Genomic DNA, 72089 nt, shown 5'->3' with positions numbered 1-72089 from the left:
CCCTAAAAACAGAATATAAGGTTGAAATTACAAAGTTGTTGAGATCATTTATAAGCATGCAGAACAAATAATAAAAAGAAAAGAGAATATTATTGTTAATAAAAAAACATCATTCAGGACACCCTTATACAATATTGTCAGGTACTATTTAAACCATGCAACACAGAGGCTCATAATGTAAGCAATAATAAACAATAAAATGAGAGATATTAATGTTAATAATTAAAACAACTAAATAAGACCACATTGTGCTGCACTGTTAGACACTAACTCAAACATGCAAAGCAGAAGCACAGATATAAAAAGCATGCACAGTATATAAAGTGCATAAATCAGTCTGACACAGTAAAACCACAACAAGACATGCATGCAGGTGCACGAGGGTAGACTGGCTATAGCAAGATAGTAACTCGTGACAGCAGACATTAAGGGAAGTTCAGCACAAACAGACTGAGGACAGTAAGGTGCAATTGAGTTTCAGTACTGACAGAGCTGACAGAGACCATTTCTTTAAATGAACTCTAAATAAATCGTATGTGTCCAGTTCTCTAATAGTTGCTGGGATGGAGTTCCATTCTAGTGCAGCTTTAACAGAGAATGCAGACTGAGTGAAAGTACTTTTTCTGAGTAGGATAATGCAATCCCCTCTTTCTGCACCTCTTGTGAACCAATATGCAGTTGCTCTTATTTTGACAAACTGTCTTAGTGGAGGAGAAGTCAAGTAATATATAATCTTGTATATAAGACAAACATCTACATATTCTATCATGTTTTCCCCCTTCAGAAAGTTATATATTTTTAATATTGGGCAATGGTGAAAATGTATTGATTTCCTGTCAAGGATTTTAAGTGTTTGTTTATACAAAGACTGTAATGGTTTTAGAGTAGTGGTGCTAGCCTGCAACCAGGTTGTTTATCAGTAAGTGATATGGTAAATGACCATAGAATGCATGTACATCTTAGCCACCTCTATTGACATGATCTCAAATGAACCTAAAATTTGAACGATTGACCCGGTTACAGACCTTTTTCAACTGAGCCTTGAAAAAAAGTTTGGAATCAAATCAGAACTCCGAGGTACTTGTATTCAGATATGACCTGTGCCTCTCCCCTGATACAGAGACATCTGGCTCTACACTAGAAGTTTGTTTCTCTTGGTGAAAAACATGCATACTGTTTTAGACACATTTAGTTGCAAACAGCATTGCTTTAACCAAGCTGTTACATGAGCCATAGAGTTTGTGAGTTCATTAGCAACTAGTGTCATACTGCTACCGTGTACATAAATGACAGTGTCATCGGCATACATTTGGATGTTGGTGTCAGAACATACAGATGGAAAATCATTGATATATAATGTAAATAGCAATGGGCCCAGGATAGATCCTTGTGGGACACCTGTGGACAGATGATGCAGCTGATTAATGATTCTGTACTCGGACATACTGAAATCGATTTAGCAAATAGTCGGAGATTCTTTCTAGATGATTTGTCCTTCCAACCTGTTAAATCTCCCATAATAATTACCTCATTGTAGAAATTACATTTTTTAAATAATTTCTCATATAAACTACTATTGGAAGAGGACAGTAAATTACAATAAAAACAAAAGACATTTGTAGTGACAAAATTATATGTTTGACCAATACATTCCAACCTTACAGTTTGACCAATGGCTTTCATTAGACTGGATACTATCTTCCACATAAATCATAACTCCGCTTCCCTTTGAGCCCACTCTTTCTTTCCTGTAAATGTTAAAACCAGGGACTTGCTGCTGATGGGGTGTTTTCATGAAGCTAAGTTTCAGATAAACAAAGGAAGTCTAAATTAGAGTCCAGTAAAGGATGATGGACATGACCACTTTTAGATTGAATGCTTCTTATGTTAAAATGCCCACCTATAAGACCATTTTATTTAGCTTTAGGATCCCACAAAATAAAAAATGCCATCCTCCTTGTGGACCCCCCCCTCCATCCCCGCAATGCAACCCCCCACCTCCCGGGATCCAGGCCACCACCCCAGACAGGTGGTCATCCAAATTCCACATCTCTGTTGTTGACTCCTTCACCCCATGTAAACAGACTGTTGATAGTTCTAAGTACACAATATCTAGGTACATTAGAACCCACACTTGAAATTTATCAATTTTGAGACACTTTTAGTCTGTCTCTGCTGACTAGACATTTGGAAATATGGGAATAATTGGGGTGGAAAGTCACAAAGAAACAATGTGTGTCTCAGTGATAGAGGGGCTCACCTCATATTCTCATTAAAGCTCACTCTTGCTTGTTAAGCCTATATGCTATAGATACAGACACAGAGTCTCATTTTGATTTTACTAGGGGTCACTGAAGGTGGAGGACTTCTCTCCTCCCTAATCTCCCATACCTGATATTGAAGCAGACAACCGAGAAGATCCAAATGTCTGTTAGCTCCACCTCAAACCCCCAGGGTGATGGCTGAGCTTTTAGAGAGTGACACTGCAGAGTGTAGGAGGGCACAGGGGAAGTCTTGGAGTGGTATGACAGTGGCATATGGCAGGTTATAAAAATGACTCAGTATTGTACATCCTCTGAAATGAACCTTGTTTGGACCAGATGTGATATGTTTTACTATATGGAAATCATTCAAATAGGTTAACAGCTAAAGATCTGTGATCATCATGTTATTTTATATGTTTGTTTTCATCCTCTGAGCAGTTAGAGCCACTTATGTGACCATTTACATTTACATTTTAGGATTTTGTGAACGAAACAAAATATAGATTTACTAACAGACTTATTAGTACCTTCATGGATGCTTGTGCTTTGTATACTTTCACCTTTAAAAGTGCAGATTAGGAAAGTGTGGACACCCTGTATTTCATCAGTCTGTATAAAGAAACCAAATATAATAATAGTGATACTACCATAAAGTGGCTATTGTGACTACATTAAAATGAACCCTTTTAGCTTTAAACAATATTTGCATACGCTGAATATAAGGCCTTAGTAGCAAAAGTATTATGCACAGTTATTTTTGCAGACTGTTTTTTAAACATCTTTTCTTCACACCTGTTTGCAAATGCTGCAGTGAGATATTCACTGAGGACATATTCATTTCTTGACCTCTCAGGCACAGCCAGTAATTGCAAGTGATTCTTAATAGCACCTCCAGGCAAAAATGAATATAAATCATTTAATTTCCATTAGAAATCCAGATAAAGCCCAGTCCTAAACTTGAATGTGAGACATCGCCTGTGACATAACTACATGACTGCTGATCCAGCTGACTGTACAAAGGAGCAAAATTAGTTGTGTTGGTTATTTTGTTATTTTTTTTATATATTTCAGTAAAAAAAAAAAAAAGTTGACTTAGCTTGATGGATGACTTCGCTTAATAAAAGCAAACAGAGCAGGCATGTTGCTGGCTAGCATATTCTTAAGATTTTGAAGTATGTTTGAAAATCTTAAGGCAACTTTACTCTGAACTGAATAAAGAGGAGTCTATATCAGAATAACAAATGTGTTATTATAGATGTAATAGAGAAGAATACATGAATTTAGTTCGATTGAACCACTAGCGATAAATTTCAAAACAAAAAAAGTCCTTTAGCTTCAGCTGAACTGATTTTGAAACTGTGTCACAAACTTGCAAAACAACTTTTTAAAACTGCTCTTTTAGCTCTTTTTTGGTCCCTACCAATTCCTGAGGGAAATATCTCAAACATCCAGCTCATTAGCTGCTGAATGCTCTGCTGTGTTCACCAGCTAGTCTTTAACCTTGTCTGCCTCTGAAAACAATGCTGATGAGAGCAGTGCAGTTTAATCAAAACAGTAAAGCAGCAAGCAAGAGAACCAAAACAGTGAGTGGAATCAGGTGAAATTAAAGCGAGCTACACCTTTCACATATACATAGTCATGTGATCCATTGATATAGAAATAAAGAATTTATTTAATTTAATCTGCCAATGATATTGCTCTTTACAGTTCTCAACTAGAAACCTCAAACTAGAAGTAAGTTACTGGAAGTAAGTAGGTGGCTTGATAGGGGCTATATATCAAAGTGTCACTCCTAGCTCTCCAGCTATGACTTACAGGCTTTATTAACATGTGACAAGTCTACATCTATGAGGCCCAGCAGGTATGAGTAGTAAACTTTTTAGAGTTCATGATATCAAATTACAAAATTGTACCATCAAATTAACCCATGTGCACATGAATTTATGTCCTCCAATGGCTTAATGTGTAATCCTGTATTAGTCAGTTTGTTCACTTGAATTATTTGTTTGCACAAAATAACAGAATATTATTATTTCATTAAATATGGGAAAACTGATGTTTTGTGGAGCATGTGCCAAAATGGATTAGTTTCACTACAAAGTCAGTTCACAGTATTTCTATGTTATTGGATTTCCCCATTTTCTCTCGGTTGGTGCCAGATTCTTCCTTTTGGTCTCCTCAAGAAGCTAACCCCTATAACCTTGTTGTGTTCAAACCCCTCTTTAGTAGACATTTGTTTGGTGAAACCAAGAGGCAAAGCCTCAGGCAGCAACTCCCAGTTCAGTGGCCATTTGGAGATGAATACAAATGATGTTCTCAGCGCTACAGCCCAACATTTTTGTAAACTACAGACTGAGTAAGAGGCAAGAGATAACCTGCCTCTTTGTATCCCTGTTTGAAAACAATGTAACATTTATGTATAAAGATACCATGAGGTTTTATAAGTTTTGCACATATGGTATGATTGTAAATATCTCCATAAAAATATTCTAATTTTGGGTATGACATTCTCATATAAGGTATAGTAAGTCCATATAGTAGATGTATATTTTAATTAAAAAGCCCACAAAATATACTTTGGATATCATTCAGAATTGCAGCATAATGATGACAAAGGTGCTTCACAACCTGTACGCTGGAGTTGCAAGAAAAGCAAAACTCTTTGGTGGAGTTTGGAGCAAGGTTAAGTGCACTAGACCTGGAGAATGAGTCCATCCATGAGCTATCTCTATACTTCAGCAGAGGTCATGAACAGCCTTTATTGGATTGTCTTATGATAGCAAAACCCATAATGATGTATTGTAACTGACTGAACCAACTGAAAGAGAACTGTAAAATGTAAAATGCCTCCCACACACACATTCCTCATTTCTGCCACCCACTGTGACATCATTTTTTGGCAGTAATTGGATAACAATGTAACACAGAGTGTCTTTACCCAGAAATGTTTGCTGGTAATGTAACGGTAATTTGTTATGATTGATTGGTGTCCAGGTAGAATAATATTGTTTCTTCATCTTTCAAAGGAAACACTATGACACTAATAGTAATATTTCACTTTGTAAGTTGATTTGTCGATCAACAGAAAATGTATCAGCAACAATTTTTTCAGTAATTTTTCAAATAAAAATTGCTAACATACACAGGTTCTAGATTGTTAATTGTGAGGATTTGTTGTCTATTATGTGTTTTATAAAATCGTAAATAGAATATTTTGCTGACCATCTCTGACATCTCTGATTTGAGTCCAACTGGGAACCATTATTGGATGTCATTTCCTCTTTGTCTGCCCCCTCATTTTATTTTATTTTTTTTTATCTAAGTCTATTATACCTGTTCAAGAAAAGGCAAATGAAAGAATCAGTAATTGCAGCCCAACATCCTTCAGAGTAACACTCAATAGAAATCACAAAACCTATTCAGGGCCAGAATGTGTTGAGACAATCTGACAATGAAAAAACCTTCAGTTGAAATGACTCCCCCATTTTGTTTGATTTAAAGTGTGTGTTGGCTCTGTCATTTAAAGGACTTAAATGACCTCAACACAGCAATGCCACACCTCAATCATACACAGAGCGAACAAAACATAAAGCAAAATAGCTCTTTCTATGAAACAGACAGAAAGTGACAGCTGCGTTTCTTTGTTGGTTTCACTTATTTAATTTACTGCACTCCTGCAGGAAAGATGAAAACACAGTTGAGTGTCTGATTGAAAAGGGGTTACGTGAAAAATCAAGAAATGTCATATGAACAATGTGTTGCTGCAGTAAGAGTTTTACTGAAAAATGCCTACATTTTTAAAAGCAGCACAGATTCTCACCCACATTTTATGTGCCCACACATTAAAACCTTCTGTTTCCTACTGCTGGAAAAAACAGGGTCCTCTCGTTCTGAGCATCTGAGAATACAATTCATATGTTTGTAGTATTGATCTTTTTCACTGATTTAAATTTTAAAAAAAGATATTTCAAAATTTGAAAGCCTTAAGTCTGCTAAATATCAGTCACTGATATTAACAAGTTATCCTGCCTTAAAGAGCGACTTCACCGATTTTCAAGTTGATTCCTATGGATCTAATGTGGGAAAAACCTACAGTATATACATGAATGACATTAACTTTCCTCTGTCTTCCCTGTATTAAAATATCTTTCGAAATCTGCTACTTTTCAAAAGCCCATGCTAGAATATTAGTACATTTGAAAGAAAACCAGTTTCATGATATCATGTTGGAATCAGGGATGTGGAGCTACTTTTAAAAGGTTGAATATCGTGCTATGGAATCAGACACAACAGAGTATAGTAGAGGAAGCGACCACTGGAGCTACATTACAGCCGCAGCCAAAAACTGGAGTGGCTGTGTAGCATCGACTGGTGCCCAGTGAGGGCTGGTGTGATGTCTGTGGCAGATGCACCACTATAAAACTCTGCACTGAAACAAACTTCATGGCGCTTAGTTTAATTTGGATGAACTCTGTGAATCCACTGACAACAAAGAAACACAAAGAACTTTGAGCCTCAGAAAGGCTGAATCTAAAATTTATTTGAAAAAAAAAAACTAGCTTTACAATATAATGTTGGAACCATACATAGACTACAGCACTACTGTAACGAGGGCGAATGTCATGCTGTTGAATCAGACATAACAGAATATGGGAGGAAGTGACCACCGGAGCTACATTAGAGCTGCAGCTGAAAGACTGCATCCAGCACCAGGGACTGAGCACAATTAACAATAAATGAAACAGCGATTGGTTGTGGTTTTTCACCACCATTGTTTCCCTGGCTTGTGTACAGCTCTCAATAAGTTTGAAATGATCTGTATAACCAACTCCAGCTTTTGTTTTTATGACAGAAGCTATATTGCACACAATATAACTGGACTTGATGAAGAAAAACTTTTTGTAAATGAAAATAAGCCTTGGTAAAAAAGGATATAATGTTATAACAAGTAGGGCCAGAGTCTTCTCTACCTATTGAGGAGACTGAAGTCCTTTGGCGTAAAGGGACCACTTCTGAAGTCATTCTATGATTCAGCGGTGGCACAGCCATCTTTTATGCGGTTGTCTGCTGGGGCAATAGTATTGCTGCAACGGAAAAAAAGTGACTGAATAAGCTGATCAGCAGGGCTGGATCTGTCCTAGGGTGCTCCCTGGACACCTTAGAGGTGGTGAGTGAGAGGAGGATGATGACTAAACTCCGGGCTATCTTGGACAACACCTCCCACCTCATGTACGAGTACCTGTGTGCCCTGGGCAGCTCCCTCGGCAACAGGCTGCTCCACCCACACTGCTCTAAGGAGCGGTTCCGCAGATCTTTTGCCCCTGCAGCAATCAGACTCCTCAACAGCAGTCATCACTGCTCACAGTGGTCACAGCGATATCATTAGTGGTATTATTATTATTGTATCATTAGTATTACTACTGATATGTGTTACATCTCCTCACACTGAACCACTCAACCCCTGGCTCTGTGCTGACAAATTCCTGCACTTGTCATCTTTTTACATATCCTTGCACTTGTCACAGCTACATCTCAGGTTTTTGCACTTTTGGCTGCTATTTGTTGCTGTTTTTGTGTGCATTATTTATTTGTATAGGCATTTGTATGTTGTGTATATTGCCTGATTGTAGTTTGCTGCTGTAAAGCCTAAATTTCCCTTTGTGGGATCAATAGCGTTCCATCTTATCTTATCTTATCTTCAATGCTAACTTGTCTCTGCTAACTGGCTTTTTCTCAGTTTTCGCTATTAGTGCACATTTCCACTATATAGGTGTGCCAGTTTTAAGAAATCATCATATTTACAATGGTGAAATTCCTCTTTAACTGAAGTCATTGTGCCCTTGAGCAAAGAACCTCCAGCTCACTCATCTTAGCTGCAAGATGTACATTATATGTCCCATTATGAAATTGTTATGGCACCACCTGAATCTTGTTGAACTAGATCAGTCCCAGCTGCCCAGAATTGCCCTGATTACTCCTCAGCTGCTTCTCTTGGCCCCACTCTATCTAAAGTGGTGTTTCCACTCCCCTGTCAGTTTCTCATGTTTTCAGCTACTTGCTGTCCCCCACTATTCACAGTGAGGCAGACCCTTTGGCTTGGTGGAAACTCCACCAGGTCACCTACCCAAAGCTGAGCAAACTAGCTCAGAGGTATCTTTGTATATATGCCACTAGTTCACCCTCACTTCAGACACTCACATCAGTGAATGTGGTCTGTGTGCATGTTTGAAACTTAGCAAAGTTAACATGCTGGTTTTCTTGTCCAAGAACTTGCTCTAAGGGAATAACTAAGAGATTGCCCTAAGGGTTAGTGTCACATAATTGGGGTCACAGTTTTGCCACCTGCCAGATGCTTTGTGAGGAATTATTGATGGCTTGCTATGATTAGAGACAGTTTCACTCACATCTATGGAAGATTCATAGCTGTGAAAAATTATCTTATCTGTGAAAATAAGCTCTCTGGTTAATTCAGTGTTGTACAAATTTAAGTATTCTGTTCAGTACACTATGATGTTTCATAGATATGCTTAATTAACTCATTTCAGCTACTAAAAATATCAAACAGTGCCAGAGTTTTAAGCAAGGATGACAGTTGTTGTGCCCTCATCAAGGTCAACGATCACTGTGCACTTTAAGCTCAAATGTTAAAGGGATAGTTCAGATTTTTTGAAGTGGGGTTGTATGAAGTAGTTATCCAAAGTCAATGTATTACCTGCAGTAGATATGGGTCGGCACCCCTCAGTTTGGAGAAGCAGGTAGGAGTACCGACACGGAAGCTAAGCAATGTACTTCTGTGGAGAGGCATATTTTAGCCACTTAAAAAAAAGGTTCACCTAAAAAATCTGTTTAAATGTACACTATATTTAGAATATTTTCACCACTTTACCTTGCTGTTAGACAGCCCTTTAGTTTGGAAGTACATTTTCTCAACTATAGATCTTCCATATTCCTACGCATGCCGCACACTGTATTACACCACAGCAGCACTTTCTGACCCAAACAGCTGATCTGTGGCATAATACAGCAGTACATTTCTTAGCTTCTGTGTCGGTACTCCTGCCTGCTTCTCCAGACTGGGGGAGTGCTGACCCAAAAATACTGCAGGTAATACACTGACTATGGATAACTACCTCATATAGTCTTACTTCTGGACTGGTATTTTTCTAGGTTTTACATGCACCAGCCAGTCTAATGTTACAGGCACAACTTGAGTTTTGATTGTTCCTACATTTGCATTTTACCATACTTTGACCAAGGGACTATATTATGGAGAGTAAAGACATCTTGATGATTCAGCATGGGAAAGAAGGGATAGGGTTAGTATTTGGCCAGAGTCGAGGGCCTTGATAATTGTAATGGGAGACATTACAGTTATTTTAATTTGCCATGTTTAATTTATATTTATTTAATTATTTAAGTTGTTTTCCCCCAGACATTTTTTTTTATTTCAACACTGTATGGTAAGAGTTGTTTTTGTTGAAGTTAGAAGAAAATATTTTAAAGGGAGCAGGGGAAATTAAATTTTAATTTCTTTTATTTATTTAGATGTTATTTATTAATGTTCTGTTTGTTTAATTTGTCGGGTATTCATGTGCACCAGCTGGATGTGCAATTTGACAATTGTTCAATAAAAGCATATTTGAAATAATTTATTTCATTTCTTTATTCAGTGGGCAATGGGCATAGGCTGTTTAATGTTTGGGGTCTATAATCATCGCAATATTGAACAGTGTTATCGCACATTGCAGATTTTCATCATATTGTGCAGCCCTAAAATAGGGTGAATATTGGACCCAGCTGACTCCTAACGAATGATAATGTTGCTCCATAACTGCTGAGCAGCTGTGCATATAAGCAACTGCTTGCTAACAAAGTTTTGCCATATCAAGAAGTGGTGAAATGTTAATGTTGTCTTCACAACTAGTGTCGCTGCCCCGAAGTGCATAGACCAAATCAACTAAATTCGTGTTATTATCCTGCCAGTTCGCTGCCAGTCAGACTGTGGTCTAAGCTGTTAGATTTTTCTATAACTTGGCTAAAGGTTGGATATTAGCTCACAAACCGGAAGCAATTTTTGAGCTAATATCCAACCTTTTTATATCATTTCCCAATCTACGATAAACTATGTCCTCCTCTGTGGCCTGTCTTCTCCTACAGTGTACCCTGGATGTACCAATCCAATATATGAGATTGATATTAGCGCCAATACTGACTTTATTAAGCAGCAACATTATTTTTGATCATCTTTATTGATTCCTCAAAATCTAAGCCACTATGTTCTGTACCAACAGAGAAAGTTCAGAAACCTGGATAACGTGTTTACATGCCACAGATTCCTGGTTTCTATTGGAGTGCTCCGGGTCGCTTATCCAGGTTTCTGAAACCAGGATATAGTGTTTACATGTGCAAAACATAACCATGATACTCCAAAAACCTGATCATACTGATGTGCAGGTAAACATGATGCTTACTGCTAGGTCTGATGTGTTCCACGCAGTGAGGTATATAAATTTTAAATTTGGGAAAAAGAGAGTTGAGACATAGCAATTTCTAACAGGAGAGAAATCGTTGGATCTGTGCATCCCTATAGTGTACAACCTACCAACATTCACCAGTCTCCAGCCTCTAGGCCCACCTGTTGCTCTCAGCCTTTTTGTTGAAACCTTCATCTCTCCAGTCAACTTCCCCTGCTGGCAGACCATCTAAAACCCACCAACTTCTCCTTGAAATATCATTAAAAAAAGTCTTAAAGATGTCATCTGCCACTAGACATGGAATCATTACTTCCAGCATCAGCTGGGATAGTGTGAAGTGTTTGTACTGGTCTAAATGGAAAAAGAAAATGTCAACCAGTGGGGAGCTTGACTATTACAGAGTGTGAATGAGAGGGCTATTCGGAGGTACTAGATTGTCTTTGAGCCCTACTTGACTGTTTAATCGGCATCTTCTGACAATTGCTTTTTCAGTTAGCTGAAATAATGAGATTCAGCGTGTGTGACTCTATCAGCACATCTATGTGTGATACACAGCGTGTCTCCATTTTGCACAAATGACTAAAGCTATTGCAAACAGAAACCTTCTTATCAGAAAACCTCAAATTTGCACCTGCTCTTCAGAGGAGACATGCGTACTCCAACCCAGCCAGCTGTGATCATTTCAACAGGATATTTAAAGATATACCATGCAGGATTTCACTAAAAAACAATGTATAGACTCATAAAAAAATAATCCCTCTCATCATCATCATCATCACTTATGACCTACTAGAAGTATGTGGTGGTGTATTTATCTGCAAAGACCCTGCCCTCTGCCTGTAATGTATTGTTTTCGTATTATTTTGCTGTGCTCAGGACGCCTCTGGGCATCAGCCTTTGGGCAGTGGGTGTGTAGCCCCCAGCCAATAACAGCACACAAGTGTGAGGTTGGGACTCGTGGGTGTATTTATTTGTGCTTTAGAACGTAATGAGGATGTACATAGGAACAAAAGAAAAGTTATATTTACAAAAAAAGCACTGCCGTCTGCCTAAGCATTCTGCTATAGGTGCCTGCAAACAGGCAGTCACATGGCACTGGACTATATACTCTTTAATTTGTGCAATGTTTTCAAAAATGAAAAAAAAGATTATTTTGAGATATTTTCAAATCTTTGGCAAGCCATGTTCCGCAACTTTTTTGATAATTGATCTTGACTCTTTTAATTAATTTTTCAATCAAAAATGTTTTGATTGTTCCACCAAATTAATAATTAATTAATTTGAGGATTTGTTGTTTTTCACGTTTTTCATTAAAGTAAAATGGGTTTTGGACTGTTGGTCATTAGAAAAATTGGGCTCTAGGACTATTTCCTAGTCATTAACTTGGGCTCTAGGAACTTGTGATTGTCTTTTTCACAGTGTTCAGATTTTTTAATAGACCAATTATGAAAGTAATTGTTAGTTGCAGCCCTTTTTTAAAAAAAATCAAACATCTGAATGATTGTTCATGTTACTGAAAAGAACTGTTTGCTTCACAAGTCAGTCAGCCTCACCCTTAATGTACCCGGCGGTCCTGCATGCATCATTACTGCTGCCTCTTGAACACAGGAAACAGCATCACTTGAAGAGTGTCATGGAGAGAATCCTTTCCAGATTCTATTCTATTCATGCATAGATGGACAGTGCTGTTATCTGTCAAGTATAATGTCTCAAATCTCTCTTTTGCATGCCAATATGTCAAGGCTGTAATCTGAATTGCAGCAAAAGCTTGTTCCACCTCTAAAGCAAATGAAATGTGTGTTTGGTGATGACTTCAGAGAGAAGGATTATCCAAATCAAGAGCTGTTGTGCTCCCTGCCTATTGTTGGTATATATTTACTTGCTAATAGGAATAAATTCAAGGTTATATGATACATTAGCATTCAACATTTGAAATACATGTGTGTGTTGCCTAGGCAGAATTTACATTGTTAACAACCTTCAAAAGAACAAAATGAATAGTAGTAGAATAGTAGCCCTCGACACGATAAACGTACCAAAAGCTTACTGTTTCTGGCCCTTTCTCCTTTCATATATTGCATATAAGTGTAAATATAGGTCAATGTCTGGCAGTTTCAGCTTTCAGTATCCTGAGATAAACATACTGTAGGCTATTAATTACATTTAGACATCAACTTTCCCAACTGATGACTTGAAACAAGATCAAACGTCTGGATTTTTAATGATTTAATAATGGATTCCCGTATGACATGGGGGGGAGTCTGCTCAATGTCAGAATTAGCTCAAAAGGAGCTAATGTGTATGGGCGGTGTTGAATTACTCAAATCCACAGAGAACTCAGGTGTATTTATTGCTGAGGATGATTCAAAATGTTACTTATTGGAGGTTGTTCCTTTGCCCCTGATAAGATACAGTAAATGAACTGCTTAACTTGCCAGACAAAGTAGCTACAAATACTCGGTATCTTTAAAAATTTCCAGGCATATGAGAGCAAGTAGTTCAGAAAAAGGTGTAGCACCTCAAACAATGAAATAGTGACGATCGATTCCACAGCTACCGTTGAGGACATCAAGGTCATATCCTTGGAAATGTTTCTGGGAACATGCAAGGTTTTAACGATCTGAGTTTACACTCTATAAACTCTATACATGCTTTGTCCGTAAAGGCAGAAAAGTGCTGTATAAGTGCAGTCCATTTACCATTTAAAGCACAGATGGCACATGGTAGGGGTTGTTTTTTTAGATTTAACATCTTTAAATTTGAAGGACAATTACTGATGTTATTCTTTTTTTCTTATAGTCAAATATCCTTAAAGAATAAGACCAGCAAAGTATTGAAAGTCTGTCTATCAATACTTACTGACTTCCTTACTCTGTCTGTGACTCTCAGCTGTAAGCCCATTTCTTCCACTTGAAGATGTAGATCTCCAAAAATGGGCAATGAATAAAAACATAATAAAAATGTCCAGACTTTCTTATGGGGGTGGGTTTGGCTGGGGGAATTTTTCCTCCTCAGCATTTCAAAAAATTCTGTCTATGGTCCTGTTAATGGGATTCATTAAATTATGAATTGTCCTAGTAAGAGAACTGACTATAATTGCACTAATTGGAACGTGAATGGAGATATGTCAAAAACATACAGTCTGGCAAGAAATTAACCTAATATGATGGTTATAATAACATTATCTCTGTAAAGGAACACTAAAATGAACAAATGCTGTCCCCAGTCAAGTTAGAGTGGGAAATCTTGGGGAACAACCTGAATGGTGTAATTAACGTTTATCTAGATTGGTGACAAACAAGTCCAATCACAGCCAGATTTTACATTATAGTCGAATGCCAAAGAGGCTCAAATGAACCAGAGTAAGCATGAGTGAGAAATACAGTCAGAAATAGTCACTCTATTCTGTATTTCAGGGAACCTCTCTACCTCCAAACCTAAACTTTTTTGCATTCATGGAAAAATTTATTCCAAGAGACATTTCATTTCCTTGCACAACTAATGATTTCTTACATCAAACAGAATACCAAAGACATGTCTCTCACTGATAGGAGAGACAGCCAAATTTGATAAATTGATCTTAATGAAACCAGCATGCAATTAGAGCGTCTCCAAATACATCAGTGGTTTCTAAATCAAGTCACGGTTGCTCTTATACCAAAGAGCAGTGGAAATGCATTATGTTCAATCTCAGCCACAGCAAAATCATTAACATGTCAAAGAACAAGTTGACTCATCGGTAAAGTGACAATGATGTTTGCTGCAAAAGCAGTGAAGTTTTGATAGAGGTTAATATGCAGGAAAATTACAGACTCAATGCAATGAAACTGGGGCCACCAAAGGAGAGCCCCCCAATATTTGCACTCTACGCTATGATAATTATCTGCTTGTGTTGGCATAAGCTGCACAATGTTCTGTAAGCAGAGGTGAGATGAAATCAATTAACATGGTGACAAGGATAGGGGGTGTAATTTCTTGCAGAAATTACAAACACTTGGTGAGACAAGGCTGCCTGGTTCTTCATATATTGTCAATAACATGAGAAAAGTAAAGAAAAAACATCTTTCACACCAAAGATCACTGTATTACTGTGATAGAGGCCAAGGATGAAGTAAGCCCTCAGTATCTAACCAATAGGTATAAAGTCTCATCCGACATATGTTATTATCTGAGGAACCTTGGAGTAGAGTTTGCTCCATAATGAGGCCAGGAAGGAGTAGTTGTTGCAGAGTTGCTTGAGGGTAAAGTGTTTGTCTCCAACTCTGAGCAACATGGCTGTTTATTGGCCACAAGAGTAATGGAATCACTCGGCAAAATCCATAATGATTTTTAAAATTTCTAGAAATGTCCTTCCCAAGATAATACAAAAAAAAAATCCCACTGCTACCACCACCAGTTCACACATCACCTTCGGTAATGTGCCTCAAGGTATAGCACCTACTGTTGTAGTTTAGTCCTATGGGTGCACGTTAGTAAGAACTCCAAGACGGATTTTTGTGTTTTTGTGGGATGAGCTGCAGTTTTCAGCGCTACATGGCCAGCAGCTATAGTACAGCAATAAACATCAACAACAACATAATACACATCTTGTGCTGGGAGTGGGCGGGAGCGTGAGAAAGCAGCAATATTCCTGTTACTCAACAGGGAACAAAGAAAGAAGCAGGAATAGAAAGGCCAGAATAAAATAAGTGTTTATGAAGGGCCTGAAATTCATTTTTCAAAATGGAGGGGGAGGGGTCCCCCTTAAATGCTTTACATAGTGGGGATTCATACACTTTCAGATACTGATACTACTTGTGGGCTTAACTACAGGTCTTACCTTGCCCTATTCTTACCTCAGATTGCATTTTGTTGCTCTCCTCCAATTTAAGGGATTCTCTGAACTGCATACATTGCTGTAATTTGTTGTCTCCTTCTCCTCTCGTAGTGGTCATCTCTTTGATCTGCATCAGTGTCCTTAGTTATTCTTTTGGTGGCTTCCTCTTCTCTCTTGTCCCCATGCTCTATTCTTTCCCTGTAGGCTACTCTGTCTCCTTTGCTTCATCTCTTTCCACTTAATAACAACTTTGTTAAAAAAAAAAAAAATAAAAAAGAATCAAACTGCTCTTGGGGAGGGCCAAGCTCTGAAAAGAGCACCAGATTGGTGAGGTCTGTATTACTCAGTCAATTTATGAATTTAGTTTTAGTCCTGTCAACATTGACATCACTGGCACTGCCATTTATGATGGGCCTTTCGGGATTCTGGTGGGTTTTTTTTCCGAGTGGGTTCCACTTCAGATGATATAGATTTACATTTTAGCCAGCAGTCCATGTTTGCATGCCTTCAAGTTCATATCATTTAAACCTGTCTGTATATGTTAGCGAGAGATGCTGCAACAGCAGAGGGGGCTCATAGCCATGTAGAGAGAGGGAGAGAGAGTTCGCCTAGTGTGTTGTCCAAGGCGGAAATCGGCTGATGCAGCGCTTTCAGCCAGTCATCCTGCATTCCACACCAGTGCAAACGTTGCCTGAACATTATTAGATTTTGCTGTAAATGTATGCATTTATTTCCTGCATTATAAGTGCTAGATTTGTGGGAATCTATGAAAATATGCGCCATTACCCGTAATCCCGTACTGAAATTCAGTCCCCGTACATTTATTCTTTCATCTCTTGTCGTACTCCATGTAACTTCTTCCAACTGCTGGGTTCTCTTACTAACACAACTCACTGTGTTATCTCAAACTCAGTTCTTTGATCTTAGCTCATACTCAAAACAATAATCATTTATACAGAACTACTGCTCAAATGATAGCAAAATCTAGCTTTTTGGAGTCGCATTTTCATATGTAAATGGAACTGCAAAACATTAGCATCTGCTATATTTGCCACCAGATGGACTCTTTAAGTACTTTGGTCTCTTTCCCGCCGCCAATACAGAAGCTTTTTAAGACAACTCCATCTACACAGCCTAGTGATGGTACATCAAACCACTCATTTATGCCTACAAAACAGGTTTTATTGCTGTCCAGCAGTGGTGCCAAATGAGCCTGGGCATTTGTTGTATTGTATGCGCAAATGCAACAACAGGGGTGGACACAAAACCATACTTAATTTAGCAAGGTCTAATTTAAAAGCTAAGGGACAGCTGAATTATTCTCCAACACCTAACAGGATGAAGCAGCAGCACTTCAATGAACCTTGAAGGGCAAGTTGTTGCTGTTTGACAGCTGATTAGCATGAGGGTCATTCTTCAGTGGTTTTCAACCTTTTTAGCTTGTGACCCTTAAATGAAACAGGATGGTTTATTTATCTATTTTCATTTTTATCACTAATTTTGAAAGCACAAAGAAATGCTGAAGTGTTAAAAGTGTGATCTTTGATATTCCCTTAGATAATTTATTAAACCTGAAAATATAAGCAACAAATTACACATAGTGCTTATTTGCATTTAAATCTAGATTTAAATTTCACTACACCTAGTAATTTCATAATCAGTGATGAGAAAACATTTGCATAAAGTCTTATATATGAGACCTGAATCACCACCTGGATTTAAGTGATGAGTTTCCTATTTTCCCTGTCACTGAACTGCCGAGAGGGGAAAAAATACATTAAAAGTATAAATAAATACCACAGGCTAAACTGGAAACCCAAAGTTTTTGCCCCAATTTAGCTGATACAAACACAAATTCAGAGCATTTTTCTTCATATTTCAAACATACTTGTAATTTACCTGACAGTTTGACAATAACATATTAAGCAACTCAAATATGATGACAAGCACAATGCATATTGTTCTATATTTAAGTTTCAGGAGCAAAATAAGCCTGTGGCCATGAGGTCATATTACCCGGTACATGTTATCTGTTTATAGGCAATGTTTGATATGCTATAAATAACTGAACTACAGAACAATTGTGTTAGTTTTTATAGAGGTCATGGGAGATAATAAGAGTTTCTAAGGAGGTCTTTGGAGATTCAGAAGCTACTGTAAGTTTAAATATATTATGCATCATACGCGCACTTCTCAACTCTCTGGAGGTTTGTCTTACAGATCAAAGCACCTCTTCTTTCTGAAATAATGAGGAAGGGGAAAAAAAGATGAAGATATCCTCATCAGACATGTCAGTCTCCCACCTTGAATGTACCATCAGCAACCCTCAGCTTCAAGTATTATTTTAGGAGAAATCAAGGTGTGAGATACATGCCGAGCTGGGAGTGAAAATAAAATACAACTGGGATTTGGTACAGGAAGATCTGAGATGCCACTTCACCCGCCCAGTTATTTTAGGGATGAATATTACGTGGTCAAATCATTTTGCATCATGAACCCACCTCAAGCATCTTCACCATGGCACCCTCCTTTTCACTCACACATTCCCAGGGTTACCATGGAAACAAGGAGTCTACTGTTCTAGCCTCCTTACAAAGTGCTGCAGCCTCACAGCAGACCGAACCCGCCCCTGCTACAGCGTTCCAAGAATGCAGCATTGTCTAAACCAGCTGCAGACTTCAAGTTCATGTTTTCGCAGAATCTTGTAGTGGATATTTCTGGTGTATAATAAATAGCATACTGTAAAAATAAATAAATAAATGAATCCGTGAATACCAATTACATACTCATGTCCCACAAGTAACTGTTTACATTCCCTGGATGAAACCCTCCAAAACTAGGCTACGCCTATGGTGTTTAATCCTTTGATGTCTAAAAAGTCCACACAAAGGGATTATTAACAGGATGTTGCTCTGTTAAAACCAGCTGTAAAAGGAGGCAGATTTTCTATAGTAACATGAGTATTAGTCCTGGAAACAAGCCACTGATAACAAATCCAATCTGTACTCATCCATCCCAATGTACTTAACTCCTGGCCAAGCCATGCCTTACCCGATCTTTCAGATTTTAATGGGGTTAAGGTTAGGATCGATCCTATTTGGGAAATTTATAAAACTAGGAATGCAAAAAAACCAGCTTCATAAAATCTTTCTTTCTGAAAAGATTGTTTTATTAATTTTCCTGGTTAGTACATTTAGGGACAATCAAAATCAAAGTACTTTCCTGAAGCATGTCACGTATTTTTGTCAATTTTTGAAATGCTAATTGGAAACTTTATTTCTTAGCAAGAGCAGAAAAAGTAGAGAAATATGTCTTGGTGGTTGTGCAGAGTCTCTCTGACATTCCCTTGGTATTTATATATATTTAAAGGGGCCATTAAGACTTTAGTACCACTGATAAACCAAGAATCAGATCTTGTAAACAGTAGCCTGGATGATAATTATTTTATTGCTCTAAATATGGAGAAATAATCTGCTGACCAGGTGCTCCAGCATATTGCATGCCAAGGATTCAGACAAATGGGAGGAATGCTCATTTTTCCTGATTAATATTAAATTTAAGGTGTGTCAAATGTAAATCACAAAAATGGGTGATGAAATTAATCAAATCATTCCAACTGTGTGATTTAGTAGACCAGAAAGTGTTGTTTGGCACTCATTATTTAAGGCCCAGTGAAAGCATGTCTTAACTTCCCACCGTGTGCTAAATTAGCTAGCAGTTGTGACTGGCATCCTCTAAAACATTACATTACATGGAGGAGTGCCTTGACTGAGGGGAACAGAAACGAGGATGAAAAAGAAGAGGACTCATATAAAACTGTTTAAAATGTTTGATGATCATTTTTGTTATGACTTGAAATAAAAACAGAATGCAGGAGAAAAACAAAACCTCCCATATATTAATTATTAATTAGTTGATAAATGGGACAACATGTCCATGCAGGGGTGTTTCAGCAGATAGAGCATTAATGAAACATTTTGGCTTGGCAATCTATGATTTATTCTACATCCATAATTTATGGTTAAGCCTAAATAGATATGACATACATTTACACCTTCAGACAGTGAAACTATAGTATAGTCTAAACAGATTTATACATTACCAATCATCACTGCATCAGTCACAAAAAAGGCTGGTGCATTATTTTTCATAAGATTAATGTAAATTAATTGTATTCTTCACAAAAGAAGAGCATAAAACCAAATCCCACCGTGCTCTTCTTCTGTAGACTATTTATGTGCTTAGCCACTGTCATGTGTGTTAAACATAGGTTACAGCTGGCCTCACGTCTGTATTCAGGGTTGTGCAATATCACTTTTGAACCAAGAGGTTGTGACTGAACTTGATTTGCATAAAAGTATGCAATTAAACAAGGCACAGCCATCACTGTGAGAACTCATTTTCATGCAAGTACGATACCACCGAGAGTAATTTGCGTTAAAATCTGTGATTGAATAAGCGCTGACCATCCGGCTAGCATCCGTAAGTGACCACAATTAAGGATTCCCAGCAGCAGACAGATTATCATGCACCACAACAGAGACAGGAAACAAGGCTTCTTTGGTTTGCTCTCAAACTGGGAGCGATAGGAGACATCTCAATATTTTGAAGCAATGTATTTTGCCTCAAAACCTCTTATTGCTTATTTTTTCCTGAACTTATTTTTCTTGAACATAACCACAGTATCTCTAATCTATTTTCCATTTCAATACAACGAAAAGTGAATTATTATTAACAAGGCGGCAATATGAATTTTCTGTTTTTCAAATGGGAAACAATTGAACACATAGCTAGATTTAAGTGCTTTATTTCCAAGGAAGTTTAGCTGTGTTAAATTCTATATTTTTATGTACATTTTGGTGTACAACATTCGAGTATTGTCCGAACTCTTTGCTTCAATCTTCATTTAGTTTCTTTAGAGTTTGGCTATAAAGAAGACCACAGACTATTTCTGATATGGAAAAAAGTATATGGCAGGCAGATATACAGGTGTTACAGATAATAGCCTCATGATTGAATGATGAAATTAAACTACAGGATGTATATGAAGTGGTTTCTAACCCATCACTTCTGTTTGAGGGCATAGTCCAAAGCCTTGGTCTTTGATTCAACATAATGCTGTTTGACAAAGAAGACTACAGAAAGAATCAACAAACTCCTGTTTGGAGTTTTGAAGGCCACTAGCACAGCGCAAAAGTTATGTTTTAATAAAAGCACAAAGAAACATGTCCTATCTATTGTATTTTGTATGTAAATGATACTGTAAGTATTCTATGGTCTCTTCCCTGTTCTAATCATGATTATAACTAAACAGCAAAACTATTTCAGCCCAGTGTCACACCAAAGCATATAATACACCCACCCATCCTCTAGAGGATAACGTGTCAGTGTCACGTTTTTCCTCGCCTATCCATCAAAAGTACATGCCTGAATGACGGACACCATCTAGCAGCCCTAATAATTATGACCTGGGTAAGTGACACAATGCAGATGACGTAAATATAAGGTGACTTCCTCACTAGAAGGAGATGGGTTGAGAGTATGGCAAAAAGGCGAGTTTTCAACTGTGAGTCTGTAAGGTTTTTAAAAAAAAAAAAAAAACCTTGACCTGGTGTTCACTGTTGCCATGACGAGAAAGGTTGTGTAACTTTAAAACCATGTTTTTAAGCACATTTCAAGTGATCACTTTAACCCCAACCATGATCTTTCCCTAACCAAGTGGGTTTTGTATCTAAATCTAACCAGACCTTAACCAAGCATAAAACATAGTCATTACTCGTGTGTACTTTTCAGGTCTAGGCAAGCCAAAACATGACACTGACACAGTGGACCACTGGGCATATTACATGCTTTGGTGTGATACCAGGTTGTCCATTTTCTGTTTGTTTTTTAATGCAACTTTTTGTTTTTATTATTAGGAGTACCCACTTTGGTTTCAAGTTGCACTTTAGAGGATAAACTCATGTTCACACTCCTGGCACAGTACACAAAGAGCCCACAGTACTGAACAACTGATTTCATAATCCCATATTCACTACATCTAAAGCAAGAAGTGAGCGGCGCGTAAGCACTACTGAAGCGTTCAGTCCGTTCAATCCACACTGACTCCAGCCTCCGTGTCTGTCCTCACAATCAGCTGTGAGCAGTCTTGTCAGTAGCACAGAGGAACCGAAAGTAAAGCGGCCAGCCAGACAGTCGTCACCAGGCTGAAATTTACTGGACAAAGTAGGCTCCATGAGGAGTGTGCAGCACTCAGAAAACAACATTGTTTATATTTTTTGACTGATTTTGGCAGGGAAATAAAATACATACCACATGCCTATAGTGAAACCAGTGAGCTCATAGCACCTCTGGGGCCTTGATCAATCATTATAGGTACCAGTCATAAAGTCACAACATATAAACAGTGGGAGACTTGTGTGATTTAAACAGCTGTCTCTGGAGATTACACTTCACTAAGCACACCAGAGAAAGAAAATAGACTCAGAGCATAGGAAAGAAGTCAGGGGGCTGTGGTGAACATGCATCTCACACATATCTCAGAGTCAGTGTGGACTGATAAATTTCATAAAATGGAAGCGTATCTGTGTGATGGACTTCAAAAACGCTTTCTGTGTGGATTGGCCTCTAAGGGCTTTGAAAGGCCTTTTAAATAGCAGCATATGCTGCTAATCTAAGGCCTAATGTAGATCTTGATCATACAGAGTAACATTTTGCAAAGTGTTTAAATATGCACATTCTGCTTCCAGCACATGCACCAAATAGTGTTCTAAACTTTCATACACACACCACCATACTGACACTGCATCCAATCCTAGGTTCATACTCTGCCCCTCACAACTAAGGAAAATAGTTTCCAAGTGCAACATCAATCTTAGTAACAATAATAATATTGTACTCGCAATCAAACACTAATGGAATAACTGAACTTGTAGCCTTGAAACAGCCCATTCAGGATTTAGTAAACCACACTTTACCGGCAAACAATAGCACCAATTATGTAAAATTAATAAATACACCAGGACCTGCTGACACTAAGTGGCTTTCGCAATGTACCTTCAAATGATAAATTGAAACATCTATCTTAGTCACTATTAGATATAGTTTCATACTTTCTCCAACCGGAGTCACCAGCTGCTTCTTTCAGTTGCCTCTGAAACTACCAGGGAGGTTTGACTTAACCCCTGCCTACAAATATTTGACTTACTGGGTACACTGTATGTGGGTGGGGATGCACAGCACCAAATATCCGCAGGGGATTTCCCAGCATTCAGAAGTCACCTTTGAGCCTTGGCTGCTGATGTAGTGTATCTTAGCTTTCATACACTTCTACAAGCATTTCCCATCAGGGGAGCATGGAAAGCAGAGCTCAATTCTGAGACAATACAATATATAAGTGAGGAGGAACAAAGCTGCAGTGAATTAGGCTGAACTTGCCTCATAAGACAGCTTTACATTGTTAAATATGACTCCTGACACAGAGGACCAGTTGTCATTACTGCTTTATTGTTATGTATGCATTTAATTGAATTTCTATTATAGAAGACTAAATAAACCAGAACATATTCATATTTAAGAAGCTGAGAATTTTCACATTTTTTCTTAAAAAAATGACATGAATGAACAATGAAAACACTGAATTATCAAAATAGTTAGCGGTAAATTTTCTGTCAATCGACTAATCGATTAATCAACTAATTGTTGCAACTCTACTTGCAATATTTTATACTTTGACTTGGCACTTTACATCCTCCACAAAAAACAAGATGTTTCCATTCAGTACCAAAACAAGAATGACTGTGATGTTCTTATGACTTAGCAAAAGCTGTAAAAGTCCCATCTGCTACCGAAAGCTAACATTCTCCAGAAACCACAAAGGCATTCTTTCCCTAACCCTATAGTACCCACAAAAATCCAGCCTGTGCCAACCTGACACAGCCTGTAACAATGGAAACTGGTGAACACATATTTTTTATAAGGCTGGCCATGGCTGATTCCAAATGGAAAAGGTATTATAGTGTCCTTGTCAAAACTTTCAAGCTGTCCAAGCTGGACTGTTTTTACCTGAAAAAAATCACAGATTTCTTTTATATTCACATAAAAATATCGAATATCTCTAATTCTGGCTCTGTAGTTACTTTTATATCAGCTTTCCATCTCCATGTGCTGTCTGTACCAGAATAACTTTAAAGAACAAAGGAAGAAGATCAGTGAGTTTAGTGAGAGAAGTCATAGTTCTCAATCCCTTGCCAACGTGAGAGATCGTACAGTCTACTTTTGATCATCATTAGAAGATCGAGCATCAAAGGTGCAGTGGCACCCTATTGTTTTTGTAGATGTTCTTTCCTTTCTCTTTTAGTAATCTATGTGCCTATAAACCTTTTTCGCAGCAGACATTTTGACATGTCATGGAAGGACAAGCAAAGGTGTAATTGATAACATTAACGAGGGCTGCACTCTACTGAGGTATTCTAGCTCCAGTGGCCCATCATAATGCAGGCTGGTCCACTGGCATGGCTAATTGATGCACTTTAAATTAAACAAGGCCATCATTAATGTTATTATTAGTTCCACCTGTGCTTTGTCTACTGGTTTAACAATGGAGCTTCAAGTTTTAACTTTTGCTGTGTGGACTAAATGTTTGTTCATTTAATTGATATTTAGTCATTTTATTTTCACGAAGTCTGAATATCTCAGTTCATATAATGTTGAGTTGTGATAAAGATTTCCCCTACAACTAAATTATGAAGTAAATGAACATAAGAATCGTTTTATAAGATATCAGATATCTTCATTAACTTGGACAGCTAACTCAGATTTTATGGTCTTTGGATTTTCTCAATCGAAGAAACAAGAAGAAGAGGAAAGAAATTAAGCTCATTCAAGGGTAAACTTTCAAATAAAGGCTCCATCATTTCAGAGATTCAGCCTCCTGCAGAGCAAAGCACTTTCACGTCATTATGAATTAGGCTGGTCATTTTTTTGTTTTGCTCTTGATGTTCACATATCAATGGACTCATTGAAGGTCATATGAATAACAAGACTGAACTTGAACTGAATATCCAGGATTTTATATCATTTATCCAAAGAAAACAATTGCCCAAAGGCCTGCATTGCCTGCAATTCTACAAGCTCCAAAGCATTTTTGTGTGCAGCAAAGGGGCTTGGCTGTCAGTATATCACATACAGTTTGTGAAAACTGGGTCAAAATGAGGCAAAAGATTTGAAAGTGGAAAATGTGCACCTATGCTTATTAAAGCATGTCAGGCTGTGGGATTGATTGAACTGCACGGGGTGTCTTACTTGAGGCAAAGAACATTTATATTTTGAGATTTTTAGACAAAGATATTTCACTGAGCATCACATCGATTGCTCTCAGAGAGCAGCAGTAGCCAAGATGCAAGAGATTATAGATGTCAACAAATTTTTAACCAAACATCCCTTATTCATATTGCCTAACCACATGGCTTTCATGAATAAATTCTCACTTTGTTGTTAGGAGATTATGATGAAGAACAATTCCAGGTTTCAGGTTAGCATAACCCCTAATTTTCATGTTAAAACAGGACTTGTACAGAGCAGTAGGCTGACTGCATAGTGGAAGAATGAAACAACTTCAGTGTGTCTGCCTTTACCTTACAGACGCGTCCTCATATCCTCTTTCTCCTTTTATCATCAAATTACCCTCATACAATATTCTTAGAGTGTGCCTCTCTATTCTTTCCCTCATTGTTATGAGGTGATGTCACCTTGACATGAAGGTAGAAACATCTTGCATTCACCCTGCCGTTCTATCTGTGGGCTGACCTATGGGTCGCGAGAAATTCTCAACGGGGATGGACTCGCAGCAGAGCGTCTACCTTTATCTAATTACGTGACAGCTTCAAGGGAGGGAGAGCTGCAGCTCCTCGATCCCTTCATGGTGCCTAATATCCCATTCCTTTTCATACTGAATCTTTTTGTTCAAAGCAGCCCTTTAATGCTTGCTGCACCCTCATCACCCAGGCACTGGCAGAGTGGGAAGAGGCAGAAGTGTGGGGCTTCAAGCAGGAAAAAGGGGGAATAGTTAGCTTCTCCGATCACACCTATTGAAGGATATGTCAGATAGATTGCATCATGTCATATTTAGGCCCTTCCTAAAGTTTTTCCTGTGTGAGGCCCTCTGTGCCTCAGAGCGTCTGTGTGTGCTTGTGAGTGTGTATCTGAGAAGTAGATGCGAGATTCAGATGCCTTTGATCTTTATCTAAAAGCCCAGTTAGATTTATATCAGTACACCAGAATTTGCTTTATGCATGTCATTACCACAGTGAGTAATAATGCATGTTAATGCTAGAGAATGGATTCATGGGTACTGAGAAGCCTCTGTCTCAGTGTTGCATCTCTCATGAAGGAGGAATTCAGGAGTCATGTTTACTTTAATGCGTCTTATTAAATAAATCAGGACTGATTAATTAGTTTTCCTTCATCCTGAACTTGTTTTTATGTTCAATCATTTGTCTCATACAGTGTAGAATCATAAACAGGTTCACTCACTGATACAAGACTGTCCTCTCAAGAAAAACAACAGGATCAGTCGTTTATGCAAGTGACCCAAAATGACGTTTCAAGTGACAGAAGCCCTCCAGCAGCCGTAGTAAATATTGTATGAGTCAAGCAAAGGAGGAAATTAGAGGATGTTATTATATTGCGACAGGGTCTGAGTAGGGAAGAGGTCGGGGCGGATGCTAAGGGAGATTTTCAAAGAGAAGTGGCCGATATAGCAAAAATGTCTCAGCCTGCTCTGTCACCCAATTTAACCAAGGTAGCAATGGCAATTTGCAATTTGGCTCCTCATTACATACAGTTTCCAAGAGGGGAGGAACTCATTGAAATCAAGGCGCCGTTCTATCAAGGATGTCAGATGCCTGGTGTTATTGGGCTGGTTGATGGGTCGTTGTTTCCTATCGAACCCCCCCAGTGGGGAGGATGAGACAGCATACATATGCCACAAAGGATACTATGCCATCAATATCCAAGCGATAGATCATAAAATGATAATTAGGCATTTGATAGCCTGGCTCAACTCATGATGCTTTCATCTTCAACACAAGGTAGCTAACGTGTTTTGAGTACTGCAGTGGTTACGTCAGTCCTCTCAACTAAACGAGACAAGTTTCTGACTGTAACTTTATCACTTTCACTGCAGCATCATCCATCCACAGTATAACCCAAATCTAATCTGTTCAACAGCAGGATACCACAGCTTCGCAAAATTTATTTAACCCCCGCAGTGTTTGGGGAAAAATCTTGCATGGGAGAAAAATTAGGCACCTGCATAACATTTTTGGAGAGGAATACAAAACAAAAAAATATAAGTATATCTTATATTTCTTGGTAAAAGATAAATGAGGGCCTAATTACAGATGATGGCTACATAGTTTTAAATTATTATTATTATATTATCATTATTGTAATTATTGCATTACCCAAGTTTTGTAAGTAAGGATGATCTTTTTCATCGATGCCCTGCTTCACACTCACACAGTTACACACATTCACAACTGAATTCAGAACTGAATGCCTTATTATTTTAACACTTAAGCCTATCTCTGCAGTGACATCAATACTTATTTGGAGGAAAGAGTGGCTGTATTCTAGGTGATACTGGCTATCTTTTAAAGCCATTCCTAATGACTCCAGTGGTAAAAGAGCGCACGCCAGCAGAAAAGCGGTAGGCCTAATTTAGAAACATTTTTGTACAATCTATGAAATAGCACTAGTAATATTGTAAGTAGGCTGCTTTCAATCTATTTGTGATCCAATAGTTATAACCAGGCTCACAGAAAATGCAGGTCAAGAAAGGAGTGTCTGTTTGGAGTCTGGAAGAGCTATTATAAAATGAACACGCCAAGGTTATAAAACTGGCAAGGGCCTATACTCTAAACAGTGAATGAACCTAATATGGTAAATATTTTCATATACAATATCAGATGGAGATGCCATAACACAAGTGGAAGTTACCTCCAGTATTCACCGCTATGTCATACAAGCCACAGCAGTGCTACAGATGTGTAGCAGACCTGTCAACTCTCCCAACAGCCCCTCTCCCGCTGTGCTCTCGTTTTGTTATTTTCCTCATAAATCTCCTGTATTATCTTTTATTTTTACAGTTATACAAAAACAAAGGATGAAAGTTCAGAGGATGAAATATGACATTAACTAACATGTGCGGCATCAAATAATTATCTGTAATACCTTTTTTTTTTTTTTAAATTGACATTAGTGTTGTTTTAACCATCCAGTTTATCTAGTGCTGCTGCTGCTGCTGCTTTACTTGACAGTAATGTTGATATAGCTTGATAGTTTGGATAGCTTGACTGCTGATGCATTCCCACTGTGTGTCATTTGTCCACAATTACTATAATTAACACCATACAAGTTAAAGTTCTGCTTCATCCGCTTCATGCTCTGTCAGACTTTTAAAAGGAAGGCTTTTTACATTTTCAGAGTGAGTGAGGGTATTAGGAGAGAGGAGACAGAAGTGAGGAAGAATTGCAGGATGTAATGGTGTTGAAAGAAAAACAAGGAGAAGGTAATGAACTGATTCAAGATTGAAAGAAAAAGGTTTAAGGAGGAAAGAGAAACACACAGAAGCATACCAGGTGTCAGCGGATGGAGACACCTGAACAAATTCAAAGCAGGAAAACTGGCAAGGAACTTGCACCTGTATCTAGATAAACCACTGTTCTGGTAAATATTTTTAAAGGCACAATCTGTTTTAAAAATGTCAAATGCAAATCCAAATGTACACTAAAGGGCATCTCCACCAACAGAAGTCAAAGCACAAGATTGGAACCTGCTATAAAAGGATTTATGGGTCTTTTAATACAGGCACTAACATAGCACAGCAACTCAGTTAACATGATGTTTTCTTTAGCTGTTAAAAGGTTGTTGAACTCAGTAACTACCTTAATGAAATAGGTGAGATGCCAGCAAAAAAAAACAAACTCTGTGTAAATATTTAAATACTTGGGAGACTATTTTCCCATTCCTGACAAAAGCCATGGTAGGAAACAACCAGTAAGCGTCATGGTGGGAAAAAATGATGTTAACCAGCATGGTAAGCATGCCCGAGAAGCCACAAAGAACACATCAACCGTCCATTTGATTAAAGCAGGGCAGGCAGTAAAGGTGCCTGGTGATTAGATCTCTGGAGCCGACAGAAGAAAACCTTTTCATAATGTAAAAATTCTGGTCAGGTGGGGTCCCGGAAAATCTCCCTTATTTTCAAAGCCAAATGTTAACAGGTTTGATGTGTAGACTGGCAAAACTCCCGGACCCTTAGATGAACACAGTCCTAGCAGGAGGCGACGCAACTGAAGAAATGCAGCCGCAGGGACTTGACACTGGGGTCAACATAAGAAATCCGTTAATCCAGGATTTCTTTGCAAGACCCTAAAATGAATACCAAATACACAATAAAAGGATGGCAGATAATATCATTTATTATTTCAAATACACACAAAAGTCCCTATTATAAAAATAATAATAAATACATACAGATAAATACTGATATAAATAAATACAGACAAAAATGTCATGCCTATATTTCATTATTGCACTTTTTTACAGCAAAAGATAACCTTCAAGATAGCCTTCAGACTTTCTTACCTTCATAATTCATTTTTCCAAAGAGACCCACAATACGAGATTCTGCTGTGTTAAGTGAGGGAGCACTGGAGGAGCCACCACCGGTTTTTTGCTGTTCCTTGAAAATAAGAGCTGCCTTCCTCTTTGTGTCGCTTTTCAGTGTTGATGGCTTTTTTTCTAAATTGCATCAACACTTCGTTGAATGCCAGATATGGTGAAGGTTGTGTCGGCTATTTTAGCCTATTCCCATTCTTTCATCTCCTGAGTGAGCGTTGTTGAACAATTTCCCTAACAGAATATCTTTAACTTTCTTTACAGATGTTATTAACACCTTGAACTCATCTGTCTTGAAGTTAAGTTCTTAACGTTTTTGCTCCATTTGTACAATGACGTCACAGTATTAAACTAACAGTTAGTCAGGAGAATAGGCTAGCTAATCAAAATTTTCTTAGATAAAAACCAACAGTGACGCAGTCACATTTATAAGATAACATAAGAAATGTAGCGTTGGTTGCTAGGTAACAGACATAAAAGTTGATAAACAATGTTGGATTGAGTATTTAGGATTTCCTAACCTGACATGAGATACGATTTAGTTGGATAAGATAGGATTCCTAAAGTTAGTTAGGATTTGCTTCTGTAATAAGAAATCAGGAAGAGTCCTATCTTGTGTTTCCTATCTTAAATTAAGAATTAAGATAGGAGCTTTCTGTAATATGGCCCCTGGAGTGCATGGACCAACAACATGTTATGTCATTTAATTTGGAGGACAGTACAGATCTCTCACATTTTTGTATTGTCTTTTGACCCCAAGCTAGTAAAAGTTTGTTTATACATTGTTCATTCAACTTAGAAATAAATGCTTTGAGAATTTACAGCAACTGCAGTTGATTTTGAAAAGCAGTCAACAAAGCAATGTTGTCATTCACAGTACAAGTACATTTCTTCTCAGAACTCGTCTAACTTCTAAATTATTTTTGATATATTCAGTGCAGCACATAAGTCTCAACTGGAGAGGTTGCAACTTTTCTCTTTTGAACACCATTTTCCTGAAGGTTCCACAATGTCATTCACCAAAAAAACGGCCACAAAGGAAATGATGTGAGGACAGATATTAACTTGTGAGTGCCTGTGCGCGGCACAGAGGAAAACAATGTACCTCAGTTGGTAGACAGAAGACTGATGTAGACATACAGTATTGAGGCCATGCCTACAACCAGTTCTAGTTTAGCAGAGTGATGCATGAAGCCTGGGTAATTAGTAATAAAACAAATTCAGAACAGAGAAAATATGCAAATTAAATTGTGTTAGGTTGCACAAAAACTTTGCTTATGCAATCACCAATACATGCAGTATAGTCATTAGAGAGGTACAGACTATTAATTAAGTTGCAACTTGTGTTTGTGACTCGCTAGGCTTAAAAGTTTTTCATTTAGACCATTTGACAGCAATTCACATTTTCCGTCATTGAAAAACAGCTGGACGTTTTCCTTACTTTTTGCTTTTTGTTTGCAACCTATGCTCTGATAGCTTTGTTTGTTTTTGCTTTTTGCACATCCATGTTTATTCTGCAATGGGAAAGCTTTTCCATGTTGACTCTCAAATGTTAGGGGACTGTAAGGATTTTTTACCACACACAGTTTTAAGTATAGACCACTTTTACTGAAAAGTCATATTGTTCCTGAAAAACTGGGCAAAATAGATGATTTCTGCACTCATGGCCTAAATCACACTTATTAAAAACAATAAACTAATCTACAATCTGTCAGAGAATACAGAGATGTTCACACAACTCCCTTTAACAGATAACAGTGTAACAGATAAACAGCAAAATTCAAATTAAGCCTCTGGATCATAACACTTGTACTAAATACTATCGCAGAATTTCCTTTAAAAAAACAATGAAATGAAATAAAATCACCGACAGGCTACTGACAAACCCTACATAGTCTACTCAGGAAACAAGTATTAACGGTGCTTAACCATATAATGGCAAAAATAGGAATACATTTTGCAGCAAAGTAAATTTTCACACACGGACATAAATTAGTTAAGAACATACACACATGCACAATGACACAAAGTCTAGCTAATCTCTGCAATAACCATGTATACAAGAGAGAAGGCTGCCATCAATCACAGATTCATAACAGCAGCCTGTGGACCAACACACACTGGAGACTATCCCAACCTTATTCTGAACCTAATACCAGGTGGTCTATATGAAATTCATACTGTTGGGCAATAAATCCCACATACCAGAGGTATATTGCAAAAACACATGCAGTAATATTAGATGGCTGCACTGTTATAGGATGATGATGAAAATAATCATTAATTGTAGACCTAGTCGCAATACTTGCAATTAGAGCTGCAACTAATAATCATTTTCATTATTGATTAATCTTTTGATTATTTTCTCAATTAATCTATTAGTCATTTGGTCTATAAAATATCAGAAAAATCCTCAAATGTCTTGTTTTGTCCCGACCAAAAGTCCACAGCCCAAAGATATTCAGTTCAATATTATAGAAGACAAATAAACCAGGAAATATTCACATTTGAGAAGCTGTTCAGAGAATTTAGATATTTTTCCCTTAGCTAATTAGTTTTCTTAATAGGCATTTACATCTCTTAATTATCTGTCCATCAACTAATCTATGAATTATTGCAGCTCTACCGTTTATAACCTAAGTTTCACTCAGAAGCACATATCTCAAAACAAGGTTTAATCAATAAAATGACAAGGGCAGCTGTGGCCAAAAGCTGCTTCTGTTTCTGCTCCATTGTTCAAAAGTTTTTTTTCTTTTAAATTTCCACCAGGAGCAGGATGGGAAATAATCTCAAAAGGAATCTAGTTGTAGTCTTGCAAATAGTGACCCAGTCTTTGCAAAATTATGACTCATTGTCTTGAGATGTGAGAGAACTCTAGTCTTTTAAAAGTCTTTTCAAAGCCTTTTCAGCGTCCTCTAGTGTATGGTAGGCATTAGCTTTAAAGTGTCAATCAGTAGTTGCTTTCCACCAGTTTGGTTTCAGTTAGCCTAACTGGAATCAGTCAAATATGCTGCAAGTCACATCCTACAAACCGTACTACGAGCAGTCAGTGATAAAAGCGGTCATGTCATGCTGCTGGTTGTGATTAGTTGAGTATGAGAAATCAGGGATTTACAGTTACAGTATCTACCACTTGGAGAAATAAAAAAACAAAAGTTACAAACAAAATGGTTTCTAAAAGGGCTACAAAAGTTATAATCACTGGCAGTTAAGTCTCCATCTACATAAAATCCAGTAATAACTCAAATACAATTGATTCGTAACTAACTTACTGCAGGTTTTCCTGTTCTTCTTATTCTGTTGATAGTTTGAATGCAACATAATAGGAGCTCATTATTATGTGTGTGTGCAGCAGTGTCCCCCTGTGGCAGTGTCTGTAAAAGCGTGAAAATGAGAAGCTGGTCATAATAAATACACATCTATAAAGGAAATTACATATTATAATGCTTTTGTTCTCAGCCAATATTCATGTTTTATTAATTAGATTCAACCAAGAAAATAGCTACACGTCTGTTTGCTTTCACTCTTTATGGAGGTTTCTAGGGGTGTCTTATGCCAGAATCAGACTACTAGACTACTACAACATTTATGCCTTTCCACACGATCACTTTGTCAGATTAGGAGATCATGGATCTGCTGTACTGCTGAGACATGTCAGACAACAGTGTTAGCCTGAAGTCTTTTACAACCACTGTTCACGCCCTCTATGATGTGCGAAGGTGACAGTCTTTCCGTCTGGGCCTTGTGAAGCGTCCAAGACTCAGAATCTTTTTGTGTTTTTATCCTGTGTCATGCTTCAATGTCATGCCTTCCACCTTGTTTATGATACATGCTGTTTATAGCTTGTTTTATTTTTTTGTCCTTGTAAGCACATGTCATGTGCTGTTTGAATCTGTTTTTTCCACAGCATTAGGGGTGTCTAGGAACTTTCCAGAGGTTTCTACAAGTCAAACCTTGCTTCTCATATCTAAGTTAAAGGATAAAGTTTAGGAAATTTTACTAAAAAGTGAAGCGTGAAAGAAAGTAGAGGGCAAAGGATGCAGTTAGGCAGGAACAGCAGTACCATGATGGAATGGGACAGGTAGTAGCAGCTGAAAGAACTTAACAGCTTCCCAACTATTTACCTTATTATCTGGATGAAGGGCAAACTGACATTGACTGGAGGGGTTCTTCAAGCAGGCAGTGAAGGATGAAACACACTATCTGCAGTGAGGGAGAAAAGCAAGGGGAAAGCCACTGCCTCAGTTAAGAATACCAATCGTGTATCTTAAGTTGAACTAAACAAGCAGCACAAATTCCCAGAAACCGCTGTAACGACAACGCTTGGGCAGGCTAGACATTTTATGGCTGTCTGCAATATGCACACTTGAGAGTTGGCTGTTCCTGGAGGGATGGGATGGTATAGGGCCACCTATGAAAACTTGGAGGAAGAAAGCTGCAGGCGGTCATGACTGCAAACGGGTGACAGACCCGTCTCACAGCCGTGCTGTCATCTCTTCAGACCAAATATGAGGAGCCATCAAAAAGTCAGATGCTTTATAGTCTATTTTAACAGTATTTTAAGAAGTGATCTGTGGACGAAGCATGCGACTCAGACACATGCTAGTTGAGCTCAGGGGAATTTTTGGTGTTCTTCTATCTAGGACAGCTGAGTACTTGACAACAAAAACACAATGTGATTATGGAAGAAGACATACTGTTCTTTCCTCAGCTCTGTCTTTTTTTTTTTTTTTTTTTTTTTTTTTACAGTTTTCCATACACTGCTCAGTGTATGAAAAACATCACAATGTATGATGGTGCAACTTAGTTAAATGTGCTTCAGGTCAGTGCAGCCTTAAGAGAGCACAATTCTCCAGTGTTCCTTGCCTCTGCCACTATTTTTAGCTCTCCAGACATACATTGCGTGGCTGTGGCTCTGACAGGAATGAGGCCATCTGAATGCAGGGAATGAACCTGTGCCAAGAGTCTCAACCCCTCTGCATATTCATTGTCCAAAACGTAACATCTGGGACATTTCCCTGTCAACTTGATTTCCACACTCAGTGTAATGCTCTACTTTAATCAAATGATTTGCTCATCTCTCTGTCCCTGTGAACCATTATTTGAAAGGCCAAGTGACAAATTAGGGGAATGCCAGACAGGGTATGGTACATGACAGATATTTGGCCGATGTGTGTGTGCCATACTTTGAAAATGAACAGAATGCCTTTGTAACGGTTTACGATTTAAGGGATGTTCACATTTATGTCTGTGTGTGTGTCTGTGTTGTGCAGATGGGCCTGCAGTGATCCAGAATATGGTGGGAACTGGCAGTCATTTATGTTTATGTGCAATCATGGTGTGCTGCACCATATTCTACTTTTTCCCACTTTTGTATAACTCTTTATACTGTGGCTTTAGAAATCACTCGATTGATTGGCAGGTGTCAGTTATAATCATATAACAAGACAGCTTTAATATAGTTCCTGCCGACAGGTAAAACACTCAGATAAATCAGTGTGCAAGGTAATTACACTGCAGTTATCCACAGCAGCAGTGCTTGCTAAGTTTAGACTAACTCTCACTGATCAAGATGGATTGACTACAAATAAACTTTGAATGGAAATTTGAACACAGCCTCTTTTTTATGGAATAATACACTCAGAGGTTCTCTAATGTAGAAAACAATAAATGTCCCCTCTATCATCTCTGGTTTTCATATATCACAACACTGTCATGTATATTATTAAAGACTAACTCATATCACAACACTCACATTTAATTCTGAAACACTCAACACTTGAAAGATGATGATAAAAGTAGGTTGTAGATTGTAGAGTGCTTTTTCACAAAGAGCAGATGCTGCAGTCACTTTATTGCAATAGAAACTTTTTTTTACTCTTGTACACTCAGTATATTGTGAACACTCATACTTTTGCCAAAATATAACTAAATACAGAAGAGGCGAAAACCCATTTTTGCTAAAACTCATTCTTACATAGATGAATTCCAGCCTCAGTTTTTATAGGGACCAACTGCCAACTTTTTTGCCACCAGTGCGTCATGTTTGTGTGTCTTTAATAAAAGTTTAATAAAAGTTTCTCTATCTGCAGTACCTGCCAACACCCGCGCAGAGTGGATGTCTTTCACACTCCCATGTAAAAATGTGTGATTGCTTTGCCTGGTCTCACTGTGTGCAATCCAGTTCAATAGAACTCATCAGATTTGCTGCACAGCTCAATCAGACATAACATAATGCTGGTCCATATTTCGATACAGCATCACAATAGGTGTTTTTTTCATCTTGGGGGTTTTATTATTGGACAAAGTGATAAGTATCAAACTCTAACAGTGTGACAAAGTCCTGAGAGTGCTAATAACACATAAATAATTGACTATTTAATATATGATATTTTTAATTAATAATGGCTCCTGTACATCGATCAGTGAACCATGTAGTGGATTTGATGTCCATATCCTTAACATTATGATATTAAAATGGAGAACCTGAAGGTGATCTTCATTATGCATTTGCAAAATGTGCAAGTCAGCTACAGTATAACTAAATTCCACTGGTTTTAATCAGTGGCAAAAAATTATATACATATAAAGTTTTAATTACAATGACGTTGCTTTAAATTGTTTAAAATTTGCTGAGACTCTCTTTTATCGCACTATAACTGTCCATGAAGCTGCACAGATTCTGACATCACTGAATATAGGTTTAGCTGCAGATATGCAGAAAAATTACACTCCTAAGAAACCTTCCACCCCAAAAGAAAAGAGATGAGTATCTCCTTGACTGTTCACTGTGCCCGACCTTGTCTCACAATCTGTCTACAAATAACACAACTTTATACTTTAAAATTGCGTGCAGTGCATATGCCAAAGCTTTCCAGTCCAATTTTGCCTGCAGGTGATACACAAATTCAGTGCCACATTTTTAACTTTTTTGTGTGTAATTTAATGCTGCTGGTTAGGTTTAGGCACAGAAACCACCTGGTTAGGGTTGAGGAAAAATCATCATTTGGGTTAAAACAGTAAATAGTAAAAATGTCCCGATATGATGGTAAAAATCTCCAGTTAAAATGCCTGTGACAGTAAAAATCTACAGTTAAAATACCTGATGTGATGTTGAGGATGTCCAGTTGGTGGTCTCGAACAGTGCTTGAACAGCTAATTATCTAGCCATCCACCCAACCCTCCAAATCACCTTACAAAATAAAAGAAAGTTATATAATATTGATGTCACTTGCCTGGGAAGGATCAGTGTATCACCTGCATGTAAAATTGGACTTTGGCGTATGCTGCATGCGATTTGAAAGTGTTATTTATACACTACTTATACACAGATTGAAGAGATCGGGCTGCTGTGCCATATGTGCCAATGTGCCATGTAACAATTTTCCACCAGGAAGCTGTAATCTGTGATTAGCTCTAGTACTGTAAATATTTTATGGGTCTGTGGCTTTTTTTTGGTCAAATGTACTGTACAGTACTTAAAAATGAAAAGCAACTAAACATAGTTTCACTGTCAGAATAAATTTGTTCAACACTCCTCTTTTCATGGTTGTTTGTGGTAAGGAATGATGAAAGCTGTACTGCACAGTATGCATTTGTAGCAGCCGAGCAGACATTATATGAGAAAAATTCATCTTTAGTGTGTTTTTGTGCCATTTGTTATTATCATTCTTGTACTTTCATTATTCCATAATTCTATTCATGTCTTGTGAAAGATTTTAACTGACTATAAGTTTGTCAGATTTCAACAAAAATATGAAAAATGTACAAAGGACACAGTGATGATTGATTGACAAAGAAGTCAAGCCACCAAAAGCTGTCCTAAAGTCTGTTTAAACACATGTATGAGAGGTCATTATTCAGAGTTAAGCAGGCATACTGTAGGACAATGTATGAGGGCGGGGATGCAGACTCAGCACCAAGCTGAAGTTGTATCAGTGTTAGATATATGGCCTAATACAGTTTGTATATGAGGATTGATGTTTTAGTTGCAAAATAATATTAACCTCCAGAACAATGCTGCTAGGTAATAGAAATATTAAAATATCCATTAGGGGGAATTCTGAATGGAGACCGGTGACCTGATGCCTTCCAGAAACCAATTTTAGCACATAAAGTCAGACTTAATGTAATCTACACCTCAGAAAAGTCCCAGATAGCGAGCACATAGCAGTCCATCTAAAAAGGGAATAGCAAGCGGATAGTCCCCTATCAAATATATAGCAGTAGCCCACAATAATAGGTTTTCCAGTCTAATCTGACTGTGTACCAGCCTCTGCCCGTTGACAGTTGTATCCTAGCAGCAACCAACTATATAAAATTTGACTTAGAAGCCTTTTGCCATTCATGGCATAACAGCACATGAACCAATTCACTGATGTGCCCCTGCTGCCCTTTTTGGCGTATATGTAAGGCACAAACCTGTCTCATTTACCACACCGTCATGCTCCCACTATCTCTGTCTTTTCCTCCATCATGATGTTTGAACTTTGTCACTATCTTGTCATTATTCTGTCAGCAGGGTGCTGACAGCCACTACACAAGGTTGAATGGAAAGAGTGTAGTCAGAGGTCACAGGTTGAGCATCAGATGATGTCAGGATGGGGAAGAGATTGACTGTGGTTGGTGCTGTGTATCTACCTTCCCAGAGGATGTGTCTTCTGACTTTGTGCTGCTTCGGTTGGATGTTCTGATCGATGATAATGGATTTGGGTCATGTGATGTGTACTTCGTTTCCAGAGCAACTGACTGGACTATCTTTCAGTACCAGTAAGTAGTGTGATGATCTCCAACTGAACCTTATCAGATTTCTTTTTTCTTTCTGGGATCTCTTTCCAACATTTCTACCTCTTTTTTCTGTGTATTTAACTGTGTTCTGCTTGCTCACTGTGAAATCCCACCTCTTATTTGTCATAATTAACAAAACCCCTCAAAAGTGGAATTAGAGAATTGGTCTGGTGTTTCCATGGACACTTCTCTAAAAAGCTGCACCACTCTGAAACCAACAAATCTCTTGTCTGCTCTAATAGATTTAAATGCTTATACCATAACAACCACTTTTTTTTTTGCATCGTTGGAACATTAAAGGACAGGTTTACTAAGAGTCAGGTGTCCAACTGAACTGTGAAATTGTTTTTTCTTGCCATAATCATTCCTCCTGTTCATACTGGCTATTAGAAGATAATGCACTTACAATGTAAGTGACAGGGCCCAAAATCCACAATCCTCCTTCTGTGCAGAAATGTATTTAAAAGTTTATCTGAAGCTAATATGACACATACAGTTAAGAGAGGAATTCAAATCTCACAAATATGGAGCAATACAGAGCTAAATGAGCTGTAGTGAGAAACAGAGCGGTAGAGGACCATATTATTAGATCAGGAAGAGGAGGACCAGGGAGAAATGAATAAAGACCCCAATCACATCCTACAGAACCATAATCCACACCTACAATTCGTGATATTGCTCTGCTAGTTATAAAGACCCACGGGCTAATGGTCAAGTGGGGTTTTATATGATTGGTTGATTTAGCTAGTACCCCCCAAATCACATTTGATTGGCTAAATTTATGTGTGCACCTCTGAGTTCAAAATGAGTCATGTAAAACATTTTAACATCCTACAGAAAGGGTAAATAGAGAGATTTTGATGTAAAACACTCATAAATGATTTTCTTTAATATATGTGGTATATATCAAGACATAAGTGAACAAGAAGAAGAAGAAGCAAGGAAGGTATCTCAAACAATTTAAAACCTTTAACTGTAGCTGACACTGCAGGCCTGTTAGTCCCATGTGAAGAGTGATATTGCTCCAAGCATCATGTTCTTTTTTTCTTTAACAAGCTTGTGACATGATCATACTCTATTTCTGCCATGGAACTATTATATTTCCCTCTGCTCCTTCTCACGTCATGTTACAAGCTCAGTAGTCACACTTTGAAAGGTGAGCGAAGGTCCGAGTTCGAAACAGATTGAACTCCGAGCGGAGCACTTGGACAGCAAGTCTGAGGCCAAGGACAGAACAACAGTGAGCTCAGTGTCACATCTCTGCTCGCTGGGTAAACAGTTGTCACTGCTCATGCGTTAGCAGCACTGGACTGTCCAAGTTTACTTTAGTTTATTTTCATGAAGCTGCACAAAGCTTGATGGAGATTCAGGCCAGTAAATAGGCATATTCATCACAGAGGACTTTTTGTTTATCTGGCTTGTACCTGTTTGGAATTGGTAAATCACCTTGAACTTAACTGCACCAGAGTGGGAAGAGAGACACAGGCAGATGGTTCAGTAGTGGTCAAAACAGCAGAGTACTTTTATAGCATTATGCTGTACTGGCATCATCTGCTTCCTCAAATGGAGTCAAAGAAACAAAGCACTATTACTGTGGAATCCTACCACAGCAAAACACTTAAGTAAACATCAGTAAAACAAATGGCAAAATAGATACACAAAACCACATACAGTATATATCCTACACGCACACACACACACACACACACACACACACACACACTGGACGTCTTTGGTGCAGTGTTAAATTTCCTTATATAGTTATTTAAGAGAAACAGCTGGAAAACTACATGTCAGACTTGACTGTGGCATTCATGCTTTTTATTCTTTACTGTATTTTGGGGGTTTTTTTTAAGACCATGTTGCTTGTTTCCCTGCTAAAAAGCAGTTTGAGTACCATTACGTTGCCAAAAACCTGAAAGCTTTCTGTTGGTTTAACAAGAAATTCTGGTTTCTGAGTGCTTGAATGTTAATATGAATATTAACATAAGAGTATGTTGGAATGGAAAGTCATTTTTTTGCAAAGCCTAAATTCCCTGTAAGAACACAGGAAATCAAATTTTACATCTGAGATACAAATGAAAGCATTCAGCTTTGCTAATGCACTTACAAATTCAGAGCACACAAATAAAAATCGAGATCACATAATTCATATTAAAATGGAAAAATCCAACTACGACCTCTCGCTGCCAACTGTGCTACAGCTGCACCACGCCGCTGTCATGCATCATTTGTCAAGTGGGTGGTTCCACTGTGCATGATCAACTGTGGCTGTGCCACATGTCAAGTAAAGAATTATGAATAGACAAAATATTTCCTCTTTTTTTTTTTACATTTGGTCTTCACCATTTAAGAGTAGAAATTGGTGGAAAGACACTGCTTCTGGGTGGTCCAACAGTGGCAGAAAAGTAAAAGAGAATCAGACAGAGGGTGACAGAGAAGCAGTGATAGAGTCGTGGAGGCTTGGCAGACAAGCTGTGGGAGAGTGGCAGAAAAACAGCTCAAGGGTGACAGACTGGTTGCCTCTGCCAGTCTGAAACAAGGTGCTGAAACAAGGTGCCTCTATGTTGGCTGGATTTTGCTAGATTTTTCAGTATTGCTTGAGCCTACAGGGTACCTTTTCATTTATTTCTACACAGTGTTGCTGGGAGATAGTAGTCAAAAAGTGAAACATTGCAGTGCTTTGTTCTATTTTGGATGACCAGCTATGAAGAGAGTATAAATCACTTGTAAGAAAGCAGTGGCTGGGTAAGTTCATTGAAATGTCACAGTCATCCTTCACTTGAGGCTTTCAAAAGTGTCATAAAGCTCTCTTGGATACACTCCTACTGAATATAAGATATACTTGACGATGAGAACACCTGCTTTTTGATGATAAGAAATCCTTTAAGACATTTGTAATTAAACCATATCCTTTAAATGTATTCTGTCATTATTATTTTAATAATATTTCAAGATATTTAATGCAAGTCAAAAACAATATTTTAAAAATCACATTTTTAATAACAATACTGATATAAGACAACAAACTGCTCCAATATAGCTTTTCTTGCACCAGTGGCAGCACTGAGCGCAGTACTGTGACACACATAATAGAGCCATACCATCACACTGAGTGACATTTCTTCTAGTTCAGTATCCCTGGCAATCATGTTCATCTTTGATAATTTCCCACCACACAATTTACTTCCAGTGCCGACGCAGGAAGTCGTGTGCCCTTTATGTAGCAAGGCAGGAAATTAACGCTGTGGATGGCGTGGTGGTGGATTGGCGTGTAGCATGTCATGCAGAAAATCAGAGCTTGTCACAAACTGCAATTTTTCTCCAACTTTATTGCTTAACCCTGACCATGTTGCTCTTGCCATGTGATGATATTATAGACACTGGCCAAATTAAGTAAATTGAATGTAATCCAGGTTCTTTTAACAAATACTACAAGACAATTCATTTCACTCCTGTTTTAGTGTCTCTTCACTGGTTGCCAGTAAGTTTTAGAATTTATTTTAAGATTTTACTGATTACCTTTAAAGCACTTCATGGTTTAGCTCCCGGTTATATTGCTGAATTATTACTTCCCTACAAGTAAGAGCGCAGCCTCACATCCTCAGGCAGTTCCTAAGTCACAGCTCAAGACTAAGACCAAGCTTTTGCAGTCAAAACCCCTCAGCTCTGGAACTCCCTGCCTTAAGATCCGAAGCTTTCAGAATAAATAACATCTTATAAATCACTTCTAAAAACATATGTTTTTAAAAAACTTTTTTATTAATTGCTAGTACTGTTTTATTGCCAACATATCTTATCTGTTTTATTACTACTGTTGTTTTTATTGTTTTTTTATTTGCCTCATTGTCGATCTGAAATGCTTTAAACCTGATCCAACCATGTAAAGCACTTTGTAACTTTGTTTTAAAAAGTGCTGTATAAATGAAATGTATAATCACTATTATAAGTGTAATCAGTGTGGTGAATATAGTTGATTTTAAGTGCATTTTCATTAATTTGGTTGCTTTTGTCCAAATCAGTTGATGACTTGCTAAACTTGTTGCGTTTTCCCGTTGGTTCAGTTTCTTTTCACGTAGAAAAAAATTCAAGCAAACAAAAATGCATCATGAAAACGTAGCAGGAATGAGAATGTTACAGGTACCTATCTGTGCAAATATCTGGTCCAGGACCTTGATTCATTCTCCGATGGATGCTAGTATGTAAAGCTCAGACTTGTAGAGTAGAGTAGAGTAGATTTTGAAGTAAGATTGAGGTCGGATCATGTTCCCAAGACAGATTAAGAGCTCCAGAATTTGTTTGTGACTGGACCAGACCGTGTTTGTTTGGTCTCAAGTATGTTTGCTGCTTGTGTTGTGTTCAGATCTGCCCAATCAAACTGTACCAAGATGGACAATGAAACAGAGAACCATCCAGCAATGCAGGTTTGGAAACACCCTAAAACAATATGAGTAGCTCCTATCAGACAGAGGCCATGCTCTCACAAACAAGTCACTCAAAAGCAGCAGCATTTTAAATGTTGCTGGATTAATAACAATAGACAGGCTGTAGCTACACAGACCATCCTTTTTAGTAGGATAGATTCATTGTTGGTTTTAGTCTCTTCATGGGAATTGTTGTTAATAATAAAGTGGAAAAAATGACACCAGCCTTATCCTTTTAAGAGTATTCAAGAGGTGCTTGTAAAATACTGTCATAACTCCTTTCTTCTTTGTCCTTTCTTTTTTTTCATTACCCTCAAAGACTTTTTCTAGTCAGTTCTATCAAACGACTCGTTGTTTACTTGTAGTATATTGACACTTCCTTTCTGATCTGTCTGATCTTCCTCTCTGAAGCCTTTCTACGTAGCGTTTTTTGAGCTGTCTCTCTTCCACACTACAACTGTTTGCTGTCGCTTATACCTCTTTGGTTCTGATGCCGCCTATTTTTTTTTTTTTGCGTGAACTCCACAACTTTCTTCTCCTGAGTCATATAATGTATGACATCCTCCAACATGCTCCATTGTATCTGTTCTGTTCTTGACTCTTCCTTTAAGCCTGCCTAGTGCTGTTTTCAAGCCGGTTTCACCATTCTCTTTTGTCAGCAGCCCTAGGCCATTTAACTCTGGATGTTTCTACCTACTGCTCTTTTTCTTCTTTAGCTGCTTGAACTCTTGACCCTCCAGACACAGCATGTTGGCATTTGTGCTCACAGCTTGGTTTGCTATGTGTCACTGCACTTGAAGGGATTGTATCTTTGACTTCTCAAGAGGTACTGATCAATGTGAGGTCCCTGTTTTACCTTTGTCGAGCACCTCTTTTTCCTGTTGTGCTTTTCCAGGCCATTTCAAGTTGTTTTTTTCTAACAACCTCAAGGTCAGAGCTTTTTTTTACTTCACCTTTGTAGCCATGTGTTTGTGGTCAGATTCATGCCATTTGTAGCCCTGTAAGCCTTCCGCAACTCACATATTCTTCGTTTGTAATGTTTCATAGTGGTAAGGAGATGTAAGCAGCATGTTGAACCAGCCTTGAATACATCTCTTGTGGGTTGCAAACCTATTACATCCTCAGTTGGGTCTTTTCCCTCCCATCAGCTATTACTATTGCTATTGTTGTTGCATGGTCTCTAAACAGCTGTCAGCAGCAATATTCACAGCAGTCATTAGATGAATCTCACTGAGACAATTATGCGCAGGATCCAAATTGAATAAACTTCATTCTTCACACTGTAGGGTAGAACAATGGCTCGGATGTTAGAAAATTGAGTTGAGGTCATCAGTTCTGTTGCTGACTGTAACTTTTTAGTCAAACTGATAATGTGTCACATTAAAAGAAAAATAAATAAAGATGCTTTAGATGACTAAATCAAAGATAGGGAATCTGCTGAGTAAAGCCAACAGAGTTAGTGAGGGAAAAGAAAATAGTGCAGGTGCATCAGGTTTTCCATTAGATACATTTTAAATGCATTGAGAATAATCAGGGCAAATAAGGATAGAATGTAACTGGGTGTTGGCCTGGTTTATCGTTGAAGGGACCATGCCAAGGTTTCATACGCTGGAAGCTGCCTTTAGGCATAATATAATGCATAAATCTGAAACATATAGCGATGCCAAGCCTGGTCCTTAATTGCCACATACAGTTGTAACACTTGGGAAGATACTGTGCCACATTTTAATGAGATGCATCAGTTATGGTTTAGCCAAGTTTCAGTGCTTTAATGCTCAGGAGTCTCGTCTGTATTTAGTGATCTCATTCATCCAGGTAATGTAAAGCTCAAATAAAAAGATCCACTGGACTTTTGGTTGTGACGTTGAAGGTATTTTGTTGTTTAGCCAAATTACTCTCTTAGTTCCAATGGAAAGCAGGGCTTAGGTTTTATCCAGTTGGGAAACACCTTATTGATGCCATCTGTCAGGGCCAGCGGGCGTGTTTGAGAGATGACTGAGGCAATGATGTTTTCACAGCATTTAAGAACCTGAATATGCACTCCTAGGATGAATAGTGTGAAAGAAGACACCCTCGCCGAACAGCAAATGGGAACTTCAACACCACCTTTCTGCTCTTCACAGAATGCCTGAATGACAACTTTACTAGTAAAATGGCACAAAACAGAGTTGGCTCAGAAAGAATAATCTAGAATGCAGTGAAACTTCAAAAGCACTCTAAGGTTAACCAAAGTGCTTTTGTGGCATAAACCTAACCACGGTCTCCGGTATCAAAGTCCTACACTTTCTATGCCACTATCCAGCCTGACCACTTCTTCCTATAAAAACAAAACACTTCCTTCACTGGTAAAAAAAAAATCTAACATATCAAACAATTTCCTGCAAAGCACATTTGGCAAATTAGTAATATATAAACATACTTTTGAGGAGACTGGTTTGGAGTGACTTCCCTGGGCTAATCTGCCTGACACTGCAAGTGACAAAGTCACAGAGTAGAGTGGGCATCAGGTTTTATGAGGGTAGTATTTTTGGCCCCTGTTGCATTGAGAGGGAACTTTCCAGGGACCCAAGACAGGAAAGAGCAGTAGAATTAGATGGGACCTTGCAGTGTTTTATGAGGGTTATTTAAGGGTAAGGATTTGAAAGCAATAAGAAGCTGTTTCCTGACTTTGCTGGGAAGGGTATGATATTCTTAGGGCTAGCAATAAAATCACCGGAGGACAGGAAAAATGTTTTGGTGGAGGTTAGTAGAAGGAGAAGTGGTGATGATCAAACTATAGGCTCCAATGTACTGTACATGCAGCCAGAGATACTCTGAAAAAAGTATTGCTTAATATTGAAAGGTCCTGGATAATGTATGTATATGTAATTCTTAACAAAATGTGGGCTGACACAGTGTATGGAAGTTAATTGAATTGTTCTTATAGAACAGTTCAGAACAAAGCAAACTGTAAACAGCATAGCATAACAACAGGCGTGAAACTAATCATTAAAAACACTACATAAAAGAAGAGTTGCAGGGAATTTAAAGACACACAGATTTAAGGAAATAGAGAGAGCAGAAATTCTACACACGATTTCCTTTTTCTTCTTGAGCTGCAAAACTGAAATCTTGCTTGGGGCAGAACACACAAAACACTGTCGAGACAAACTAGTGTGTCATGAAAAGAGAAAACTGGAAAGTACTGCAGTGTTATCCAGTGTTAAAGATAGGAAATGTGCACAAGTTGGAATAATATCACATTCACAATATTATTACTGCATACAAATGAAAATAAACTGAGATGTTTATTTCATGCCTGAAACTTAATTTACTTGATTAGTCATGTGCGGATGATGTGGTTATTGTTGACTACTCTTGCAATCTTACTCAGCTAGCTTTACAGTTTTCGAATGTATATACATATTGTTTTATTTCATTAGCAAGTCTTGGTTGAAATTCTCTTTTTATAGCATGGCAGAGTGTGAAATTTCATAAAAAGACAAATAATGCAACCATTGTTTCTGCAAATAAAGAATTTTAATTTTCTAAATTGATTCCTTAAATTGATTTAGCCATCCCGAACATCCTGAGCTTACATTCATGAATATAATTAAGGTTTTCCTAAGAAAGCTAGCATTTGTTTCTTTCTATTAATTTTTAAAGGTTCAATGCCTTTTTTTTAAATTATGAAACTTGTTTTTGTTAACTAATTATTTACTGTCAGTTATTGCGTTGTCAGATAAGAAGAAAAACATCTATACAGTACTTTCTACATGAGCACTTTTATTTGGTTTGAGTTAGGTTAGTTTAGGTGTATACTGCACAGAGCCTTTTCCAATGATGATAGGAATATGATGATTTGTACTGACTATAATGGTTAGGTTAGGTTTTAAAAGTACCAACCCCATAAAAAGTAGTTGAAAAACTGTAGATACCCCAAGCACAGCAGTGGCTCTCTCCTGGGTGCCAGCTGATGCGGGGCAAATACAGTAAATCAAAAAAGTATTGCAGCGCTCACCAGGATATTAAGATTGGCACTATTTTATTAATGGATCACATTAAAAAACAAAAGGAATGAACTACATGTTTCGCATGTTGCTTCATCAGATTCACTCTGTACTTGATTGCCATCAAGTGTGTCTTTAAATAGTCAGGCATTTCCAAATAGATATAAATATACATTTCCATAGCACTCATTTCCACAAAATAATGAGATACAATAAATGTCAGAGTACAAAATGCACAATAAGGCTATCCCATCTCTAAAACTACAGAGGATGAGTAAATCCAGAATGCATACCTTTACATAAAATACCAAATATCATAGAGTACAAAGTACATGAATTTCCTCATAATGAGTTACATATAAAAAATAACGGAGAAAAGTAGAAGAAAATATATATATTAGAGAAAAAAGGGTACTATACAAAATACATAATACATACATAATCATATATCTCACAAATAGGAAGAGGTGAATACTATTACAGACTAGATATACCTGTCTAATAAGGGAGGGGAGGGAAAGGGGTTGTGCCAGGAGGGGTTTAAATGGCTCAACTTTACCTACATTTGAGATCTCCTGTAGGCACAGAGAAACAACATAGGTTAGACATGCAAGCACAAGTTACAAAAATGGACTCAAGTCTAATGCCCCATTCAACCCATGTGGCTCCAAGGAGTTCAGAGTATATATACAATACGCTTCCCTTTTCAGTAGCTGATTTATGATATTGCTACCCCTAGGGTTAGGAGTGACTCTTTCAATCCCTATGAATTTAAAGGAGGGAACAGAGCCATGGTTTCCTTCCTTGTGGCACCTCACAATAGTGTAATCCATGTTTTCATTCTTATAGCTGCTTTATGTTCAGCTATTCTCAACCTCAGATTACACTTTGCTTGGCCAACATATATAAAGCCACATGGACACTTCAGTATATAGATGACATGTGTAGACATACAATTAATAAACTCTCTAATTTTATATTTTTTACCTGTGTGAGGGTGGCAAAACTCTTTAGTATCAGAAGTATTAGAGCAGTGTGTACATCTATCACATTTATAATTTCCATATACTTCTTCAGAGAGCCAGTTAGTTTTCATATCAGGTTCTTTATACATAGATGTCACAATAGAGTTCCTTATATTCTTACCCCTTTCAACAGCAAAATCTTGGCATCAAGGCAGAAATATGCTGTAAAGAGAGGGGTCACATTTTAGTAGACTCCAAGGTTTTTTGATAATGTTCTTAACCTTACCAGAGATATTATTGTATTCAGACACAAAAGAAACTCTGCTGTCTTTTGGTTTATGAGATGAACAAAGTAACACAGCCCCAACCAAACAAACATACAGCGCCCTGTGACAAGGTATTGCTGGCTGAAAAACGCACATTTCCCAGTGAAGACAAAGAGAGGATGCCGCAGACACAGCAATAAAGGATAAACCAACACGCTATGCAGCAAGTGTGATGTTTGTCTTTAGTTTTCAGAGGAAAATAAGTGTCTTTGGGACTTTCATTGCAAATAAACATTGCTAAACACTGGGACGGAGATGAAATTCAGTTTTGTAAATACAATTTTATCCTGTTTTTTTTATTTAATAAATGACTATTCATAAAAATATGACTGTTGTGTGATTATTATTCATGATATATACTGTTATGGGGCTAAATAAGAAGTCAACCTTGCAATTTAACCCTTAGTTGTTCTGTATATTTGTTCAGAGAATGTCAGTACAAATACAGAAATTCTGCTCCCAACTAGGCCCAACGTTGCAATATTACAACATTTCCCTAAAAACTTACTATAATGTAAAACATTTGAAAACTCTTAATTTCTGCATCAGAGGCCTCCTACAACAACATCTGAAAGGTGTGTGATTTGTTGTATTTCCAACCCAATCCCCAGAATAAAATGTTGGCATTGTATGTTCCTGAAAACCACAGATATGTTGAATGTCTACATTTCATACGTTGAATCTCTATGTTTTAATGTTGGCCATTATCAGTTGAATAATTATGTTTTATGATGTGATAACACTGTGGTTAAGGTCTGGTTAGGTTTGGTAAGGTCTAGCCAACCACTCGACCCCTCCTCCTCCTAATACGAACATCAGCTGATATAGAAATGTTGATGTGCTACGTATTGTTGAAATGTTGATTTGCTACGTATTAAACATATTCAAACGTACAGATTCAACATATCTATGGTTTGCAAAAACGTACAATGCCAACATTTATTCTGAGGACTGGGCTGGTATTTCTACTGTGAAGTAATGACTGTAGTTGGTTTGGCTTGGGTCTGACCTCCACTCTGTGTTTTTCTTCAAATATCCACATTAAGCAAACAGCAGCATCTTAAAGATAAAGATACCTTGAACAGAATAAAACTACCTCATGTGAACACCTCTATCTAAATAAACTATTGTATTCTGAATGAAATTTATTTGTTTTGAAAGGCGATTTAAGCCTGTTTGGCCGACCAATATGTGTCATGTCAATCAGTCTGGTTCGTCCTGTGTGAAGTTCTCTGTAGGCAACTGATTTTGGGCTTCCTGAAGGCTGCGTGTTGTTGGGAATCAGCCGAGTCAGTGGTGTAATGTGACTCATGAGTTGCTATTGGGACTATCCAGGAAGCCGCTAGCAACAGTGGGACAGTGCATCTTGGGCCTCGGACATTGGACAGTACCGTGAGTACAACAGGCTGCCAACAGATTCTTTTTCCCTTTGGTGCTGACTTACTGATTTTACTTTGGGAAATGTTAGTGGTTCTAACCTTAAAGACTTCCCATTTCTTTTTAGTTCACTCTAAATTAGTTAATAAAGTGAGGCTTAAATTGTAAGTAATTGTGAAGTCTTTTTCCCATTTTGTATACTTGTGGTCTTCAAGATGCTTTAAACAACTGACAGTCTGAGTCCCTTTGGCTCTGCTTAAAGTTTCCATTAAATTAAGTGCTGATCTGTAGTTTGTTTAAAGCAGAGGTTCTCAAAGTCTGTGACTGTGGGTCTCCCCTCAGACAAAGCTTGGAACCCCCCCAAACCCCTTAATTTATTTGCTTAGTTTCGCTAAAAGGTCTGTCGTAAGGCATTTATTTGTTTCTGACTCTGAGAAACTAGGAAAAACAGTAAAATTCCTCAGAACTACTATAACTCTGATACACTGCCCCTAACCCCCTACCATCTCCCCCAAATAAAACAATTTACACACATTGTTTGTCATTTTGCACATACTTTTTATACTGTTCTTAGCACAACTGTTATCACCTTGTCTACCTCGTTATGTATGGATATATGTGAGTGATGGGTGGATGCAGCAGGATGACTCACATCTCTCCTATTTTAAGGTTTTTGCACTGGCTGCCCATTCGTTTTAGGATTCATTTTAAGGTTCTTGCTATTACATATAGAGCCCTGCATGGACAGGCTCCTTAGTACATCATGGATCTTATCCATCCCTACGTCGCTAGTAGGTCACTTTGGTCATCCAACCAGGACCTACTGGCTGTCCCTCGCTCGCCCCTGAAAACTAAAGGTGATCATGCCTTTGCATTTGTGGCTCCAACACTATGGAACTCTCTTCCTGTGCGTATACAGTCAGCAGTCCCTATAGGGGTTTTTAAAAAACTATTGAAGACGCATCTGTTTAAATGGGCTTTTGTGTCTTCTTGAGTTGTCTGATTGGTGCGTGTGATGTGTAATGATCATTTGTTCATGTGTTTCTACTTGTGGTACCTTTTTTTTTTTAATTTTAACTTTTGGCGTATGTTTTTACCCTATGTATGATTTTATGGTCTTATTTTCAACTCTTATTCCTGTGAAGCACTTTGTGAATTTCATTTCTGTGAAAGGTGCTATATTAAATAAACATATTATTATCATTATTATTATTATTATTATTATTATTATTGTTATTATTATTATTATTATTTGAATGTGTAGGTGTGCGTGTATCTGTATATATTTGCTTAAAATATTTTTTATATATTTTATATTATATATATATATATACACACACACAAATTGTGTATATTTTATATATATATATAGTATATTTTAAATAGAGTAATTGATTACACCAGGTAGAAACATAGCAAACTAAGAATTTCACTGCATTGATGATGTGTTTATTTCTGCATATGACAACAAAGCCTTTAGATCCTTGAATCCTTAAATCCTTGAACTGAATCCTCTGAACCATCTCTGACCAAATCACACACATTTAGGCTATTCTATGTGATCTCCTTTTGATAACTAATGTTATATTTTTTCTCTTCCATTCATTGAGCCTCCCTGAAACTGTTTGGAGCCCCCCTGGGGAGGCCCGCCTCCCACTTTGAAAACCTCTGCTTTAAATGATATGGCTGGCCATTTTCAATGTTTTTCTTACTGTCAGCAAATCTCATGTGCAGAGGGAAACCAAGAATGAACTGATTCTACTTACAAGTATTGTGTGTGTATACAAAACCTCATATATCTTATTCCTCTGTGCTGTAGACCTCCGTTGTCCAAAAACTATTAAAAACATGTCAGTGAGTCACACAGCAGCACTGGGTGACATGGGCCTTCGCCACGGAGAGTATAGGCACGGTTAGTTTGTTTAGAAATGGCTCCAAAGACTAATAACAACAATCACCTTTTCAGTCTCAGGAGAGAGGTTCTGTGTAAGGCAGACGCCACAAAGCATGCATGGGAATGCGGTTCTGTTTACAGAGCTTCACTAGCTTGTTGTGCTACATATCACAACCTCTTGTCTTTTTACTGAAGTTCTTTGAGAAATTTACAATGTACAATGTAGTACAAAGAGCTTGTGATATGTAGAACAACAAGACACAGATGAATTACATACATCAGGTTTTGGATACACACACAATACTTCTAAGAGGACTCAATTCATTATTGGTTTGGCTCTGCACGTTAAGAAGAAAAAATACAAAAATATGCTTTAAAAGGTGTATCAGGAGGTTTTAAATGAGCGAAAGTATCGTTTTGTGCAGCTTCACTCTTCAGGTCACTTTAAATGTTTGAGTTGGATGTTTTTCAATCTTCATATACAATATGTTAAGCACTTAATTAAAAACTAAGTCAAATTTCTGCTTCTGGTTTATGTGTAAACACTCTTAAGAGGGGCTCTCATTTCTCTTGTTTATTACGTTATTTTTTCCCTTTTTATAATAGCCATTACACATTATAAGCACGCTGTGTGCTCTCACATCTTTAATGAACAACCCACAGAATTGTCTCTTTTTGAGCTGTTAATGATTTTACCCAGCTGTGCATATTATTGCTCCATCCAGGAAACAATCAACAATCAGATCATCTGGACTCAGATTACATTTTTTCTAAACTTACCTCTTACCAGGTTTTTATTCATTTCTGTTCATCGCTTTGTAATTGCTGTCCCGACAGGTGTTCCTGCTGCTCTTTAACTGTGCAATCATCAGTGCATCAATTCATTGCTGCCTCTCATGATTTACTTCTGAACTGACTTGTTAAGATGCTTTTCATCAATTTCACTGAAAGACCAAGGGTTGCCTTGACCCTTTTTTCTTTACATATTATTCTCACTAACTCTCTCAAATTGGTTAGGAGACACTGTAGTAAGCTGTGGCTATGAATAGTTCTTTATCCCTTTATTGAATGACTAAGGCACTCCATTTAGATCAATCTAATCACATAGATTATTGTTATGTTAAAGGGGATCTCCACTGATATTGCGCAAAATTTCAGTTTACTTGTCATCACCAGCGGTTCTTAGCCAGTAAAAACAGTTGTATAATGTCCTCTGTGGCTCTGGGGGTGTCTCAAAATTAAAACTTGAAACTGAAAATCTTCAACATAAAGCCAACGTTACAAAATGAAGATGTAAGGTTTGGGCATTTGCTGCTTTTGGACCCATACTAGGAACTAAAAGTCAGAATATTTTGGCTTCTGCTGCTTCGATAATATTTCTCTTATGAGACCTCGTCCTTAATCTCCATACTAATTCATCTCTTCAGTACATTTGATTTTTCCAACAATACACAGATTTTTTGCAAAAAAAACCCAAGGCACTTTTTCTTCTTACAACTAGCTTGCATGTGTCTCCTTGCAGTTGAAGGTCGGTTAATTCTGTGGTCTCTCCTCAACTGTGGTGAATACTCTGAGGAATATTTTGTTTGTTTACCCCATCAACTGTAGTAGCAGCTGCTACACCAAATATAAAAAAGCTGAACACTGGTTGACCTGCTTTTTTCAGACTTCAGGGCAGTTGATACCAAAATGTTTTTGCAGGTGAGTTGAATTGAAAATGGTCATAAGTGACTAATTACTCTATTATCACCTAAGCTAAGGAAAACCAACATCCCTGACATGTCCTCTCTTGTACCTCCATGGATTTGGCACCTACAAGGCCAGCTGCAGCATCGGGTCCTGGTGTCACAGACCTGTCAAGACATTCAAACTAGTAAAGCCCAGGACCTGACTGATCCTCTGACTCATTATCGTCAGGGGGGAGGGGTGGAGATAAGTCTAATATGATCCCTCGATGGTGAAAGTGTCCTGAAAGTTGTCCATGCTAGTTAACAATGGCTGATGCAATAGTGATGGTTAATGTGTCAGTCCGCAGTTTTTACATATTCTGGCTGGGAGGAGCCATGCAGAAATCAAATGTGTAAATACCCGTCTAGGTCTTCACCTCCTAAACTTGAAGGTTGTGGCGTCAAAGTTGGTGTCTTTTTTAAACCGTCTTACATTGAACCTGCCATTCTCTGGGTTATTAATTATCCTCTGATGAATGCAGACTCCAGAAAGTGCTAAGTGCTAGCACTGCTTGATTTAAACCCATCTTCAGATGTGATTAATCATTCTATTGTAATTGATCGACTGGGGAATTTGCTTTGTATTTCCAGGACTAAGATGGGCTGGTTCTTGTTCTACCCATCAAACAGAAAATGTTTGGTCTCCATTGGTGATTATGCGTCTTCAGGCTCTGTTCTGGGGCCAAAACTGTTTTATTTAAACTTTGGCTCATAATACTTGTCAGCAAGCATTTTCTTTAACTGCTATGCCAGCAGTATTCAGTGCCAACTTGTAGCTGCAAGTTGCCAGTAGTAAATGACTATCTGGCTAATGTCAAGACATAATTGTTCTAAAATTGAGAATCTTGTTATTTTCTCTAAAGATATCTCTAGGAAAATATAATTGTCTTTTAAAACTCTTTAAATCCATTTCATAAATGTTTTAACCCTGTGCAGCAGGCTACAAATCTTTTTCAGACATAGATTTATCATCTTAAGCACACTGATTACTCTGATTTTGTCTCTAAATAACATGGAGAGCCTTATGTTTTTTAAAGCACTGCATCACCTCTACCCAACTGTTGCAATACCCTGTTTTTTCAGTCTCAATCACCAATTATTTTATGGCTTCAGACTCGGCAGAGATCCACCATGATGTTAAGCCTAATCATATCTGATGGAGTTGAGTGAAGCTGACTTACATTTCTCTGCAGTGATGCAGCCAGTGTGACGAGCCAGTGCTTGTTTTTATCTTGCTTTCATATTACATACATACTGTATATTTACTGGCAAGTTCACTGCTTATCCTTGTCACCACTACTATACTTATATATTACTATAGTGACAACAACTACTTCTACTAATTATTTGCACTATTAGGGCACTTTTACTACACTGACAATATATAGTATATGGCAAGTGTAGTAGAGGTATTGCTGTAATAAATACAAATAAAAAGTCTCAGTCCTGATCGGTTTACGTCACCTTCTAAGATTTCTCAAAGTTGGGAACACACATTGAGCACAGATATCAGATTTAAAAGATGATCTTTGGTGCAAATTTATGTTCTGCATTAACTAGCTTACAAGTAGCTCAGCTAACTCACGTAGCAATGCTTTATGTTTTGCAGCAGTAGCGCAGTGTTTCTATGGTGAAAAACTGCAAGAGCTCTGATGCTTAACAAACAATCACTAAAGCTGATTTATCAACATTAATTAAACATGAACTTTTACCCAAATATGTAATATATATTGGCTTTTTTGCCATTAGTCATTTTGAATAATTAGCTTGTTACACAATGATAAGCTCATGTCATGGGAAACTGGACTGTGCAGTGTAATAGCTTCACTAACCAAATGAGTCTCCACTGTGCACCCTGTGTTTTTGATAAAGAAATGTTTGTATTTGCACATGTTGTTATATACACATACAAATACAAACACATGACCAGTCACTATGACTACAGTGACATGACAAGCTGATCCTGATGTGGCTGTGTGGGAGAACTGATGTAATGAGACTCATCTTCTTACAGCTATGGTCACATATTTGCTAAAATGCTGGTAGTTAACCTACACAAAGCAACATAGACAGGAAGTTAAAAGACAAATCTTCACTTCCTTGATGCTGAAACACATAAAGTTAATACAGCCTAGAGAGAAGAGGAAAGTCCGAAACTGAAGAGGGAGATGGAGCAGCTGTCACCATAACAGATCCATATGGAAAACATGTATCTGTTGCATAAGGGACTTTTACTTCTAGTGTCAAACGTCCTACTTCTAATACTGCCTTCAGTATTTCTGCCACTATACTGCTACTGACAGCCCTGCTACTGTTAGTGCAAACACCAAAAGGAGATAATTAATTCCACATTTTGCAGTGTTAACAAATACAGTAAAATAAATGGGAAAAAACTATTACATAACTAGAACTTGTATGGTGCTTCAATGGTGAGAAAATGAGACAGTAGAAACTAACAATGTATTTTGGCATCTTTTAAACTCTGCCCTCAAAAATACAGAAGCTCACATTTCAGATCAATAGTCTATAAGAGATCAAGGCGTCGAGATGTTGTTACCGAGCCCAGACGTGCTCAAGTCTCCGTGGCATGTCAAAAGCTAAGTCATTATATTCACTTCAACTGTATCAAGTTCCTCCACCCTGCTCCTCAAGAGCTACACTTTTCTGCTGCTCTCACTATGATGCCCTGAGGCAGTGCTGATGCGGTGAAATGTGCTGTGAAAATGCTTGGGAGAATCCCCACATCTCTCTCGATCAATAGGGTTTTTTTTTTTCTCCCCCTTTAGAAGTCTACACTGTGGGGAGTTAACTCAGGTGAATTTCATTATAATGACAAGCTACAGAGTAGTTTAAAATCTGTAGCAAGGATATTAGCTCTGACCTTTACTTTTATCTACCCATCATTTCACAGGAACAGTCAGTCTGTGTTCTCTAGAAGATCTGCATCTAGAGAATTTGTTGGATAAAGGTCATGTTTGTTAACTTTCACAGAAATGAATGTGACATTGTCACTGTTCATGGATTAAATGAAAGCCAAAATGAAAAGTAAGAATGTATTGGAGTGGCCCATACAGACTCACAAGGACCTGTTGGATGGTGAGACATTGGTTTCTGTCCTCTGCCAACCTGAAAAAGCTGAGAGTCACCATGTTTTTAATATTCAAGAGCAGCTTGTAAGCTTTAATTGTAAGTTTTACGGGGTATTTTAAATGAGAACAAGTAATCAAGGGTACTGGCTGCCAATTCATCCTTGAATTGTAATGTGTTTTGCACAGAGTTGCAAGATAGGCATGAGTGAATTTAGCCTTTTTTCCTCCCTGCTAATTCTCCTGCAGTATCAAGGAGGAAAAAATGCCAAGTCACTCATGCTTTTCTTGAAGCTCTGAGGCAGAGATGAGAGAGTTCAAAGCTGATTTGATAACACAGACCCCTACATACTGTACTTATATTCATTTGTTGAAACTGTGTATATCCCGCTGCCTCAGAGTCATTAAGTCAGTGCTAAATAGCAAGAAATAAAACTTGATGTAGATTTTGAGGTCACATTTAATATTTTATTTTAAAAGAAATAAATATTTAATTAGTAATATTATGAATTCCAGGTAATTGAGCATAGTCTTATTATATTTTTCAAAAGAATGGCAGAAGAAAATGGTATATTTTCCAATAGCCTGTGGTAGTTAGTGTTGCTGAAAGGATAAGTCTGGCACTGTTCTATTGTTTTTCGATGATGAATGAACTGATACCATTAACAAGTATTGCCTGTGTAGTCAAAGCCTGATATAGCTTATTCATCTGCACAATATACCTCCACAGTTGTCCAAAAACACATCACTGAGCCATACCAATCTGTTGCTGAAAATAGTCCTCATCAAATATATTATTTCCTCCTGTTTGAGTAATGCTTGATAAAAACTCCACAGTGTAGAGCTATTTTAGGAAATTATTTAGCATTTTTAAGGTCTAACTGAAATTAAAACTAAGTTTTGTTAAGAAATCACCAAATGGAAGTTTAAATTTATTTATTTTTTCTCTGCAGTGACAACGCGTCCTACATCAGTGTTCCCCACATAAGCCTAGTTTGCTAGCTTCCACCTTCTTGAGTGGAATACAAACTTAACCGTACAATAGGTCATCTCACATGCTAAATGTTGTAAAGTCTATGAACCGTTCCCTCTCGGCTCATTGATGCCCATCGACATCGGAATAATGTCCATGCTCTAAAATTGCTTTTCAAGGCTCTGGGAAAATTTTAATAATATAAAACCTTTGTGGATTTAAAAAATCATAATACAAAGAGTAATTATTGGCCTTGTTTTCATTTTAACGTGTCCTGTCAACATTTTTACAGATGTCTCTTTCATAGTGGTGCCCTATGGGGAGAATGCTTTTTGGGCTGCAGAGGAACAGCATTACTGCGAGTGGCCACTGGGAAAAATTGGTAGCAAAGATGAGTGACGGCGCCATATCCAGCTTGCTTAACACATCCATGGTTCCAATGAACACAGAAATAGGCTAGCTAATTTTTATTTTTTTATTTTCCAAGTGAAATATAAACTTGACAGTAAAGGGACAGACAACTTAAATCACTGATGGTACATAACCAACTCTATGGTGGGCTTGTTCAGAAGGGGGGGGCATGTTGATATCAATGTGCCTAGGGTATACAGAGCTAAGATGTGTTTTAGTTAGTAGTGCACCATGGAAGTTGACAGTGAAAGGTCATGTGAAATGCCGAACCACAGGCCTGAAGCTTGGATGTTGTTTTCACAGATATATCCAAAAATTGTTTATTTATTGTTTACTTATCTGTTTATTCTGTTTTGAAAAATTAAAAAAAAATATATATGCACAACAATAGTTTATATTTCTTTACACAAAAAGTGAAGATAATTAAAATCTCAGTTTGACTTTAGAAAATGAAACAATATATTTGTGACCGATGTCTAAAGACTTACATCTTCAGAAAGGAATCAATGGCACAGACATGTAATAAACCACAAAGTATTGACAGATTAGGGCTAGTGTATTGTTGTTTTTGATCTTGTGTTGACAATAAAAAAAATACAGAATAATGCCAGCCGATGTGATCAAGATTTCTAGTTTCAGCATCAAAAGCAAAACCATGTGCTCTTTGATCTTTCTAATTTTTTTGCTTTGAATTGGGTAAATGGACACTGGCTCAACAGACATGTTGTAATAAACAACTACTGAATGCCTTTGATGTTATGATACCATATTTACCCCTCAGCAAGCTGTCCATCTGCTAATTTAAATCATATCAGATGCACAGACAGAATACCTTCACGTATTGTACAAAGTTCCTAATGCCATATAATCTAAGTGCTCTCCTGTAAGTAATTACAATGCATTAGACAGATCTTGAGAGACACAGCAACTAAAGTGGGAGCAGCTGAACCCTGCAGAAACAGAACATCTCAATGAACTCTATATCCTGGTATTGAAAACAGATCTGGGTGTATCATTTAGAAAATTGTGCAGTGACACCGAAATCTGAAGTCACTGTTCCGCAGTAATTTTTCTTCTTATTAAAATGAGCTGGATTTGTGATGAATCAGATCTGCCTGCTTTAAGAGTTTCCAAGTAATCCAGGGAAATGTATCACCATACACCTTTTCATCAGCCAAAGCCTTTTCTAAAGCAAGATGATAGAAGAACTGCAATATCTATAGTAGTGCTCGCATTTTAATTTGAACCTAATCTTGAGGGTTCAATATACACCTCTCTGAGATTAAAACAGAGAAAAACCAACAGAATAAAGTAAACTTAATCAATCTGTGTGTCTGTAACTTTGTGTACTTAAAGCTTCTACTGTGGGCGGAGCTGGAAGTGAGTCAGTACTCTTTTAATTGCAGATGTCCTGTCACCACTATTGTTGTCTTTAAAGTTATGTATAATAATCTTTAAGATTTCAGTCCTGGCTAATTTGGTGACACCTGTTGCTATTGGAGATAAAGGCAAGTGTATTATTTTAAGTTCATTTCCAGTATTTTAAAATGATACTGTTCGACCACTGGAGGCAGTGACATCACGAACAGCTGCTCTTCATTATGTCATGCTGTTTTTAATAAAAATGACTAAAGAAGACTACTCCTGAACTGACAATCCCATATTATTCCATTGAAATGTACGCACCATATTTTGTCTTCTTCCAGCATGGCATGCATCATATCATGGGTTCACAATTTGAATCCCATGCAGGAGAGGTGGTCAATAACAATGAAAACTACTAAAGAGATGATTACGCAGTGCAAATACATTGAATGGCTATTGTTAAAACAGCAAAATATGAAATGTGGTTTTGATATAATGATAATGATAATGACAATGATATAATGTTTTGGTATTAACTTGACCAAATGAGTCTGAGCAGGGCTAAACTCCATTTGAGAAGGCAAAAATGTGTGTATTGAAGCCTAAAGACAAAGCAACCCTACATGTTAACATCATTTATTTTATTAGTTGTCATTTAAAAGGAAACTTCTACATCAAACAGTTTGTGGGTGTTGCATTAATTATAGCTGTCATTTTAGACATACAAATACACTCAAATCCTTTACACACACTGACAAAGAAGTAATCTTCAATTCACCAGGGACCACTTTTGCACTACAGTACTTCCAAGGTATTATTAATCAATTCAACCCTCCATTCATACTTTCTCCAGCATGACAATTTTCAAGACAAGATCATTCCCAGTGCCAGCTGGCCTTGTATCCAAAGTGTGTATTGCAGTCCCTGAGGTGTTACACACCTTGTTGAGCCAAATGAAAGAATATATTTGGTGTTTTAACAGTCATTATAGTGGAAAACAACAACCACCTAAGGTTTTTAGAGCTGAATCTCAAATTAACTTCGACCAGTCTGTTTCCCAAAGCAGCTTACTAATAACAACTAGAGATGTGCATCATTAATTCATGAGTGGTGGGGGTGGCAGTTGAGATGTGTTGACGCCTCAGAGGAGGGTAATTAAACAGATAGAGCTGTTTCCATGCAGTAAAGTATGCTTTGCACTGCAGTGCCATGGAGGCAAGATGTGTCTGTTGATGCTCATGAGAGCCCTGAAACTCACATGTATGTTGATTCAATCTACTCAAGCTTCAAAGAGCAGATGAGATGAGGGGGTCAAACATTTCTTCCTTTTGGGTGTTTTGACAGAAAACCTGCTCTCAAGTGGTGTCATCACATGATATCTCCTTGAGGATGCTCTGCTTGCTCAAGACCAAAGAGCATATTTAGCTGATATATTTGTTTACATTTTAAGCATATCACACAAGGTGTAACATTAATTTACTCAACTGCTGCACCTAATTACAGTAATGAGTATAAGTAGATATTGAGTTGACAGTATGAGTGTTTCTATTTTTTGCATATTTTATATATTTATATATTTTTTATATATTTTATAATATTTCACAACATTTTAGAGAAAAAAACATGCATGAGGTACTTTTAATTTGATGCATTTGGAGCAATGAGACCAACTAAAACAGTCAATCACTTTTGACTAGTTAAAGCTGTGATGGGACATGATTTTCTGCTGCAATTACAAGGTCCATCACAACAGTTAAAGGTGCAGTGTGTAGAATTTAGTGGCATCTAGCAGAACAGACTTGACAGAAATGGAATATAATATCCATAAGTATGTTTTAATTAGTATATAATCACCTAAAAATAAGAATTGTTATGTTTTCGTTACCTTAGAATGAGCCCTTCATATCTACATAGGGAGCAGGTCTTCTTCCACAGAGCCCACCATGTTGCACCGCCATGTTTCTACAGTAGCTTTTCATGGCCACCGTAGGTTCTCCTACATGCTTGGAAGGGGAAGGTGAAGGGAGGAGTATTCAGTTGGTTGTAATCTGCAACCTCACAGCTTGATGCCACTAAATCTTACACATTGGTCCTTTAATGCACAATGAAATGACAATGTAAAAGGATGTGTGAAAAATAGCTCTTCACAGTGAATACCATTACTTTTGAAAGATAAGTTTACTATAAATTCCTCCACACCTCTTTTCCATACCTCAGTACAATGTAAATGTTGGATCTCTCAGTGTTGTCTCACCAGGTCTCCTCTTCAGAATGTAAACCGTAACCTACTGCTCTTTATATGCCAAAATGAAGGATTAAAGACACAAATTATCCTAATATTTTACCAGTTCATGCTCCAAATACCTTAAACCATTCATCACATTCTTTTGGTAACACAAGAGAGAACACAAAATTGTGAGTAGTTACTAAAGAATGAGTGAAGAAGAAATGAGTAACAACCTGATGATTGATGAATCATGTATGGGTGGTTCCTGAATAACTATGTAATCATATAATCAGCAAGTAAATACTTAGTATTATGTATCATTTACTTGAGGGTGCACAAAAAGAGTAACTTATGATTAAGTAATTGATAATGAATGAGTCATTACTAGTTTTGTGCCACTTCACAGATATTTATTAATTAATCATTACCTAATTATTGACATACATTTAAATTTAATTTGGCATCTCCCAGTCTGTTCTCTAGTAAGTTGTCATTATCTAATTCTGAGTGATTCAGAAACTTCTTATTAACAATTCATCAATTATCAGGTTGTTACCGATTTGTTCCCCACTCATTCCTTAGCAGCTGCTCACAATTCTGTGTAGAGTATTTTAAAGTGTTTCCCAGTTTTTGACAAGATGTATGTGTATTGTCAACCTTGGTGAAAGACTGTTAAGAGGAAATGAGTGTGTAAAAAGTAACTAATAGTCAGTTTTCATACTGTATATTCAAATCAAAACTTTGCTGTCACACATACGTATACACACAGATACATAGTTTTAAATATACTCAATATCTACATAATATTCCATATACTCAACATCTAGTAGTTTGGAAATAAAGTTTTTACTGGCCCTCAGGACAAAAGCACATTAATATATGGTTTGAAAGGGTTGTTGATCAATACCAATGACTAAACGATTCCTTTGTCAGATCCTGGACTTCTGGCTTTCAAAACTCACTTGCTGGCCTGAAATCTGCTTTGGAACAAAAACTATTAGCTGCAACACTCCTAATGTTCTACTCTCAATTCCAGCTGCTCAGCAAATGAGGACAGTGAACAACCAGTTTCATACATTTCAGAAACAAAACCTATAATAGAAACAATAGCTTATCCTTTTTGTGAGATTATATGATGATTTACTTGACATTTATGTTCAGTTTCTTCTCAAATTAGCTATCTCTTACTTGATTTATTGTGAAAAGGTGACTTTATTGTTTGAGCCAATAAAAAGTCACTATAGTAACAGAATACAGGAGAAATGGGAAGGGGCTGTGCCAAGGATTTGTGTTGAACAATAAGTTCTGTCAGTGGTATGGTGCAGCAATTCTTTAGCTCGCTTGCAGAGATTGATTTAGATTGACATAAAGAAAGGTGACCCTCATATATACAATGCAGCGCAGTACAATAGCCTTACCAGCTTAAAATATCGAGCTTTTGTTGGACTGCATCAGAGAGATGTAAATTCAAATCTATTGTACATTTTAAAATGCTTTATTGGACTGTTTTACTTTACAATACATGAAAAGTATTGCATTGTACAATGACTAACAGTATGAAGTATAAAACACTCACTCATTGTGGGCTTGAAATGTGGCTGTAAAAGGTTTGTGTTCTGCGCTTTTACAGAGAATGGATGCTGTGGTCAGCTTGGATGGCTGATTCATTGAGCATCAATCCAGTTCACTCCTACAGCATAATTCACTTTTATAACATCCATCAACAAAATTAATATCTTTGAAACAGCTATTTAGTATTTTTGACACAACTCCAGAGAGGATCGCCAATGTTAGACAATCATGTCGAACTGCAAATTACGTTCAATGTTGTTTTTCTAACATCCGATTTGTTTTTAAAATTCTCGTTTCCTACAATAGTAACCACTGTGGTTACGGTAAAGGAAAGTTTGTGGTTATTGCAAATAAACTACTGAAGTCAGACAACTGAAACACTTAGTCAAGGTAGGTGAAAGATTGTGGCTATGGTTAATAAAAAGGTAAACAGTAATTGCAGGTCTGTGGTCTCCTGCTTAAAAGCCTATCCACTACCCTGACCTTCAAACACTTTCTATTCGCTACATAAAGGACACACTACTTCCTGCATTGGCACTGAAAGTTGACCAACAGTTTGAGATGCAAATTTGTCTACTATAGATGTAATTCCTTGGAAATTACTGAGCTAATTACACTTAATGCCCACCTACCTGTATAATTAGCCCAGCTTACAGAAGACCATGGTAGAAGAAATAGGGCCCTTGCAGTATAAAACACAGAACACAGAAAGATTCACCCTTTTTTTGAAACCCTAAATGATTTAAAGGGGACATACCATACACATTTCCAGGTCTATATTTTCATTCTTGGGCTCTACTGGATTATCTTTGCATGTTTTATAGTTTTAAAAATTCCCTATTGGCTTCCGGCTACATCATAACCAAGGCAGATGCATGAATACCCAGCTCTGGCAGACCCGTAACTAAAATAGCCTATAACAGAGATAAAATTGGGAAACAGAAAACATGACAAAATAAAGGCAGGCCAGATGTAGGAAACGCTAGCAGCAACAACACTAATTATGGCTAACAGTGAATCAAGCAGTAAGATGAGAGATGCTAGCGGAGTTAAGGAAACTCTAACAGGAGAATAGTGACTCTTCATCTATGGGTGAAATAAAGCAGCAAATGGAGAAACTGGATGAAAGAGTAACCACAGCTGGGAATAGCGGGAGCGCCACAGAAGACAGAAGCATACAGCAAGAGAGAGACGTGGGCTATTTGCTAAAGACAGAGGCTAGTCTAATGGCTAAACGACATGGAAAACAGACTTTAGCACAACAATATTAGGCTGTATGGGATACGAGAGGGCACAGAGAAAAACGACAACCTGGGGCAACCTAGTGGGCCGTTGCAATTGCACTACGTGCTTATACATGGCAAAACTGTAAGGTATGGTACAGCATAAGAAATATTGCAGGATTGATTGCTAATTCAATTTAATGGTAACAAATATGAATACATTGTATTAGTTATAATATAAAGGGAATCAATTATCCCATAAAGAGGAAGGAAATTATTAATCAATTAAAAAGACTGAATTACTTAATAGTATTACTGGATCACCCCAGAATCATCACAGCTGTACAAAGCAAATTATGATAGATTAATTACTTAAATAAGATCAGATCTGGTATGATGGGAGATTGTCCCACTCTCATTATTTGACAGAATTGACACAGTTAGGATGAATATACTCCCCAGGCTATAATATCTCTTTCATTACCCATCTGGATACCTGTATCGGTCTTTACAATGCTAGACAAGTTGATTTCCACATTTATATGGCAGACGAGAAAACTGAGGATTAAACTGAAACTTTTAGTTCACCCAAAAAAATCAAGGAAGCCTTAATCTTCCCTATTTGAAATTATATTACTGGGCAGTACAACTTCAGGGAATGGCTGAGTGCTTAATGCAAGATGAAGAGATGAATTGGCTAGGAAAAAAAAAAAAATCATGTCCACTAGTGCCTCTTGAGACATTGCCATTCCTGGAGCAAAAAAGCTGAGAAAACTCAAGATAAAAAATGAATGAGTGATCTGCACCAAGAAAGTCTGGTCAAAGGTGAGAAAAAAATGGAAGCACCTTGAACAATATCAAAAGTAATGAAGACTGCAAAGAATATGGACTTTCTGCCAAGTAAATCATATGCTGGGTTTAGGGAGTGGACAGAGAAAGGACTTATCATGATAAACCAAATGTATGATGGGAAATTTTAAAATAATTTAAACAATTACAAGATAAATTTGGTTCATGCTCCAAAGATTTTTTATGGATTGAGACATTATTTAATGACATATAGGGAATGGGACACCCTTAAAGGACCACCCACTCCTCGAGTGTCTTGAGTTGATGACATTTAAAAGCAGTGCCCTCTTTAGCGCTGTTTACTTGAAGTGCACCAGGCTGTTACTAGTGGTCAAAGTGGCTGTAAAACGGTGGATACATTTTTTTGAGCGTCACAACCTCAGCAAAATGACTTGTTTCTCTAGAGGTCAAGAAGTCTAGAGGAGCCACACAACTGAATCATTTTATGCCCATTCAAGTTAACAGAGGGCTAAACCAGAAGTTAGCCTGCTCATCCCTGAATGATGCTAAGCCCATCTGACGTCACAGTAACCCACTTGGAGACGAGTCGGGCTCTTTGACCTGACTTTGGAGATGGTCCAACTCAGCACATTTAAACTAGTAATAAAAATGCAAATCAACGTGGCAGCCAAAAGTGCCAAAGGAAAAAGGCCATAAGATTTCACTTCTTTTTCTCATTCTTTACTAAAAATGGAAACTTCTCCAATACATCAGGTACATGTTCAAACCTGAATCTGATCCGAAATATATGAGTGGACAACGTGATCAACCCACGGAACAACCTTATCAACAAAGGCTATGGAATGGATGGACACTTGTGGGCATGCGCGAATGAGCTGACATCATCACAATGAGTAAGTAGAGGTAACATTAAAAACAAAGCGTTTAGAGCAGTCTGAAGCCCAGGCTTTTAACTTGCAGGAAGCATTTTTACACGTTCGATCCGTTCACCTCAAGTTTTGGACCTTTGTCCATATTTAACATAGACATCCGATATCATAACAGTATAAAAATAACAGAAAATCACAAAAAGCATGATATGTCCCCTTTAAGGTGCTGAGAGCTGTACAGGAACACCAGAAAATGTAAGGTATTATAAGAATATTTTAATAAGAAGGGATCACATAGAAGTGTACAGTAATATTTATTGAGGTTAACAACAGAGAGATTTTTCCGATTGCACTCCATCGATGTCAAGTATCTTCATTAAGTGTAAATCCATATGAAGATAGGAGATAGGACAGGATTCCTCCGGAGTCTAAATGCTGGTGGTGATGAAGTAAAGCCATCGGGTGGATGATGGAAACTTACTTGAATTTCCCTGGGTAATGGTGGTGTTGAGGAGGTGGTGGGTTGCAGTAGTTGACAATATTGGAATGTTATTATATTGAAAGAACAGCATTCAGGGACTGATTGGCTTCAGAAATGAAGGAAGAAAGATCATTGGTCACATATGGTGACATCAGAATTGGGAATGTAGGGACTTTGACAGCATGGGAAAGCAGAAGTGACAGAGAAGATTAGAATGGGAAAAACAGCAGGAATTCACCTGTGAGGAAAAAAGACAGTATGTGAGAAAAAAGATCTACCTTATTGAACTTCCACCAAAGCTTCATTTGTTGTGTCAGAACAGCTGCTGAGGTGTCTTCAAAGCTACAAAATTTCGAGTGGCTTCCCTTTAATTCCAACCAATTTGTATTGCTACTGATATTAATGATGAGTTCCTGTCACCTGTCTAAATGTGCAGTAACTTGTGAGCTGATATAACAATTCTGCAGACTCCTCACCTGCCACAGTGAGAAGAGGCTCCTGAACTTGTCAGAAATGTTACTGGAATGAAGTGTCTTTAGAGAGGTGTTGGCTGATCTCATTTCAGACAGGTTGAAAGGTAATGTTGTGGAGAATCAGTGGTCATGTGGGTCAAAAGTACACATAAAGACACATTTTCAATTATTCATTCGAAGCTCAAGTGTTGCTATTAAGTTGAGCTGAATGATAATCTACTGGTTCAAACTGCTGGTACAGAACACATCGAGAGCTGGTGCTTCTCTGTGCAGATTGATTCTTGCAGAGGCAACCTGAAAAAATGCATCACCATTGAAGCTGGGAAAAGGGGGTGTAGTGGTGCATTGATGAATTAGATGTGCCACAAAGCATTATTTTTCTCTGATGTGTTTCAAAGCAATAGGCTCAGAGGCGCTTTGTCATCGCTGTCTTGCACCAAGAGAAACTCGTAGAAAAATATTTCCTCAGAGTGACTTCAAATTTGATGGAGAAAACACTGATGTAAGGTCTTGTGGTGCACTCGATTTTTACATTCTCAGTCAGCAAAATAATGAACATAAGGGAAATTTAATTCCAATGCACTTATTTCACCTTAGGTTTTAAGATGACGTCATCAAAGCTACTAAAAAACAAGCAAAGGAACTGTCCTCGACTAATTCTGCCTCTAAAGAAAACATTTCAAAGCGTGATTTACAGTTCGTATCCTTGGAACTTTGAACATATTACACAAGGATGAGTGGCTTGTGATATGTAGCTTCCATTGTCCTTGAAGTTTAGGTGCTTAGATGTAACAGAAGCAACAATTCCTCACCCCTTAATGACAAAATAGCTTATTTGTCAGTGTCTTCCAACAAAACAATATGGTGGTTCAAAAAAGTGTCAGTGTTTTCGTCACTCTATGTTTAAAGAAACCAAAACTTCTTGGTCAAGGAAAGACCAGTTAAAAGAAATCAGTACTGGCTGTTGGGAAAGAACCATGGTGTCTGGTGTCAAACACTTTGTACTTTGGTACACCCAATTATCCATCCTGACCCTTTCCTTCAGAGACTTTGTGGTGAACGAGTGACCAGCATTGTGATTTTTCTGGTGAGGACACAACAGAAGTAAGGGATCAGGTCAAAAAAAAACATTTGGTGTCAGAGGGTGCTGGTGTTTGTAGCTGTGTAGTTGTGTGCCTGGGTCTGCAACCTTGTCACCTGTCATTCTGTCCAAACATGTAGTCGTAAGCCCCAGCTGGACCTGATAAATTGACTCAAGTGACATCACTTGAGGCAATGTATCAGAATTTGCACAGCTCCCTCTGGAGCCACAAATGTCTTTATACAACTTTAAGACCTGTAAACAGACTGATGTGTAAAATCAGTGGTTTTCCTCTTTAACAGACAGACCTGAAAGTGGTATTGATCTTCTCATCTAACTCTCATCAAGACAGAAATAAGTGTTAAACTTTTCCTGAGAGGGATGTGGCCAGACTGTACAGATTACATTTACACCTGACTGAGATCCAGTCACAATGTGACAGATGCAGTCTGAATGATTCCGATTGCAATGTGTGAGTATTTATAACTACAGTGTGTTTTTCCTTTTCCAGAAAAGATACCCAGAGAAACATTCATTCTGTATCTTTTACATTAGCTGTAAATGGGGTCAGAGTGACCAACAAAGACACCAGTATCTTGAATTATACTGTAAGGTAACAAGTAATTGTGCTGCAAAAAGAGTAGTTGGCCTTTCCCCCTTTGTGGCTCTCTGTTACAGCGCTGTCTAATCTTTCCTCCATCCAGTCCTGAAAGTTTTTTAATGGAGTGAACTGCAGAGCTGTGAAGTGAGTACTATAGGTAAGATACACTCCCACAGCCCAGTGTAATTCCTCATGGAGGAAGTGTAATGGGAGTTGGTGCAGGGAGCAGGGCAAAGCTTGATTAGGTGGCATTAATGGGCTTTTAATTTAAGTCTGGGCTTATTAGATGTCAAACACGAAAGGGCTGAATGGATTTTGGAGATGAGTTGAGTTAACCTGCTGTCAGGCGTGCGTGACACCTGCTCCATTGCTATTCCCAGCTACTGAGATACTGCAGATTATATGAGAACCTGCACTCTGATAAAAAAAAAAAACTAAAAAAAAACCCACAAAGCCTAGACTTGCACAGAAGTGAATCTTTGTTGATCCCAGAATAAGAGTGAATGGGAACCGCTGCTGCGTCACACACGGGCTTTCAGGAGTTGGAAGTCCTTGTTATCCATTAAGGCTCAAGGCTGTTGGTCAGGTCATAGCTGTTCACATACAGCGCCTGTTCAAGCCTTATATTTTCAGCTCAACTCTCAAACCACACTCTGAACTCAATTTGACGCCAGTGCAATGCAAATTTAAAGTGCATTGTATTAGATAATGTCATGAGAGTTTGACAGTGAATACGGAAAATAAAGGATGGCTGAGAAAGAGCATGTTTGATGACAGTTGTGGAGGAGTAAAGAGCATGTGTTTGTGTGAGTGTGTGTGTGAGAGAGCAAGATGGTAAGACAGGCATAGACATGAGCTATGAAACAGAATAAGTTATACGCAGGTTCTGTCTGCCTACTTTACTCCACAGAAATACAGCTGTACAGTGTTTGTCTGCACTGATGTGATTCAAAATGAAGTCATCAGAGACTATTAGTGATGACATTACTGCAATGTAATAAAAGCTGATTTGCATCTTGTGGATAAATAATGACATAAATGTACAATGTGAGAGCCTGTCAACAATATGTCAATATCAAAATATGAAAAAGATAATCAGAGCAGGAAGTCTGGATTTTAATGTATGTTTACTTGTGATCCACAGAAACCAGTGAGTGTGTTTATAGTTAGTTACCATTACCATGATCTTTCCTTTTTTCCATAGTTGCCATGCACAGATATTGTGAAATACAGAATTTTAAAAACATTGGCATTGGATGTGAAAACTGTTACTGTAACTGAACGTCATACAGTGTTTTGAAGAATCGTCCAGTATTGATGTTCTGACGATAGACATATAGACAGATAGACAAATTAAGCCTGTCTGTCAATGTTCTACATGTTAACATGAAACGAATGACAAATGTATCGTCGCTCTCGCCTGCCGTTAATGATGACTTAGACTAGACTGAGAATCTGAATCTAGAAGAGTGTCCCGGCAGAAAGACACTGTTAACGAAACTCACTGACAGATTTGCTGCATGTGGAGGAGTCAAAGACAAGCCAGCATGGCTGCAAATGATCAGTGACCTGGATAATATTAGAATCATGTACGAGATATGAATAACCAGGTTCCTCTATGTTCCACGTATATGTTCTGTAAGGAATATGATCAAAGCCAGGATAAGACTCTAGAGTGTATGTAAATGTACTCTGTGTACATGTACATGTCATTTTTAGTCCATCCAAACTCTGCATTTTCCATCTGTTATATGCACCTTTATTTACAATATGCTTGCATATGGAGTGCAGTGCTGAAAGGATTAATTGACAGAAACTTAATAGTTTAAGTAATTTATCAAGAAGAAATTTCAAAGGATTTGTTGTTGCTATGTGTTTGATATCATAATTGAAATAGAAATTAAATACAGTATCGTTGGGTTGTGGGTCTTAGTAGGATGTGGATTGCATTTTTTTCACATTTTATAGATATAAGAATTAATCAAAACTATAAATAATAATTAATCACAGCCCTGCAGTGTATTAATTCTGTCCGCAAGGCACCCTAAGAGCTACTTCACACACACTAAATTCCCTCAATTATTTTTGTTTTGTTACTTCGCAATCATGTGTAGGATTAGTATTATAGAGTGCGCAGCAGGAATCTTGATTTTAATCAGAAATACTGATTACATTCTCATCTTACTGAATAAAAACATAGCAAAAACTTTCTGATATATTTTATGATTACTTTCTACTTCTGTTGTTTTGTTTTTGCTCTAAAGGCATCATGTCTCAGTGCTAAACCACAACAAATTGCAGAGACAGTTGGTCACAGAAGCTCTGTGACCATCTAGGCTTTTATGAAAGCACCATTGCAGGCGCATCAGCCCTAAATTGATTGGACAGTTAGATGTGTGGAGGGGAAAACATGAATATATTGATTGCCTCTGCACACTACAACAATAAATTGGCTATATATTCCCAACAGGCTTGAACACATGTACACAGTGTGGTTTGAAGTATGTTTTGGAAGACATAAAGTAATTAGCCAAAGTCAGCCCCTGTTTCATGTCATAATTCACTGGTCAGATAAAACAAGGAGAGACATTCAACAAAACAATGAAAAGACTTAGCATTTCTGTCTGCATTTCACATCCACAGCAGGTTAACTGCGCATTCAATTCAATTTACTCAGGTATGATGACTTGAAAATTGTAAACTCCTAAAATAAAAAAAATGTTGTTTTTAAAGCACTACCTCACTGCTAAAGGAGAGTTTCAGATTTTTTGCTTTCCAGGTCACATTTCACATTTTTATTAACAATCAGCCACCAGGCTTGAGTCAATTGCTTGCTTTCATTTTGGAAATTAAATGACAAATGATGTGTTATTAAAGAGCCTGGAATTCATTTTGATACGTGTACAGAGTACCGCTGTTGCTCTGTGAAAACCTTCTGAGATGTGCTTCTCTGTGATGACTCTCCAGCCTTTTTGGCCTCTTGAAACCTTTCAAAACTCATCAGATAAATTCAAATATACTTTGTCATCACACTCAAACAATTCTACTCCACTTAGTACGCAAAAAAATGACATTTTCTAAGATGCTTGGCTTCTTATTGTATGCTACTGCAGTTCTCTTAGTTATTCTCTACTCTGTTTCTTTGTCAGACTTTTCAAAGTGTAGTATTTATTTGCAAGACTGGAAAGAATCCACACAGTCTGGGGATGTGACTGTGGATTCGGGCAAAGTTTTTAAAGTTGATCTGGAGGTCACAGAGCTCAGGAAAACTCATCTGAATGTTTCTAAAATTAAAGTCCCTTTTTTACAGTCTGATCACATTTAGAATAGATTAAAAACTATATTTGCTCCTTTGATGGAACAATTTATAATTGTGAATCTGTCAGTTGATCACTGTGGGGCTGCAGTCAGAGGGAATGGCAAGTCAAGGAGGCTTAATGGGGAATCAGAGGTTTTGATCATGGGAGCAGGGGCAATAACTCATTCTATAAATGTACAGTCTCAAAAGATAAGTCCCAAAGCTACATGGAATTACCATCAGATGAAAAAAACATGCAACCAAAGCCTCTTCATGGTGGAAAGAAATAAATCATTCATTCACCTTTCACGATGCAATGACCACTGTTATCAAGTAACATCATGCATCAAACTGAAGTGCATCTTGGAAAACATACAGTAAGTCTTGAAAGATTTAGCTCTCCAAGAGTAAGTCATTAACAATTCCCATGGTGAGGTGTGCAACGTGTCCATATCTTGAAAGTCAGAACACAACCAGCTGCATTTACACTATATATATAGTGCCTTTTAAAAAGTATTCCCCTGCCTTGTATGTTTGCATGTTTTATTATTGTGCAACACTGAATCAAAGGGGATTTACTGAGATTACAGAAAAGTACCCTTTAATGTCAAAGTTAAAACTGTGGAATTAATTACATATATAAAATACAAAATACATGATTACTTGAGTATTCACCCCTTTTAAAGTAATTGGACCCAAATCATCACTGACACAGCCAATTGGTTTTAGAAGCCACATAATTAGCTGTATATCAAATAAAACACTCCAAGCAGCTGAGCAAGCAGTTGATGGAAGAGCACATTTCCAAGTCACTAAACATCCCGTGGAGAACAGCTGAATCAGTCATTAAGAAATGGAAAGACTATAGCACAATCTGCCCAGAACCAGTGGTG

This window comes from Thunnus maccoyii, chromosome 1, assembly GCF_910596095.1.
Source record: "Thunnus maccoyii chromosome 1, fThuMac1.1, whole genome shotgun sequence".
In the NCBI taxonomy this organism is placed as follows: domain Eukaryota; kingdom Metazoa; phylum Chordata; class Actinopteri; order Scombriformes; family Scombridae; genus Thunnus; species Thunnus maccoyii.
The sequence above is the reverse complement of the archived record's forward strand: the minus strand, read 5'-3'. Positions refer to the sequence as shown.